The following is a 72,089-nucleotide window of genomic DNA, read 5'->3' on the forward strand; positions in this document are numbered from 1 at the left end:
TACAATATTATGGCATGAGAAACTTCTCGTTTTGTAGAGAAGTCTATTGTCATATAACTCCGCTTCTCTTAATTTTGTAATAATATCGTCTGATGTTTATTTAGTTCGAACAAATTTCGTGATTTGAAAGAATAAGTTCAGAACTAAAGTGATGTCCTCCAACTAAAACTTATTGTACAAGAAAAATTTCATTCCATCAGATTTTCTGTGAGGTCAGGAATCGAACTCAGGTCTTCTTGTTTTGTAGATGGCTATTCTAGCCATTAAGCTAACGAGAATAGAATGGTTAGCTTTGTTATTTTAATCTATATAAGTTACGTAACAAATATAACATAAATAGAATGTGTAATAAATGCTCATAAGAAAAACAAATTTTTTTTCAACAAAATAATTCTAAATCTCACGGAAATCACGTGGCAAGACAGAATTATTAATTATAATATATTATATATATATAATTATATTATATATAATATATATTATTGGATAAATCTGATACGACGAAATTATTTTATTTTTAATTATTTTACACTTTCAGGGCGGACATGTATTTTTAATTTTTCCTGAAGCTATTATTGATGGAAATTATATGTATCTATATCATATGTTTTTATATTAAAAATACTGTAATATAATTGGCGTAGATATATATATATATAATTCTATGCGAAACATTATTATTTTACGCTTATCTAGAATATTTAACATTATCCACACTATATACTAAAAAAGTTAAAGCAAATATAGATCTGCTATAAAAATACGTTCCATTAGGTAGCAACTAAATTTTTAATATTCTCTATCGATTAATTATATGACAATATAATATATACTCGTATATTATTTAATTAATACATTTATAACTGATCAATTTTGCACTCTAAAAATCACTTTGTAGGATTATATACGAATGTTAAAAATGTAAGATATATTTGGAGAGTGATATTCTAATTCTAGACATCAAAACGATAAAAAAAATTCATATACACATATGTCTAATAAGACTTAATTAACGAGCATTTTAAGTTTGAATTAGATAAAGTGAGATAGTGAAAGAACGAGAACTGGATGCGCGGCAGTATTGCAATTTCGCTTGTGTAATACAGCTTCTTTGATGAAAGTAAATACAGTCATATCTTTTTATATATTTTTTTATATATAATTTTTATTTTTTATTAATTATTTTTCGCAAATACTTGAAAAATTATGGTTGAGTTATGACTATTTTGTATCAGAAAAATATTCTGTATAATGTTATATATAATGTATGTAATATATGTTATTTTATCCTGTATAAATTATTTAAAAATCATCAAAATTGATGAAATGTGAGTTTTTCTATATCATTATAAAGTAAAAATGTGAGAGCGTTTCCATTTCTTCCTCCACATCCCTATTTGCATATAATCTAAACTTAATTCAATGAATAAAAATATATCATAAATATTAAAAATATATTGATGTATATTGATAATATTGATAATATAATATATCAAATAATTTCATTCATTTTGTATAAGATAATCATATGTAAAGATCTGTAAGTATCTCTATATACTCGATATGAGAAAGGGAATCCAATGATATACATGTTTTTATGCGGAAACTTAGAGTTTTATTTAAATTAGATTAGATTAAATGATGAATTCGAGAGAGAAAATTCGAAAATTAAAAATATATAAAACTCAAATTATGCTCATTTAACTATTCATATTCAACAAATTCGTTAATTTTAAAATTGATATAAATAGAAAATTGAGATCTGTTGGTAAATTTTCTTCTATGTAAATCTAAATGAAATAAAATAAAAAAAAATTTGTTTTCTAATTTTCTATAGTTTCTACACAAAATTTTTCAGCATAGTTACATTTTTCTATTGATGTTGTAAATGATATTTTGTTTAGGAATCACTCACCTTGAATATAATGAAATCTAGCAAATATATTTTTGTAAATATTTTATAAATTAAGATAAAAAATTGAAAATGATCTACGAATTGGTCTAAGGAAATATATGTATAAAGAATATATGTATAAGAAAAAATTAAAATTAATAAAAATCATATTTTTGATGTCTTAAAATTATTGAAATTATGAGAATTAGTGAGATATATTGTTTTAAATAATTATCTTATAATCTTTGAATAATTATTTTGTAATCATTTCGTACATTTTTATCTAATTTTTATCTAAATACTAAAAATCTTGATTAATTTTATTTAATTTCTTTAATTTAAAGTTTTATAAAATTCGTTATTTTTTTCCTTTATTTTTTATTCGTTAATCATATGTTATAAAACTCGTTGTTATAATGAATCATAGAAACTATTCCAGTTTATCCTATTTAAAATATGATTCAATATTAATTCTTTTCAATGATTTCTATAGTTTTTAATCATATTGTTACAAACAGTTATATTTTTATATAATTTTAATTGTGTCAATTTTTGTTATCATCAATTGTAACTCATAAATTTAATTGATTGTAATGATTGTTAACATTCGTAATTGTTCGTAACATGATTTGTAATAATATATAATAAGTAAATATAAGATGATAGAATGATATTATACAATGATTCAGCATTATTATATTATTCACAACTGTCATTAGTAAAATTTTTTATGTTCCTTATGTGTTAAATTTCATTAAATATTGTTTGCAATTATTTATTTATTTTTTATTCTAAAAATTTTGCAAAAATAAAGGCTCTGCAAAATTATCTTACATTATCTATAATCAGTATAAAAAAATATAAATTTTATCTTCAATAATCATATACTCTATATATATTTCATATAATCATATACTTTATATATATGTATATATATTTCTAACACTTCATTTATTCTATTTAAGTTTTGAATTCCTTTGACACGTTAATGTTAATTTTTTAAATTATACATCCAATATTCCAAGAAAACTTTTTTTTGTAGTTAACCATATGTTAAATAAAAATTGTTATTTCTTATATCATATATCTATATATCTTATATCATTATATTTTTTATTTTTTCTATTATCTCTTTCGTCACAGAGTATTGTAATATGCAATTCATATGCAATACTGATATGTTTAAATTATTATAATATAATCAAAAAGCAATGCATGTTTTACATATCTTAATGAAATTATTGAATAGACAAAATATTTTAAAATATTAAATTGTTTTTAAATTGTTCTTGCGTTATAGTATTGGAAAGCTTCTTTTTAAATTGTTTTTGAACAATTTTACTGAAATTCTTAGATTATATCTGAACGTTTATTCTACAAAAATTGTACCTTTTATATTCTTACAATGTTTCTTCTCTATATTTTCGTTTAAGAAAATTAGATGATGAATTTAAATTGCTTATTTTTCATAATATAAAGCAATGATTTTATCTTATGGAACACCATAGGAAAAACTGCAGTTGTTATATTTAAAAATTTTATCTTATGAAGTAAGAATGCATGCAAGAGATGTCACATGATGAGACTTGGCTTTGATAAAAGCTTGATCATGTGTTCTAGCAATAGCAATGGAAAGGTCACATATTCTCTTTCTGTGGAAATTTGCCGCAAGAGAATTGAGATACTTTAAGTATTAAAAGTGGATAGCATAGATAATTTTAGGCCTGAGCTTAGAAAATATTTTCTTGTGAAATTTCTTACGTGCTTTATAATTTGTCTTTCACAAAAAATGTATTTCGCAAGAATATCTAGTTTCATGCATTTAAATGTTGAATATAAATTTGTCATATTGAACTATTTCCTTTTTTTTGTGATAATTCAATTTTGAGTTTCTTTTTTAGAATTCATAAGTTAATCAATGTCATAGATAATTTCACTATTAGACTTCTGTTTGAGATCAATAAAGAAAAAACAAGAGTTTTGCGTAATTCTGTATCTTATATTATTAATAGTGATTATCTAAGAATTTTTTTTTAATTTCTTTAGATCTACTGATTAATGTAAGTTGTATATTAATAAAATTTCACAGAAAGATTTTTCCTATTTCAGTTAGAAAATATAAAATTTTGCATTCTGAATTTTTAGCAGTTTTGTTATTTTTCGTGTGTATTAAAATTAGTTGATATTATTTTGATCTTTTATCTTAAATTCATTTTTATTACGATAATTTTTAATTATTTCTATATTTTTGAATTTTTATTAGTTTGAACTGATTTCTTGCCGAAAACTTTCTTTTGCGGAAATACATATGGATTAATTTTATTATCACGGTATTGATGGATTGTAAGTTTGTTTTGATGCATACTTAATCACTCGCTAAATATAGGATATTACCATACATCTAAATTATTTTATTTTGAAAAAAAACTGATATTACAATTTATTTGTTAATGATGGTGGCAAAGTTCATAAAAAGTAACAGATACAACTATACATTAAATTGCTGAAGTTACACATTTCGAGTATAAATTAAACATCTTAATCCTTTTGTAACTAGTCTTTCTTCACTCGATTCTCTCTGTGCATATTTATTAATTGATTTATTTGCAATTCAATATGGTATGTGTAAATAAATATTTTTTAATTCTTTTTCGATTTGTCATATTACTTTAATATTTTATGAAACAAATGTTTTGATTTAAAATTATATCTTTATTAACAAACTTATCGATATCTTCATAAATTTTTATTAGAGAATGAAATTTTAAACAACTTTTATATATGTATATATCGTTGAAAAATCTTAGTTTTCGATATATTTGCAAAAAATCTTAATATAATTTTTTTCTATAAAATTCTCAATTTTAAACAAAATTTCGTCAATATGTGTTCTATGATAAGAAGAAAAAAATATTATATAGAAATATAATAGGCCTTCAAACGCTTTATAAAAAAAGTTATTTAATATAAAAATTAAAATAGAATTCTTTATGTTTTGATTTCAAAATTGGATTCTTCGTTTCAAAAAAGTTTGGTACTTTTAGGAGATTGAGTTTGTTACTCTTCAATTCTTATTTACTCTTAATGATTCTTATTTTGTTTCGGTTCACTAAATGCATCATGAATTTCTTTGCATCAGTTCTTGCCTCTTGTATTTTAATTGATTATTGTATGATTATCATTTTTTGTTCTTCATAAATAAAATTCTGATTACGATTTCGCAAATATCTTCCTCGATCGATTCATCTCTCGTGATAATTTTTATATTTTTCGTTTTATATTAACTTTTTTAAAGCATTTGTAACCTATATTTATGCTTTTTTTTTCTTCCTTTTAGTCATAAAACATATTAACAAAATTTGCTCTTTTAAAACTGAAATATTTTGATTATATATACGATTGCAATAGCATATACATTAGCACGATCGTAAATTTTTTATTGTTTCTATAATAACAATGATTAGCGTCTAAAATATATAGCGAGTGAACTGATATCAGAAAGTTACTTCCTCATAGATTTTGATAACTTTAAAATATCTCAAGTTTAGTCTAGCGAACTTAGGAAAATTAAATATAAAATATATATTCTTAGACGACTAAAATCATAATAACCAAAGTTATGATGTATGTATGCACATGTACACGTACACATAGATAAATGAATAATGTCAAGTAATAATAATAAGTATTTTTATATTTTAAGTTGATGGATGGTTATAAGTATAAAAATTATTAAAAATTTCTTTCCATAATATATATAAAATCTATGAAAACGTTCATACATCGAACTCTTTTTCTTTTTTTTTTTATTATAAACAACATATCGATATATAATACGAAATATATGATGCAATATGTAAACGTTATTATTATAAGTATTTTTTGCTTTTTCAGATTCAATACAAACATATTTTACTTATTTTGATTTTTGTCATCACAAAATGTAAAGGTAATCCAAAAATTTCATGGGACTCAAATATTATAAGTCAAAATTTAGATAAAATGATACTTGACAAAGAATATTTTGTAACATGTAATTATGAAGAAATTGTAAATTTGGAAGGACTTCAATTAAAGTATATACCAAGAGAATTTATTAAAAGTAAAACAATAGAAGCAATTTCATTACAGAATAATGAAATAAATGAAATCCCAAGTGATTTATTTCATAATACTCCAAATTTAAAGTGTTTAAATCTCGCAGAAAATAAAATTTTATTCAAACATTTTCAATTGGAACATGATCGTTTAAAAATATTAATTCTTGATTATCAAGCTGAAACAGAACCGAATGAAATATTCGTGATTCCGCAAGAAAATGAAACGAAAGTAAGATTTCCAAATTTGGAAACATTATCCTGGAGATATATTAAATACGATATTTTTAGTTCCACATTATTCCCAATGATAAAGAATATTTATTTATCTGATTCTAATTTGATATACGTAGCAAATAATATGACTCATCTTTTCCCGTATTTGAAAAATATTCATTTAGAAAATAACATGATTGAAGAATTAATTGCAGACGATTTTAGAAATGTAGAATCTTTATATTTGGATAAAAATCCTCTCAAACATCTATGGTTTAATATAGAACATACAAATTTAAAAATTCTCTCACTATCGAATTCTTTGAATGAGATAGATATTTCAAACATGAATATTCCATCATTAAAAACGCTAGATTTATCACAAAATCAGATTGGTTCTATACATGAACAAATGTTCAAAAATATGCCATTTTTAGAAGATTTAATTTTAAGTGAAAATGAATTATTAAAATTTCCAAATTTATTTTATTTAAATAATTTGAAAAGATTATCATTGGCTTACAATTTAATTAGCGAGATAGAAAATACAAGTTGGTTGAATTCTCTAAAAATATTAAATTTACAAGGAAATCGCATAAGTAATATCGACAAAATGGCATTTTTAAAACTTACAGAATTAGAATTTTTAGATATATCAAAAAACAAATTACAGTCATTATCATTAGATTGGCATGATAATTTATCAAAATTAAAATATCTCAATTTAGAGTCAAATTATTTTGTAAATATACAAGATATGAAACTCAATGCACTAATTAATTTACGACAACTTTACATTAAAAATAATTATATTGTATCTATAGATTCAAATACTTTACAAATTTTACCACATAAATGTACCATATATGTGCTTTGAACATCTAATTCCATTATTTATTTGGCAGTACTATAGATCATATAATATAATATAATTATATTATATTATTGCATTTATTGTAATATGTAATAATAATAAATAGTGTTACATGATCTTATTTGTAAATGTGATGCATTCGACGAATGTGTATAGTTATTTGTAATTGTTACTGTATTATTATTTGTAGTTTTTTTTATGAATGTAATATAATAAATTAATAAATTTATAATAATATAATAAATTAATAAATTTATAATAATATAATAAATTTTCCGAATCAATCAATCAGACTCTTCGTCTGCATTCCTTTCGTCTGCCATTTTATAAACAATATCTAATATATATTCGAACCTTTATGCCTTTTCTGTAGATTGTTAATATATTTGTATATTTGATGAATTGATTCTAAATAAAATATTAATAATATAAACATTAAAATGATATATTATGATATATAATATGATATATTGTACAAATGAGAAAAATGTCAGAGTAATTATTTGGAATAGAAAAATTTCTCATCAATTTCGATATTTTCGGTTGTGTTATTAAGAACATTGTTCTGAACAATTATTTTCTAACAATTATGTTACTGCCGTTCAGTTTTAATTTTTAAAATATTTGCAAAAAATATTAGTTCTATTGAATAAAATTTTGTCTATATATATGTTTTTGTCACAATATATCAATATACTTATTTATAAATTATCTATAAACATATTGTAACGTGCAAAAGCACAGTGAAAAAAAAACAAATTTACTTAACTAAAAATTAATTTTTTAAAGTTTTTAAATAAATAAAATTGACTTAAAGAAAAATATTTATAACAAAACAATAACAAATAACAAATTCTATTTTTTTGAAGTTTTTTCTTTTTACGCTTAAACTTTAAACTGATAAAAAATTTAATTAATCTAAATTACTTTAGATTAAATTAAATTAATAAAATAAAATTAAAGAAGCAATATTTTTTGTTTATTTTTTTAGATAATTAAATTTTTTTAGAATAAAATAAATTAAATATAGCACAGAAATATTTATTTTAAATTAATTAATCTTTAACAATGTCTTCATATTATATAGATTTTATCAAATAAAAATTATTCTATTATATTCTAGAATATATTCCATTTTATTCTATTCTATTTTTCTATCATTCTATTCTATATATCTCTGATCACTTTGCAAAAAATAATAATTAAGCTATTTTCAAGTAATATAAAAATTTAAAGAAAATTATTTAGACCATGATGTAATAATAATTGATAATAAATTATTATATAACTAATGAAGAACATTTTTAATTTTATTAAAAATTTATTAAAAAAAATATATTTGTTCAAAATTTATAGATTTTTAACTTATAAATTGAAATGTTTCTGATTATTTCATATGGCGACTTAAATCCATAAAATTGAAATTTAAAAACTAAAATAATTTTTGAACAATAATAATTATAATAATTGAAGTTAAAATAATAGTATACAATTAGTACTCATTATTGTAATTTCTATCGTCTAAGAATAGTTATATTTTATGTTAGCATTCCCATTTGAAATAGAAATATAAAACATGGTCGATTTCTATTAAATAAAAAAGTGAATATTATATATAAAATATGTTTGTTATTAGTAAAAAATAGTTAATGAAGAAATAAATATTATTTTTTTTTCTAAACAATTCAATGAATAAAACCAATTTTAAATTGGCTTCTATTATTATGTAAGTTTTTCCTGATGTGTACCTTTTGCAAAAAGTATTTAAAACATAATTTTATGATAAATAAACAATAAAACAATATCTAGTATAATGTACAACATTTAAATATTTGATAAACGTTTAAACTTCGATTATCACAGTCACATGTTTATATTTTTATTTATCATAATTTTATATAATATTATATAATTAATATAATACATAATTTTTGTACATAATTTTATATAAAATGAGAACGGAAGTTGTTGTGTGCAATAGTTTTTTTAACCTTGTGACTTGTGAGCAACGAAAGATAACTTTTGCAGAATGATATATGTTTAATTTTACTTCAAACTATTCAAACAAAATGACAAACAAACAATAACATTTGTATTTTTTTCTATTTTTTTTTCAACGTAAATAAATATATTCAGTGACTCGAGTTAATATTAAAAAATCATGGATTATTGTTTTATATATTATTTATTTAATATATGAAAAAAATTTATATTTATTATTTATATAAATTTATTACATGAAACAAATGTAATAACATTGGAATATGTGGGAGAAAATTTTAGTTATACGTGTAAATGTATTGATCGACATTAGTTTTTTAAGACAAATAAATTTGCAATGACATCACAAAAGATAATAAAAATGATAAGGACAAGTCTCTTTAGATCTTAGTGGATCACTTTAACTAAATAAATACATATTGGACCAATTAATTGTAAATCAATTTGAATTTAACGCAGTATGTTTTTAACTAAATGAAATTTAAAAGAAGAGAAAAGATTCCTAAATATAAAATTTTAGATATTTATTAATTTTGGTATTAATAAGAAATTTTTGACATAATATATTGAATTCTGCCTATATGTCCTTGGTAATGTATGCTTCAGCATGCGACCGCTTATCTATTTCATATTTTTATAAATATATATGAGTGTCTAAAACTAATATAATAAGTAAATCGTTAACTTATTTCCTTATAGATTATATTGGAAATTTTTCATGGATTATAATTACAATGATACTAAAAAATAATATTTATAACTTCAATTGTTCAAGAGTTGTTTTATATTTTATTTTCAAGTTTGGTATTAGATTTGAAATATTTTAAATTCATTATAATTCATGAAGAAATATGTTTTTTGATTAATCTACTCATTATATATTTTAGACACCTATGCATTATTTATAGAAACAATCGATAAGCGATGCATTTATTGTTAAGAAGATGCTTATATAAGCAAAATTCAATATATTATACTAAAAATTTTTTATTAATATCTCGCAAATTAATAAAAAATTGGAAGTTAAAATTTTATATTTACAACTCCTTCTTCTTCTCAAAATTTCAGGTCATTTCAGTTCAGTTTGACCAAGTATACTTATCTTTATTTGCTAATTTCTCAATATGAGTCAATAAGCTAATATATCCATTTGCTGATATTCGCCTACAAATTTTATTGATCATGAAGGACATCGAAATAATAATAATCTTTCTGTTATGTGATTGTAATCATTATTAATTATTTTTGAACATATAAATATTGGCTTATTAATCTTCTTTGATTTATTATCTTTTGACTTAGGGAACAAAGATGGACAAGATGAGCTATGACCAATGATGGCATATCTAATATTAATTAATTACTTACATGTTGGAATTAGTAACATAGCGTATATTCAAGCATATTGAACCAACATGTAGCGTAATTACGATCGCAAATTCAAGGAAATTTACTGCTGTAGTTTTAAATATTTAGATAAAATTGCTATAAAATTACTTTTTCACCAATTTTAATAATTTCTAAAATGTATAATAAATTTTCGTTTTTGTATTTTTTTTTTAAATCGAAATATTCATTGCTATTTATATATATTGCTAAATTAAAAAAACTTTCCTATTTGAAACATAAACATAAAAAATAAAAACTGACTAACGATAACAATTCTAAATATATTACTTTATATTATTTGTGTTATAGAAAAAAAATTTGTACAGTACGATTTCCTATAACACGATTCATACAACATATCATATAACGTATAAACTTGTTTATATAAGAACTTATACATTATAGAGGATGAGCTTCTAAACAACTCTTTCATGTATATATGTAACTGATGATTGGTTTTAATTTTCGAAATATTTGCAAAAAAATTAAGTAATTATATATAAAAGAGTCTCTTTATCGATTTTTTAATATATTATAGAAATAAATAAAAAAGATTTTAAACAACTTTTTCTAATACATATGTATAACTGCTGCTCAGCTTTAACTTTTAAGATAAAAATTACTACTACTACTTGGAACTTCTCTTACATGTATATATCCACGATTATATGTATGTAAGCATGCTATCGCTATTTATTTACAAACACATCGCGAGCATTCAAAATATATAATGGATGAATTGATCAAATAATATTATCAATAATATTATCAATCATATAATATTAAAAATTGCATATGTATAGAATTGAAAACATGATTTCAAAAATAATTTCAAGTCAATCTTTTTTCATTGGCTATATCGAATTAATATAAGATTTGAAAAATTCCACTAAAAGAATAGAAGAATAGAAGAAAGTAAATAGTAGTTATACTTGATATAGAAATGGAAATAGAGGAACTGAATTTTGTATTGTATTATATTATGTTAATAAGATCTTCAAGTTTCAAAATTTATAGTATACTCTAGAAATTAATTTAATGCTAATATAGCGTGACTTACATGCAGAATTGCTAAATACTGGGACTATAATATTGCATGTTATTTTCTCACTCAACAAACTATTGTTTCTTATGATTCTTTTATATTGTTACTCTCTGACGTCACTAATAGCCATTTTGTCTCGATATTTGGCAACTCTGATTACACGTGTATGTTCCTGTTTTTGATTATTTTAATTCTTTTTAAAATATATACTATGTATTTGTGTATAAGTTTTATAATTTCATTTTTAAATTAAAAAAATGTTAATTTGCATAATAAAAAAATTAAATACTATTGTAAATATAAAATTTTCTTAAGAACAAAGAAAACAAAAAAATTATTTTTCATATGTAAGTATTAATAATGATAATTTTTCACAATATTTGAAATTACGAATCTAGAATTCAATATAATTATATATACAGAAGTGTAATTTAAATTTTTTAAAATTCTTTTTAAAATTCTTTTAAAAAAATAAGAAATTCAATTGCTGTTGACTATTACTATTGGTTTATATGAACCATCTTTTCTTACACATGCTATGAAGCTTGTTATTTTATATTAGAAATATATAAATTTTGATGTATTTTTCTTACTGTATATAGTATTGAAACCAAATGATATATTTTTTTATATATAATATTTCATATATATATAAATATATATGAGTATCTATTAATTATATTATTAAATATATTTGCAAATTTGAAAATAAACTTTCATACAAATATAGAATAAGAAATGAATGCTCATAAATATTAAATTATTCATTTCTCTTTTATAAATTTATATATTATTCTTGTATATCTGTAAAATCTACATCTATAAAATCATAACAAATACTATGAAACGATATGAAACTTGTTTTAAATAATAGATTTATATTAAGAAAATATTTTTATTGTTACATATTTTTACATATATTATTATATATATTTAAAATTAATAAAACAGTATTTCTGTGCTTATTTAAATACTTTTATTGATATATTATATAATATGATAAGCTAAAATATAATATTTTTTGATTGTCTCAAAGATTTGCCAAAAAGATAAATGTTTAATGAATACAATTTCATTAAATGAAGTAGTACTTATATTATTAATAAAAAATTAAAAATTGAATTCATTATCTCTAACAATGAAACAAAAAATAAATATATAGATTTTTATTTTTTAGAGGAAATAGAATAATTTATATATTATATCATATCATAGTATAACAACAAACATGCATATTTTCTTGTTATACTTAATTAGAAGAAATGAGTTTACTCAAATAGAGATATTTTTAATAAATAAATTTATATATTTTATTGAAATACTATCTATTATATCATAAAAGAATTAAAAAAATTCATTAAATATAAAAAGAAAATATAAGTAACAACTAAAGTTAATGAAACAAAATAAAATTTTAAAACAGTTTTGTAATTTTGTTTTATAATAACTAACTAAAAATAATATTTGTAAATACTAAAGATATAAGAAAGTTGAGATATTATAAAAGATATAAAGCTATTATATAAAGCTGAATTCAACATTCAGCTTTAAATGTTCACAAAAAGTTTAATATAATCTATATCATATTACTACATATATAAAAAAAATAAGAAAAGTATAAACGACAATGCTTTATATAAATAATAATCTTTGTTTTTCATACAATAAATTTTATATGAATTTTTTTATTTATATGAATTTTATATTAAATTTTATAACAAAATTTAACTAATAATATCTCTTAAAGTAATAATTTTTTGGCATAAATATAAATATATCTTAATACATTGAAATTTGTTTAAATTGAATCAATTGAATATTAAAAATTATATGATTTCATTTAAACAAACAAAAGTCATCTTCATATAATTTTATCTATTAAAATCATATAATATATTCTTTTATAATTAATACCCTTTCGTATTAAATTTCTGAGAACATTTTTTTTTATATGATTTCAATTCCTTGTAAAATATTTTATTATATTCATTTAAATGTTTCATTCTTATAAGAATAAGAAAAATTTAATAAAACTAGAAAATTAATAATAAAACAAATAATCAGATATTAAATCTTTTTTATTAATTTTTTTTATTGATCTATTTATAATAATATCAGAAATCATGTTCTTTTTTAGGTTTTTTTTGATTCTAATTTATTATTAGGATTAATGACATATGATTTATCAATAATGATATATTGTTTAATCAAATCTTTTAATTTAATTTTTTCAATTAATTCAATTTTAATTAAATCTTTTAATTTTTCACAAATATAAAACTGTTACAAATATATAAATTATAAAAATATTTTTTAACTTTGCATTTCAATATTATAAATGTTGCAATGTTATATTTGGTTTTTTCAAATTTTTTATTTATATTTATTTTCAGAGATTTTTGTTTGTTTTTGATGTAATCAAATATTGAACAAAAAATTAAAATTTCTGATTTTTTAGGCAATATACCATTTATAGATCATTTTTAACAATGTAATATAATTTTGCTCTAAGAATTTAATTGCCATAAAGTCAAATGGTTTTTAGTAAAGAAATATAATACTAATTAGTAAAGAAATTAGTAAAGAAATGAATTTTATACTATTTCAAATCTAGCTGAATCTTAAAAATATTTAATTTTATATCTTATAATACTTGGGTCCTTAAAAGTATCTAGTATTGAATCCTTAAAAATATCTAGTGATTGAGTTCTTAAAAGTGTCTAGTATTTAAAAATATTTTTAAAAATATTGAGTATCTTATTGACTTCATGTGATATTATAAAATCTAACATTTTTGCATTTTGCCATTTCATTTAATATTTTATTAATTTGTAAAATATGAAAGAAAATTTATTAAAGAATCTTAAAATATATTGAAATTAATATTAAAATTAATAAAACATTTAACAAAACTTATATTTAATAAATAATAAGCATTGATGAAATTTAATGATCTTGATTTATTAAAAAAGAAATTGATTATAATATTTAATAATCTAATGCATTTAGCGTGCATATTACTTGCAATTGTTTCTAGATATAAGTGGTATATATAGGTAATCATATTATCATTTATTACTTATATTTTACTTATATATATATATATATATATTTTTTTTATATCATTTATATTTTTATATTTTTTATCAGTAATAATATTATTAAAAATCTTGAGTCATCCATTATTCGGAATTATTTTTCCTTTAGTACTTTCCTGCAATTATATTTATCTTATTATTTATGTTGATATATCAAATTTTGAATATTTTAATTTATTTTTAATTTATTCAATACACTATTAATTACAATAGCAAAATAATGTGTTATGATTTTATTTTATTTATTTATTTTTTTTGTAGCACTATTCTTTGTCTTTAAAAAAGTATATTTTAATGCCTAAAAAATTCTTTTATATTGTTGTTATTCACTCATCCATAGTTAAATAGATTTTATTTATTTTTTTTATTTTTTTGTTTGCATAGTATTGAAATTATATCAAATTATATTTTTCAAATATTTCAATTTTTTTTAACAAATTTAATCCTTTGATAAGGATTTTTCATAAATTTTAAAAAACCTTTATCATCAATAGTATTTATCATATATATATATATATATATAATCTATTTTATAGAATATTGTTTAAATTTTTTTAATTTTTTTGAGAATTTTCAACATAATAATAAACATTATTTTCCTTTATCAATTAAATGCATCTAGTTTGAAAAAATGCATACAATTTGTAAAATATATTTAATATATTTAATAAAGTAGAGAATATCTTTACTTCAATGATATTGTATAAAATATATTTTTTCACAAAAATATTTTTAAATAAATAATTATTATTATATTGATAAAGCTATTGTTTTTATAATAAAGTATATTATGATATTGTGTAATTCTTTAATAATGTGCAATGCTTTAATAATGTTGTTTTATTAATAGATAAATCAAAAATATAAATAGGAATAAATTGGAATAAGAGAACAATTAGAAAAAAAGCTGTTGTAGAATAACATTTTTTTGCAATAATTTAATATTTAACATTTAATAAAATATTTAAACAAATAATTATCAATCGAAAAATGAATTGTTACATATTATAAAGAAGAAAGAAAAGAAAAGAAATGTTAACATTTCTTAATAAAAATATTACTATTATAACTGCAAACATCTAAAATAATTAAGTGTAATTTATAAAATTATTATTGAATACATCTAATATTTATCTTTTTTCTAGGTTATTATATATATAATATAATTTAAAATATATATATATATATATTTTGGTCGAATATATAAGTATTTCTACTAGATTTGTAAATCTTCGATTTTTAAAACATTGTAATTATATACACTTTCTTTATTAGCTAAACCTTATTTTTATGATATAATTGCTGATGGAGATATTGATTATTTTTTTATAAAAATTGAGAATGAGGATTATTGAAAAAAAAATAAACATTTATTAGAATAATTTTAGAATAATTTAGAAAGTTATATATATATATATATATATATATATATATATGAATTATAATTGAAAATTAAAATTGAAATTATAAAGGTTTAAGAAAAATAGTACAAATTAGATAACTTATTGAAAATTAGATATCTGAATTGGAAAATTTATTTGTAAATTTATAATAAATTGATTGGACGATTATAATGGAAAATTTACTATAGAATTTATCATTAATAAAAAAATATCTCTAGTAAACAAACTTCTATAAAAAAAGAAAAAAAATACCTTAAGCTAAAATGAAACTTTAGATTGTATTGTCTTTGTCTGAATCTAGGTAGAACGGTGGATATATCAAATCATCAGTAACATTATTTTGCAAAAATGACTCGATATTGAAGATGCCGAAGGTTTTTATGATCTGAACTTCATCCATAATGGAAATTACCTATTATCAATGAATTATATCTTATATTGGTAAGTATGATATAAAATTAATCAATTAATAAGTATTTTCCAATTTCGAATTATATATTATTATGTTATGAATATATATTATTATATGTGATATACATCCATGCGAAGAAAAAAGGTAAAAAGAATGAAATGATAATTTGGAAACTTTATTTTCTTTCTTCTACCGCTAAAAAATACATAGGTTATATAAAAAATAAGTGTTATGGCCATCTAGCGTGATTGTGCATTTTTGAATCTATTTTGAAAAATAGGAATTTATAAAAATTTTTTATTGCAAATATGATTTTGAAATTTTTAATCAGTTTTTTTTTTTGCATTATATACTTATAACGAAGAATAAAAGTCTCAAGAAACCATAGATTGCAAATAAACATTTTTTTCAAAAACAATTCGAAAGTTTTGTAAAATAAACTTTTAAATTTTATAAAATATTTTATTCAATATAATTATATTTCTTATATTAGTAATATATATATAAGTAATATGCCAATTATAATAATTGATGAGTCAGCTGGATATTACAGATTAGCTTGCAAAATATAAAAATTTGGTAAGAAAAACAGAAGAAATATAATAGCATCCATAAGTTATTTAAATGGGTGTATTTGCAATTATGGAATTATAGTGTATCTGCAAAAAACAAGACGAATCATAAAAAATATTAAATATTCCGTGTTTATTTTAGATGATTTTCTAATAACATTAATGATGGCTGAGCAATCTTATTTAAAATATTTATTTGAATAATATTCAAAATATTTGTTTTTAGATATTTAAAAAATTTTTTTAAATAAAAATCAATAAATTATTAAATTTAATTAAAATAATGCTTTTAATTTTTGAAAAAATTGAAATGATATTTAATTTGAATCAGAATCTTCGAAAATTTCGAATAAAATGATTTCTTCTTTTCATTACTATTTATAAGTAATATAACAGAACTTCTGATAACAGAAACTTTTCTATAGTTTCTTTTAAAAATTGTTTTTTTCATTCACTTCTGTCTCATTTAGTCAAAAAAAATCTAATAATAATAATTTGTTAATCATATAATTACATGTCTCTCTGCAAAATTTTCTTGAATATTTAATTTTGTCGATAATAATCGGAAACGGTTATTCTGTTATATGACTTTACTCGTTTTTTTCGATAAATAATTTATAATAGAAAGAAAATTACAAGAAAATAAAATATATATTGAAAAATATATATTGATAAATATATACACTGTTAAATTATACAAACCTTTATATTCGAATTTTTTTTTATTTTATAAACATTCGATATTATATTTTTATTTCGATATATATTTATTATTTATTTATTATTTATTATATATTATTATGATTATATATATATGATTATATATTATTATGATTATATAATCACTTCCAAACAATATATAAGATCTCGGTTTGTTGTTTCAACAGAAATTAGAAATTAATTTTTTCATTAGAATTAGCAAAAAATATTCCATTAATATCAATAAATAAATTTAGTTTACTTTTGAATTCTCTTTGAATTTTTAATTTTTTGTGGACTTCAGAAATTTCTTTTTTCTTTTTCCAACATTTATAGTTCATTATTATCATCATTCTTTATAGTTCATTTTTTAATAAGAATCTTATATTATATATAATATAAATTATATTATATGAAATATACATAAAATTATTATATATATTTTATAAGATAAGTGAAGTATTTTCAAATAAGAAGAATATTCAAATAATTGTATTTGTTGGGTATAAAATGGACAAATCGAATTTATTTCTATGTTTGTTATATCTATTTTTGTTAAATTATTGAAATCTTTTGGTATTGCTCCAGTTATAAGATTTTCGTATAGATGAAATGTTTGTAAAGGCATTATATATTTTAACGCTAACCATTGTTAATTATTTTAAATTAAATTCTTTTCTCATGTACATTCAATGTACTTTCATGAGTACTACTTAATGAATTTATTGCATCATATAATTGATTTCATTTCTAATTATATCAAATATCTTTTTTAAAATCTTTCTTTAGAATCTAATTATAATAAGATGGCAATATCAGTGATACTGAAGCCATTGCTATAAGATCATCTTAATTTGAACACAATTCAATTGTAGAGGAACAAATTTAAATATATATTGACATTGAAATATATATTTGAGATTTGAATTTATTCTCAAATATTTATTTATAATGAGTTCTTTAGTGAGATCTATCAGTATCCCATTTTGATATTAAAGTTAATGAGTTACAATCATCTTCTTTTAAAATTGTCAAAACATGTTTTAAGCAAATTAGTAAATATATAATGGTATATTTAATAAATCTTGTATTAAAAAATATATTTCATTGCGATATTATAAATATATTTCAAATTAATATTACTTGTGATAATATCAAGTAATATTTTTATATTATAATAATTTTTAGTAATTATAATATTTTTAATATTTTTTCATAACAATTCATTTTCTCTTTTAATAATATATTTGTAAGATGGATATGATTTTTTATTAGAATTTCTGTCAATTAAATATTATTATTTCAAAAGATTATTTTGAACAAACATCGATAGATATAAAACTTTTAATGGTAATAATTTTTCATTATTTTTCTGTTTTAGTTTTAAATAAACAGTTTCATATTTTTTAACTTATTTAGAAAAATGAGTGATATGTTTTTTTAAGTTGCCGAAGTACTTCTTTTTCTCGAAGATTGCAATTTCATTTGAACGACAAAAATTATTTTATTCATATTTATCATACTTCGAAACTCTGTTTTTTTTCTCTTTGTTCTATTGTTTGATTCATTAAATGATTTTGATATTTGATTCGATTGTTCTATAATTTTTTTGATAAATTTTTTTTTCCAGTGTATCATTTAGCCAATTATTATTCTTCTTGTAAAATCGATTAATTTTATATTTATTTTTCATTTTCATTAAAATTCATTTGAAATATAAAAATATGTGTTTAATCTTGAATTTGTTGTTGAATAAATATCGTAGTTTATAATATAATTTTTGATATAATTCAATTTCTTTTGTATTGAATTCTCATTTTAGAACATAATTAATTTTCTTCGAGATATTACATTTATTTTTGATAGAAAAATAAAGAATTAAAATTAATAATTAAAAATTTAATTTTTTATTAACAAAATTTTTACATTAACTGTTTGTAAATGGAGAAAAAAAACTATTAATTAAGTTATTCTGTTATATATCTGCTTCAAAATTTTATAATTATAAATGATTTCAATTATAAATTTTAAATTATATTATAGATTATATATTATAGATTATTATAAATATATTATTGTTCACAAAAGTTTATACACTTTTAAATATTTTTTATACATTTATTACATTTCACTTCACTTCAAAATGAATAATTTATATAATATATTACACCACGCTAAAAAAAAAGTATTCTAAAAAATTAAAAAATATGTTTAAATATATAATAATTATAAAATATAATATAATATAATATAATATAATATAATATATATTATATTATAATTATATTATTATTAAAAGAAAGATTAATTTTCAAAAATTTTTTTGTTTCGCTTGTAATTTTGAACTGATTCTTCTTTCTATCTATTAGATTCTCTTGTTTTTTGGTTTAAATGACTTCATATAAATGTTACGTTGAGATAAAAATTTTTTAAAAAACAAAAGACGGACGTAGGTTGAACTAATTTTTTTTTATTATAGATATGAATCTTTAAAATATATTTGAAAAATTGAAATTCACTCTAATGTATAATAAAATTATGAAATGTTACAATAATAAAAAATAATATTGAAAAAATGATATTAATTATTGATATTAATCGTTTTAAATATTAATAATCACGAAAAAATATATAATAATGATTTTTAAAATATAAAACATTTATCAGAAAAATTTCAATGAGAAAAATGTCTATTTTAAAACAAATATTATTTCAAAAAATTTTAAGAACACATATTATGATAATTAAATATTTGAGCATGAATACATAAATGATTAAAAAAAATAATAATAATAATAGAAAATTTCTCACATACCTAATAATAAAAATCTTTGAATATCGGAAATGAATCATTTGAACGCAATATTATTGCAATCACATTTTATTTGATTTCATCATTTTAGAATGATTTTATCATTCTAAATTGTATATAGAAATACAATCAAAGAAATATTGGCCAATAAAACAAAATGATAGATATATACAATAGACTTCTCATTGAATCTTATATTGATTAGCTTGCGTTGTATATCAGGATCAATAATTTCGCTATCTTTGAGGAAACCTATTTTTTTTTTTACCAGAATCAGAGACACCGAATGAATAATTTTAATTAACTATGCAAATAATTTTAAAATTAGAATAGCCAAAATTGTGTCATAAATCTTGGACTGAACAGAAATATAGTGAACCATCAAACTTGATAGTTTGATTAAATTTTCACGAATAATTTGAAGGACCTATTTCTATACTACATCCTGATTTTTGATCTTTCCTTTTCTCACATCACACAAAAACATATAAAAGTAAGATGAATAAATAATCAAAAGCGCGATTTTTCAAGAATTTAAAAAGTTAAAAACATATCATAAAGAAAGTTGACAAAGCATCATTCACATTCAAAATACAAACATAGGATGTAATCATTTCTTCAATCACAAATATACAAATTTTTTTCGAAACGAGTTCTATGTTTCTGCAAACAAAGATAGTAACATTGAAATATCATCAAATGAAACTTATAATTCATAATACATTGCTAGAAATATAAGAACTAGAGGAAAATAAATTTTTTGTATCATATTCTGATTTCGAAAATTTGAAAAATTATGTGTGTGGATGCAAATAAAAATATACTGCTTTCAAAAATAACAAAAGTTTAAGAAACATATCAGGAAACATACATGCAGCATAATTTGTGTACAAAAATAATATGAGGACGATGCAGAAGATTGTTTTCATTTATCTATAGACAGTTTTCATTTATCTATATAGACAAATTATTGATATTGTTATAAAATTATAAATGTTATAAAATAAAAGAATTAATACTTTTTTTATTACGAGTAAAACAAAAAAGTGAAAAGCGATTGATAAAATAAAAACAAATGCATTTTTTGATATAATTTTCATGATTGAAAGATTTCAAGAATCTTGTGAGAAGAAAAACAATTTATGGAGACAAAGCACATTATTATTATGTCAAATTTATACAGCTGCAATATTACGCGATAGATTTTTAGATATTCTACATTTTACAAGATTTGATGATTTCATAACAAAAAATGGGAAGAAAAATATAAACGAATAATTAGTATTTCGTAAGATGACAAATTTTTGCAAAAAATTGTTGTAAATCTTATTCAATCAGAATACACAGGTTACAATTGCACAATGTCTTTTCGAAATGAAAGAATACAGAATAAAAATTACTATTCGGCTGATATTCGCTGATGCAAAAATATATTGCTGCAATTTCGTCATATATTTGAAAATTGAAAAAAATAAAATAAATCAAGTGGTGAAATAATTAAACGATTTTAGAAAGACTCTGTCACATAATAATGATTATGATTATTTTTTTTACAGATCTCTCATTGGCTAAAGATTTATTGAAAATATTTTTTTGATTGGTACAATTCACAAAAAGAGAAAAGAATTCAAATAAATTCAAAATTTAATATAAATATCTAATTAATATTCATAATACTTTTTATTTATTTTTATCTTTATTGTGCATCTAGAAATAATAGATCCAGGAAAAAAATTCAAATTAAAAATTATTGAATATTATAATAATTTTAAAAGCGACATTTTTGATAAATTAGTTCAGAAATATTCAAGCTGTTGATGCATAAAATGTTAGTTACTTAGCTTATTTATGCATCATATCGATATAGCAATATATAATACTTTTGTTATATGATTGACAAAATATTCAGAGAAGGAACACAAAATTCAATACATTCTAAATGAAAAATATTTTTCGAAACGATAGTTGATGAATTACTATCATAAAAAAAGACAAACGTACATTTGATAAATGATGAATGTAAATAAATAATCTAGTTGCATATTATACGAGGCATTGAAGTAACTGGAAGAGAAATAAATCAAAACTACATAGTAGAAAGTGTTCGTGATGTTATATTTGTATTGGTAAGGATAAAAAATGTGCTACGAAATGCAAAATAAAAAATATATCTGAAAAACACATATTATAAATCAAATCCAGATGTACAAATCAAATGTCTTTATGAACTGTAATAAATATTATTAATATGTTACAAGCACGTAATACTTTCTCTATTTAATATTATTTTTTTATTTACATTTTTACATTATAAATCTAATTGCACAAAATAAAAAATAATGATGAAATATTAACAAAATCTATACATACATATATACATATATATAAATTATTTTAATCCATCTCCGGCATTGCTGATATATTCAAACTCCGAGGATTAAAATTTTTCAAATTGACTTTTGATCGGTTAAATTGGCCAATTGGACCATTATGTGTAATATTGCTGAGATTAAATCATCTCAGGAATTATTAATTAAGTTTTAGTTTTTTTTCTTTATTATTTTTGACACGTGAAAAATAATTCTGATTATTGTAATTTTTAAAAATTGTTTTATATTTTTTTTCGCATTTAAAGAATTCGTGGAATATCTAATCAGTATGAATAAATAATGAGTAAATGTGATGATATTTGTTCATACGTTATACCAATACGTTATACCAATACATGTTGATATAAATGTTGAGAAATTGTGGTCGCTATCACATGTATGAACAGCTCCATGTGTATAAATAGAATTTAATATAATAGTAAAAACAGAAAATTTTTTTGTAAATAACTCGAAAACTAAGATCGATCGCTGATTATATGTAAAGGAATAAGTTATTTAAAATAATAATCTTTACAATATATTTCATTAAAGTTGGCGAGGAGTTGTATTGTTAATCACATGTTTCCATTTTATTGCTTTAGATTATTTCATTATTTTCTTCGAAAATTTACATAATACATTTTCTCAAATATGAATTGAGATCAACAAAGGAAGAAAGCTGTAATTATAACAAGCTGGAATATTTAAAGATATCAGATTTACATAGCATTATGATTTTCAGTAAATTCAAACGAAATATATTAGAATGTTCGCGGTTGATCTCGTGGATTTTTCAAAATTGACTGATTTCGTACGTGGTGTACTGATTAGGATTATTTTACTGGATTGTTCGAAAAGTAATTTCATTTTTTCACACGAGTGTCGCTAGTTAAATGTTTATCCAGCCAACTTCATTCTAAAACGTGTTGTTATTATATATTTTTAAAGTTAGCATTTCAGAATTTATTTATAAGAAAAATTCATTTGATTCTGTGCGGTTGTTTTTTATGTATAATAACATATTCTATTTTTTTTATTACCGAAAAGGTAAAAATGCTGCAAGAAACAAGTTATGTGAAATCTATGGATAAGATATATTAACGTCAATATCAAAATTGATTTTCAAAATTTCATTCCGACATTAAAGAATTTCGACATTAAATGCACCACGTTCTCGAAGACCAGTGGAAACTGATGAAGAGAAAATAAAGGCATTGATTGAAAAAGAAAACCGACGAAAAAGAACTCGAGAAATTGCTATGAGATTGAATTCGACTGTTCATGATCACATGAAACGATTGATTTCGTTTCGAAGCTCGATATTTGGGTTCTACATGTTTTCAAAGAAAAAGATTTGCTCCGTCGCATTGATATCTGTGATTTGCTGCTCAAACGTGAGGAAAATGATCTATTTTTAAAGCGAATCGTAACTGGAGATAAAAAGTGAATCGTTTATGACAATGTTAAACGAAAATCATCAAACAGCCAGCGCAAAGCACTTTGAAAGCCAACATTCATCAAAAGAAAGTGATATTCTCTGTTTGATGGGATTTCAAAGGAGTTGTTTTTTTTTTTAATTTCTACCTGACAATTATACGATTAATTCGGAATTGTACTGCAATCAATTGGACAAATTAATTCCATCAAACAAAGGAGATCTGAATTAATTAATAGGAAAAATGTAATATTTCATCATGATAACACTAGATTAGAGTTTAACGATTCGCAAGAAATCGCATATTATAGCTTGGATGGAAGATGCTACCACACTATATTCGCCAGATCTGATCTATTTAAAAAAATGTGTTTCATTATCATCGTCAAAAAAACGAAATTACTTTCCAAACAACTAATAATTTTAAGCTGAAAGATCACTCTAATTGTGAAGAAATGAATGAATCAAATTTACTTGAGGTTATTAAAACTTAAAGTGTAAAATGTTGTATTATTACTGCATATATTATTTTTTTCATTAGTGTTCTAAAAAATCAAGAATATTTCAAGCGATGAGAATATTTTAAATGGTCTAAGCCATGATCTAAATTGTACAGGATTAGCAAGGTTAGCAATTCGCAAGTCGATTGTATCTTAGTCTTTTCAAAGATGTGGGAGAATGGCCCTTATCATACTTCTAAAGAACTTTTCCCTTGTTGCTCAAGTTTCAGTTATCAGATTGATCACTACTATATATATATCTGGTAAAAATTTGGTAAAAATAGAAGTATAAACATATATATATGTAATAGTGATTAACTATTCTTGGTGAAATGATTAACTAAGGATTGGTTTGAGAATAAAAAGTGGGGGAATTGATTAAATGACACGAAATTCTACTGTATATTATATTATAGATAACATTATCTGAATTGATATAATGGATATTTAACAATTTTATTATAATCAATAATTTATTTAGAAATTTCCATAATGTAGTTTTAATGCAAACAAATTATCTGTTGATCGAAAACTCTTTTCATTATCTTTTTTTTAATTTTTCTTCTTGTATTTTCTTTTTTTAATATTTTTTACATTGCTTATTTACATTGCTTATTTATTGTTGCATTTGTAAAGGAGTTATGAAAAAAAATAGATTTGAATTATCGATAAATAATTAAAATAAATAATGTTATTGTTATTGTATTTCTAAATACGATTGTATCAATATTACTACAATTTATTTCTTAAAACAGAATTCTTCTTTATAAAGGAACTTTCATCAATTCATTCAACACGTAAATTGGAATGGATAAAACGATTTTTTAAAACTTTCGTATCATTTCATATAAACTTTATCATAAGATTCACGAATTTATATTATTTTTCTGAAATTTCTAATTTTTTGTTATTAAAGAATTGTTAGCAACATTTATCTCATGACATGTGTTTATAAAATCTATGTTTTAAAAACTTCATTAGTTAATATTATTAATTTTATAGAATACTTAATAATTATAGAATATTTAATATTCTTTATGCAATAATTTTTTCATATGCATAATTTATTTATTGTTATATTTTTATGTAAAAAGATATGTCTCTATATTCAATTGTACCTATAGAAACTGTTTGTTGCATTTATAATATATGCTATCAGATTTTCTGTATATAAAAAATATTTAAAAATAATTTATCATGTTAAAAGTATCATTATTATTATTTTCGCTATAATTTTAGGACCTCTATTATTAAATATATACGTATATGGTTCTAAATTTGTATATGATTACGTATGATTTGATATAAGAAAAACAAGTAGCTTCAGACATTAAAAAATGTATATAATCAATAAATTTTAATTAAATCTTTTTTCATAGTAATTAAAAAATATTTTTTAAATAATTTTACAAAAAATATAATAATAAAGCCTGTGGTTTTACTTTTTCGAAAATAGATAGCAACAGATATTTTTTTCTTTTCTTTATTTAATTTCTTCTCTTATAAATGTCACAGTAACAATATGAATATGTCAATATCTATTGTTAATCAATCTATTGTTACTCAATCTTTGCATTTATTTCACTGGATTCAATTTTCTTCGAAGCTTTCCCAAGAATGCAAAGAATACATCTTGTTTCTTGATTAAGCAAATTGTTTTTTTTTATTTTGGTTTGTTTATTCTTAATTATATTTTTTATTAGTTTTTTTTTCATATAAAGATGTCAAAATTTCATTTTTTTAATTTTGTTTTGAACGAGTTTTTTATAAGCATTAAGCAAAAGTGATAAAACATAAACTATATTTTGTGCTATTGATTGAAATACAGATATTGTAAGTTTAATTTATAGAATGATTGACGAATACCGATTTTTTATTCTATAACATTCTTTTGAATTTATATCATATAAAAAATTGAAATAAATATATCATGATTCAAGAGATAAATTCTAAAATCTTCTTAATGATTATAAAAAGAATAAAAATTAAAACATACATACATATATTAGATTTGGAGTAATATTAAATACTTATTGAATAGTTTTTTGCACTTTAATTCAGTTTTCTTGTTCATTTTATTTTAATTGTTCTAATATTCGTCATCTAGTATATATTTTTGTCCTTATCTTCAGAAATTTACGTCAAAAGATGTAATTTCATTGTTTTTTATGAAAAATTTTTTGATTTTTTATTTATTTTTCGCATGCTAGAAATGAGTGGATCCGATGTAAATAATAATTTGTTTATAATTAAAATAAATGAGTAATAATTGTTTAAGTCAATTTTAAAATATCTAATTCTATTTGCATAAAACATCATTTATTGCATTATTTTTCTTGCATAATGCAAATGAAACGAACGAATGTGTTTATTTTACGTTTCTGCAATTTTGAACAATTGTTTAATTGATATTAATGATATTAATTCACATTAACATGAATCAATCAAATATTTTATATAATGAATATATATATTGAATTATTTAAGATTATTGAATGAATGAATTAAAAAATTAATATACATTTTTATTATTTTTGTAGTATAAACTTTAAATTTATCTTTGTTATAAGTAACCGCTTGATATTGTCTCCAAAGTAATTTTAAGCATTTCAATAATAAAAAGAATTGTTTGAAAAAATATTGTTAGCCCTAACTTGTATTAAAGCTATAGTATATAGCAATAAAATCAATTTAAATTAATTACAAAGTTAAGTTAATTACAAAGCTGTTAATAAAGTTCTATTCTAAAGTAATCAAAAGCAAAGTCTATATGCTAATGAAAGTTTACGTTTATTACTAAATTCAAAAGGTTTTAAAGTTCTGTTTGTTCGAGATTACAAAGTTCGAAAGATTCTAAGATGTAAAATTTTGATGTTCAAGAAGTTCTGAGATTACAAAAGTTCTGATTTTGAAAGAGTTTTAAAATTCAAACAGTTCTAATGCTCAAAAAGTTGTTCCAAAATGTTCGTATTCTTTAAAACTTTTCATGTTTATCTTGTGAGAACACAGGTTCTTGAAGTACACAAGCGGCCAATAACACTGTGGATCATTCCGAATCTAAAGAAAATTCCTAGAATGAGACTAAAACTATTCACAGAATCGCTATTTCCAAGAAATTGATCTTCTTTGTAATAATTCTCCTCAAATAAGATGATGTTGATTGTCATTGAGATTGATATGAAAATGTCGTTTCAACTCCAAAGATCACATCGTAACCACGCCAAAGTATTTCTACAACAAATATACAATTCCAAGGTCTTCCAAGTTTTTCTCTCAAAAACGGCAATTATCCTCGTATCATTCTGTACCACCTCTGTCTCAACAACAAAGATAAAACAAAGATATAGATTTTTTAATTGAAAATTTAATAAATAATTTGAAAAAAATTATTGAAAAATTTTCGACTTGATGAGCTTTAGTCATATAATTTATAATAAATAGCTTATTAAGCTTAAATTATTATATATAATATATAATAGTTTATTATCTTAGTCGACAGTTTATGATTCATGAAAATTCTTTGATTCGTCATTGTTGATATAATGATATTTAAAAAATTATATTAAAATTATATATATTAGATATATATTTAAATCATATCATAATTATTATTTTAAAAACTCATTTAAAGTAAAGTAAATGTTTATGAATATAATTATAGCAAATAATATTTTGAGGTATTATTGCTACGTCAATTATTAAATTCATTTCTTTTTTAAATTTATCTTTAATATTTTTCTTCTTTGAATTTATTATATTTTTATCGGTTTTTGTTTTTATTTGTTATTTTTTTAAATAATTTGTATGCTAAATGCAGTAAATTTTTAAAAGAATTTTATTCTATAAATTTATTATAAAATCCAAAATTAAATAAATGATATTTTATTATATCGGTAAAATTCTTTTAATAAATTATTAGAATCTTTTATTGAAATAATTTCGTAAATATAATATTTCATTGTTAATATTGTATTGGTAATGACATTACGTACTTTTACACTTATATACTTATTTTCATTGTATATTTTTTTCAAATTTTTCAATTTTATTTTTATTAAATTTTATTATTATTTTATAAATATTGAAATTAAATTTAGAAAGTATTTAAACTGTTTTTTTATAATCTTCAATCTTCAATCTAATTTGAATTTGAATGTATTAATTTTGAATGTAATTATATTTCTCTCAAATAGTTTTTGTTATTTTCTTTTTCTTCATCGCAATCAGAAAAACGATATCGAATTTCGTCATATAATTTTTTTTTTACAAAAATTACAAGTTTTTTTTAAATATTCTTATAAGTTATACAAATTTTGAAAAATAAATAATAGATTTATAGAATTATCATTATCAGAAATTAAACACCTATTTTGACTGACTTGTGAATCGGAATCTGTCTCATTATTAAATTTCTGTTCTTTTTTTGTAAATCATCGCATTTCATTTCATATTTTTTTTAAGAAAACACTTATTTTCGTACAAATTTTCAACTTCATTTAAATAATTTACTTATAGTAATATATAATAATATATATGATTTAATAACTCTTGTAATTTCAGCTTGGTAAAAAACTGTCAAATTGAATACTTCTTTAATCGGATAAATCTCTTTGCTAATTTTTGTATATGGGGAAAAGTTTTTTTATCACTTATGCGAATTACTTCTTATTGAGTTCGCAATCTAATATTTATATGTATTGCTAAAATTTTTAGTGATAATTTGATAATTAATCTATGATAATTTTTTTCCTTTAATTTTTAAATTTAAAAACTTACTTTTTTCTGCGTAAACATTTTTTAATTTCTTTGTTCTTGTTAAAGATGTAGCTATTTAGAAACACTTGGTTCTTCTTTTTCTTTTTTTTGTAAAGAGAGGAAAATATTCTTATGTATCAATGGGACTGATATGATCATATCTTAGTTAGACACATTTCTATCCATTAAAAATCTTTTCTCTAGCTTCAAAATAAATATAGTGGATTCATGAAAGCTAAAATTAAGTAATTAAAATTATATAATCCTGGAAAATGATAATTGAAATTATTCCCCTTTGAATATTTATTAAAATAACTAATTTTTGTTTTAGATACAGCTGAATATATTTCCTGTTTCTGCGCAATCAAAAATGTCTGCTTTCAGAGATCATGCTAATGCAATATTAATAAAAAAACTCGGCTATTATGTGATATCTCTTCATTCAAATTGAGCAATTTATAATAATAGCAAGATCTTTTTCTTTAATTTCATTTTTGTCATTTTGATGCTTCGTTCTCTGATAGCTAAAAAAAAATAAATAGTAATGAAAAATTGTATTGATTAATATCCAAAATTTTATGCCTTATCTGTGATGCTTTTTATTTGGCAAATATTGTATCAGTAATGATTCATATATACTCAAATACTGATTATAGGTAAATAATGAAACTTGAATTTATTATTTATATGTCAACAATGGATTGAAATTTTGGATGAGTCATATTCATTATTATCTTGTGTTAATTGTAATATTTGTCATTTATTACATGAAAAAAACTTGCAAAGAAGTTAAAATATATTGCAGTTAAATATATTGCATTTGCGTAAACTATATGGAATATGTTTATAGTATATTGACCAATAATTAAAAATTATTGATTTAATGTGTAATTCCTATTAGAGTATAGGTTCTTTCTCGTTCTATTTCTTTATCATAATTATTATATCATAATGGGAGGATCATAAACATTTATGATTAAATGTACAAGAACCATGTGTGAGATGTAATTCGTCTTAAAATTATGCATTGAGCTCTTTGTAATTATTATTCTTAGCAATCATGTTAGCCTATATAAGGGAATATTGTACAGTGTAATATATATAGACTTCTCATTCTCTATCATATAAATTAGGCATAATAATATCATTCATTAATAATATCATTTTACTCGTTTTGATCATTGTCTTTTCGATATACTAAATCTCTTCTCACTCAATCAAACTTCAGGCCAAGATACTTTATTGTCTTACTAGAAATAGTTTTTCCATATATGTATCTCTAGATTTTTATTTATCGTCTTAGAACTGAGAAGAATAATTTTAGTTTTGTCCTTCATAGACAAGCCCTATAGTATTCATTTATTTTTTAATGGTATTTATTTTGTCAAATATACAGTTAATGATTAAAATGAAAACATGTAAGTAAACAAATAATCGATTTTATTAAGAAATAATTTCAGTTATATTATAATGAATTTATAAATAAATAAATCTGAAAAGTAAAAATCTTACTTCGTTAAGATAACTAATAATAAGAAACTTATTCATATTTTAATTTTATTTCTCAATCTCATCATTATTACGAATGGATTTACTTCACTTTCAATAAAAACATTCTTGCGATAATAATTTACAATTTTTTTCAAGTTTTTTATTAATTTATGAAGATATTGTATATATTATTGTGTGATTATAAATATAAATATAAAAAAAGGATATCTATATCTGACTAAATTTAACTCATTATTTCCAAAAATAAATTTATACTTCTTTTAAAAAACGTGCTTACATGTTTATAAAAGAACTTTTGTCATCCTTTTGAAAAATGTAATTGATTCTGACAAGGATCAAATTTATTTTTATACACATTTCTATTCTAGAAGAATAGCACTCTTTAAATTCTTTCATATCCAAACAAGAAATTTAGAAAAATTAAAATTGTTAATCAGGATTAAACAGATTTCTTTAGAACATTATTAATCTTATCCTCGAGATCTTTAATATATTCTAAGAAATCTATAGAATTGTAGTTAGCCATTTATAATAGTCTTTATAACTATAGTGTTTTCATGAAGTAATACACTTACAACTTGAATGCTTTAAGTTATTAAAATCTGTTATCTATAACGCAATATCCCCATTTAAGTCAAAGAATCAAAATGTTCTTTTACAGGAACAAGTCTGGGCTAATCTAATCAAATGAATTTACAGAATCTTTATATATTTTAGTACTTTATTTTTTTTTTATATATTGGATAGGCTGGTGAGATAGCATGTTTTATACTTTTTTGGTGTTCTTTTTGTTGAGCTATTTTCTCTAATTAAAAAATCAATATTTGCATCTCAATTTTATGGTTATTTGGCAGTTACTTTTTATAAAGTTCAAATGAAACTTGAGTCATAGAGTACTTGAATAGATAACCTGATATATTTATAATTTTTTTCCTATCTTTTTCCTCTATCAATCCGCTTCAAATGAATGCTTTTTTTATTTTCTACGTTCACTTAATGCACTAAAAGCTTTCTTTATTTGTTGGTATTCAAATTTATAAGCCAAATTTGATTTTGGTTTAGAAATGAATCATAGTGTCTCCTTACTTCCTTTATTAGAGATGTTTATTAGAGATTTAATAGAGATCAAATTTTTTGATTTTCAAATTATTTTTTTCTTAGATGAATATTCTTCAGAATTTGATAACATGATTTTAAAAAAATCAATTTTTTATTACTATGTTCAATATTAATAAATATTATATTAAATGTTCCATTTTCATGTTATGTTATACACAACTGCATAATTCATAGCCATAATTTTGATACTTGATGGATCACAAATTTATAAACAAATATTTAAAATGAAGTATGTATGAAAAAATACAATATATTGAATATATTCAATAATGCTAAAATAATTATTATTATATAATAATAATTATTCTAATATTCCAATATAAAATATTATGATTTTGTAATTTAATTACTTATTTGATTCACAATTCCATCATTTTAATCATTTTTCATAAAATTTTATAATAATAACAATAATCCTTAAATTTAAATTTATATTATATTGATTATAATAAATGTAAATTCTTATACTTTATACTATTATATTCTAATTTATATTCTATATTGTTACTATTATACTATTATACTAGAATTTATAACTATAGTAATGAATTAACTTTAACAATTTCATTAATAGATAGAACTTGCGATCAATTAAACTTTTTTAACGAGGTTTTCGTTTGTGTAGCGTTGTTCTTATTCGAAGATTATTTATATGAAGAGATATGTATTGCTTTATCTCCATTAATAAGTAATATTTAATATCTCCACTAATAATTAATAATAGGTTATATTATCTCTATTCAAGTAGATTTTTTAAATTTCTCGTTATATTCTCAAAATGATTGAATAAGAATTTGTTCATTACATTTTGTACTTTATAAAACTAAGCTAAGCTAAAAAAAAAAGATAAAAATATGAATTTTAAATGTTTATTGTTTAACCTGTAAAAATGATAAAATTATTTTAATATTATTTATTAAATACATTAATTATATATTTTTTCGAATTCATATAAAATTGTACTAATATTAAAATCTTAATATATGAATAAATATTTACGATAATGGTAGGTGATTCTATTTCAAAAATTAGTTGAAAATTTTCTTTATTTTCTTCACTCTTTTTCTGTTAATTTTACGAATAATATAAGCATTCATAACGTTACTCACATAATAAAACATGTGATTAGTAAATAGGTACATATATATATAAAAGTATATATAAAATCAATTTTATAAAATTTATTTCTCTATGTAAAACAAGAATTTATAATTTTGAAATTATAAATTTATAAATTTAATAATTTTGAAATATTGAGATTTTTATTAATAGAAAATTTTATTTTCTGATTTAATTACATTGTATTCTTATGTAATTATAATATAAAAATATTCATATATATTCATTTTCGATAAACCAATTCGAATATTGTTTAAGTATAATTTATATTATGATTCGAAATACTTTATCCAATACTTCAGATAAAAGTAATCAAATATAATATTAATAATTTTGAAAATTTTTGAAAAATAGATTGTATATTAATAATAAATATATAACAAATATTCAAATTCAATATTTTCTTTTACAATATATGTGTGAAAGAAAATGATATCAGTATTTGATCATTACACTAAAATTCTTTACATTTCAGCAATAAAATTATCAAAATATCTATGTTTAGACTTTTTAATGACTTCTTTTAATATTACAATTGATGAAACATTCTATTACATACAATTATAAAGAGTATATTAATATTGACTTTAATTTAATATTTTTAATAATCATATCAATATCTAAATGAATATTTTCATTTTCAATCATGCAAATAGTTGATGAGACGTAAATTTTAAAGATTCTTGAATATAAACACTGAAATGAACAATTGAATAATAAGAAATCGAATTTAAAAATACACATCTAAATATTATATTATAAAATCATTTAGTTACCAAAATGCAGTGAGGAAAATAGTAATTGTATTCCATATCTATCATCAATATTATCACCAATTATAATAAATTATAATATAGATAAAATATAATATAGATAATATAATATATAGAATGGCAGTTAATATAAGTAAATCTTTTATTAATATAGAAATTTTATTAATAAACAAATAGGTATAAAATTTTTTCTAAAATTTTCTAAAAAATTAAATGATAGAGTATTGTAAAAATAAAAGAAATCTTGAAAAAAAAATCATACAAGATAATGATAATAATGATAATATTGTACAAAATTTCAATAAATTTTCAAAGTTAAGTCAAGAAATCGAAAGTAAAAAAATATTATTAAAAACTCCCGATATAATATAATCAAATATTGATGTTAAAAAGCATCAAATTCATCTTATTGGTGAAATTTTACCTATGAAACATGGACATTATTAAAATAAACTAATTTAAACGCCTATTTGAAATTAATCTATTTTCTAAAACAAAATAAAATAGTATTTCATATATACCAACCACACCAGGAAAAATTCTATAAGGAATAGTAGTTAAAAATTTACACAATTCCATTTCATCAATAAATAAAAATGACCATAAAAGAAGAATTAAAAGAAAAAGGATTTAAAATTGGAAATGTCATTAGCAATTAAAAAATCAAAGCGCTTCTATTATTTTTCTCTAGGAAATCAGTTAATAATAAAAATAATAATATATACATTAAAATATCTATTCAATTCTTCAATAAAAGTGAAAGTTTTTTTATAAAAAAAAAAAAACATGTCATCATTATGAAATATATGGATATATGAAATATTAGTATAAAGCCATATTACTATACTATGAAATGCGAAAAACCATCTTATTAAATCTTATTTACAACGAAACAAAAGATATTCGAGCGAAATGCGGAAAACCATCTTATTAAATCTTATTTACAACGAAACAAAAAATATTCGAGCAAAATGCGGAAAACCATCTTATTAAATCTTATTTACAACGAAACAAAAGATATTCGAGTAAAATGCAGATTGTGTAATAAATTTCTGAAAATTATAAAGAAAAAGACAAGAAATAAGCTAGATAAAAATAAAATCAATTCGAAATCAAATAATATAGGAAAACATAAACTATGCTCAAGTAACAAGAAATAACAGAATCAATAATAATAACAACAATAACAATATTGATATATTAATATAATCGTATCAACTTCTTTATAAACATTATTTGAATAATTAATGAATTAAGAAAGCATTATCATAAATCTGTTCTGATTGACAAATAAATAAAAACAATGGATTACAACATAAGAATAACTTCATGTAAACTGGAAATAAATTTCATTCTATTAATAAAAAAAATAAACTTATAATCCCAGAAACTTATTTTATGGAACCGTAATCATAATTATTATTAAATTAATCTTATATAAAACAAAACAACTAAATTTGAAAAAAAATTCTGTAATCCACGAGAATTGAAATAAAGGATATAAAACAGTTCATTGATTATAGGCGAGATTTATTGTTCATCATGACAACATATAAGAATTTAAGTGAAAGATTCATTCTAGAGGAGAATTTTAACTTTATTTTCAACAATTATTTTGAAAATTAGTGAATTACATAAAACATTGATATCAAGAGGATCATATTGGTATCACATCAGTATAAGCAAATCTACTTATTAATCAATTGATTCTTAAAAAATAGTGGATTGACTTTACTTGATTTTTTGATAACAAAAGAAATTTCATTAAATCAAGTCAATGTAAAAACTCAAGTCTTGATTTACAATTTGATACAAACTATTTTTTAGTTGTGCTTATGCTTACAGAGATTACTAATAGAAAAGGGAAATCAATATGAAAATCATAATATGTTACAAAAATGGATTAATCTTTTTACAAAACACGAGTATATCTCTTTTTAGATCAAAATTGAAGACAATGTAGATCAGATGACAATATAGAGATATTAAAACGATACTGCTGGATATCATTATTTTGAAAATTAAAGAAAAAAAAAACAATTAAATTACTCATCATTTGTGAGAAATAAAATTATATAAAAAAGAAATATTAAGAAAAAATAATAAAACTCTAGACATTTCTAAAAGAAAATTAAACAAATTATTAGAAATTAAAAAAACTTTTATATAAAATAAAATAATATAAAATATAATAAATTATATAGAATAAAAAAATGATAGAATCCAAGAATATATATAGAATCCAAAACTCTATTGTCTCCATTGTCTATATCAAGGAGAAAATCAATTAAATTTTCTGTACTTATTACAGAAAATTATAAAAAAATTAAAGACAAATTCCTCCCATAAAAAAAAAAAGAAATAATATTTGAATAGAAAATAATCAAGACATAATTAAAACATTTATTTCTCTAAAATATTTAGACTGATATTCTGATGATGTAGATAATATCTGATGATATCTGATGATGATATCTGATGATGTAGATAATGCAATTATATGACATTAGTATTCACTTTAATCCCAAGAAAATAACAGAAGAAATAAAACTGTTCAATAAAAAAAAAAAAAAAACACTTGGATAAGATCTTAAAATTTTGCAACATTAAAAAAAAGAAATAGTCACAATAAATATAACGCAATATCGAGAACGTAATATTTTTCAATAATTTTACAATGATAGTTTGCTATTGAAATAATTCTATTTCAAAATCGGACAAACTTTCAAATGAAATGATTTTTTACAGATTCAATATTTAATTTCACTTATCAATTTCATCAAAATTATTAGAAAAACTGTTCTTAAGATATTTGAAATTAATGATGAAAGAAAAATTAATATCATCAGTTCAGATTTTGAGAGCAATAATGATTGAAAATTAAATAATTAACGAAATGAAGTTTCAAGAATTGCATATTTCAACTCGTTCCTGGAGCTATGATATGTAATAATAAAATTAATTTATTATAAAGTTTACTATTAACAAATTCTAATGTAAGACGATCAAAAACAAAGATCATATGTTAATGAATAATTTACGTTTATCACTGAATTTACGATGTTCTAAAATTCCAAGTTCCAGATTACAAGTTTGGAAGATTTTTAGATGTGAGAAATTCTGAGATTACAAAAATCTTAAATTATATAATATAATTTTATAATATATAATTTTATAATTTAATAATTATAATATATATTATATAATATAATTATTATAATAATTATTAAAAGTTCTGAAAAAGGTTCAAAAAATTCGTACCCTTTAAAGCCCCCTTTATACTCATCTCATTTAAGGAAAATTCCTAGAATGAGATTATGCCACCTGTAAAGTTCGCTGTTTCTCAGGAAACTGATTCGTGAATGTTTGTAATAATTCTTCTTAAGTAAGATGATGCTGATTGTCATTGAGATTGGCATGATTGGAAAATATCGTTGTAAATTCCAAGATCACGTTGATACTCCAGCCACGCAAATTGTTTTTAAATATACAAAATTTCGTTCAAATTGTTCTCTTAAAAACAAATGTAATATATAACATACAAAATTATTATATAAAATCAAATCTTATAAACAGCATTGTCTTCGAAATATCATTCGATATCTGTTCAATGTTTCAACAATAAATCAAGCTTTCAATAGAATATATAGTATACAAAATTGTTATATAAAATCAAATCCTTTTGACTATTATATTTTATTCAAATCAATAATAAATATTCTAAAATTTATCCAATTCTAATGAATATTCTATAAAGATAATATAGATCTTATACTATATTAAATTACAGCAGATTTTCCTGAAAATATGCTTTCAATCGCATTTTTAGCATCGCATGAAAATCCTGTTGATGCAAGATTCAAATTCCTGTAATATTAAAGAAGACAGCGAAATAACAAAAAAAAAAAAAATGGAAAATTAAAATTAATGTTCATATCATATTTAAATATGAATAATATATCTAGAAGTGAAATTAAATGAAAATTTCAAGACAATGATAATATTGGATACTTTGATTTTACATTATTTTAACAAATTTACATGAAAGACTCACATAAAAAGAAAGAAAAAACAACGGGACTGAAAAATGAAAAATATATTGGAACATTACATCACTATATAACATATTTCTTTGTAAAGTTGTATTATTCTAGTAAAGATATATGGAATATAACTATAGGAATGTGTCAAAAAAAAGCAATATAATATTCATTGAAAAATTTCAAAACAAAACTTTTAGATTTATTAGATAATTACTATTCATGGTACATAGAAATATTCTCCACAATGATTTGAATAAAAATATAAAAGAATAATTCGCATCAACATACAAAAACAGAATAAAAGGTTTTAATGAACCAATTAAAGAAGCTAAGAATTAGAGAACTAGAATTACAACTTAAAAGAAAAAGGACTAAGAAATAACTGCTAAACTGTAAAATAATATATAAATAATTATGTATTAATGAAAATGCTGCTTAAAGTTATTAATATACACATCTAATATTTATCAAAATTACTGACTTAATTTTATAAAATTAATTATAAATCTCAAACATATATGTATATAACATTATCGTTTTTCATAATCTTAATGTTATGAATGATATAAAAATCATAATGAAATATTGAAGTTTTATAAATAAAATAATAAAGAAATATATTTGATACTGTAATACATGTCTATTTTTTATTTATGGTAAGGACTTAATCCGTTTAAGGGATTCTCTTCGAGTTTTCCATTCTAATGAGAATTATTCTAATTTTAAGGTGGTTCAAGCGTATTTTCATTACTACTAAGATGATACATTATCCCTTCTATTACTAAAAATAATTCAATTCGCGTGAATGATATATTACGCGATTATAATAGTGACAATTATAATAATTTGACATATTCTTGTCTTGTGGATATTCGGTGTAGAAAAGTACTTTTAAAAATAAAGGTGATAATACATTGTACAATACATTGTACAATACAACAGTAACTTCAAGATTGTTTACCTATTCTAGATCGAGCGTTATATTTTCTGGCAATTGCACAAGAATCTACAATATATATTATTTGTAGATATAAGAAAATTTTTGTAATATATCTATATATAATATGAGTTGTTTAATGTAAAAGAGTTGTTTGATGTAAATTAAAGAAGTGATATAAGCTAATTACTAAATAAAAAAGATGAAGTAAAATCTATAAAATATATTCTATAAAATACAATCATATTAAAGAATATTATATCTCTTTTATTAAATCATTATATCATGAAGTAATAATCTTATTTTTTCTGGAAAATCAAAATATATAATCATTTTTTCATTATTGTTTTGATTTACATTCTTACTTTTGCATTCAATTTTAGATAGTCTTCATTATCAGACTTACATTTATTTTCATTCAAATTTATATTTTTATTAAATGAAAAAAAGATATGTTTACTGAGGTAGACATTATATTTTTATTACTTTATTAATTATTTAATTATAAATTAAAGAAAAATTAATAAAATGTATAAAACATGATTTATGAAACATGAATTTTTTTTTATAAATTTTGTTATTATATTTTTAGTTATATTTAAGAGGATATCTATGATTAAGAAAATTTTATAAATTACACGTGTTCTTTTCTATTGATTGTTCACTCTGTATGAAATTTCTATTTCTGACAGTATCTATGTATATATATATCATTATTGCCACACATATATATCCATATTTATAAAAAATAGAATGCTAAGTAGATTTTAGAATTATAATTTCTTTATTTTATTATTCGCAACAAATCTAAATCAAAAATTAAAAAAATAATGAACATAGAAACTACAGAAAGCGATAACGTTATACTCTTATTTATTGCTTACTTTTGCAAAATCCAAAGGTTCTCAATGTCATTTATATCTTTTGATGTTTTCAAGAATACTAAGAATAAATAATGAATTGGAGAAATATAATGAAATGAATCCTTGTTCTTCGTTTTACAAACCTGACTACATTATTTAATATTCGTAAATGATTACAATTTTTTGGTGTTAATTTACAAATGGTATTATATAAAGAACAAAACTGAATCAATAAATAAAATCTTGATAAAAAAATTTGAATGAAAAACATTTTTTAATAATAAATCAAACATAACGTGAAATATCTATTTCGTCAATGTTTTCAGAAACTTAAATTATATTTTAATTCTTATCGTAATGTTCTTTTTTTGATTGAAAAAATTAAAATATATGGAAATTTTGCATCATAATTTCTTATTAGTTTTATCATACTTTAATATTTTGTTCTTTTACTTTGACATATTGCTTTTTATTTTGATATATTGTTTGTATAGTTCTAATATTAACATATTCTCAATTAATCTTCTGTAGAAATCTTACGAAATTTGTTTCCATTGTTTTATAACACGAGCATACAATTCCAACGGTGATTGAAGTTGATGACATATTTTACGCATTATGAATTCGTTTTTTCAATAATTCCAATATATTTTCGATAAAATTTAAATCGGATGTTTTGCGTCGATTTAAAATAAGTCAGTCTGAAACAAAAAATGTCTGAGTAATCGACCAATTAGTTACACTTTTTGCTATGTGCTTCAAGTCTCGAAACAACAAACGTTAAATTTACCAAAAAGTGATCATTGAACAAGAAAAATTTATTATCTTGAAGTGAATCTCTGTATAATTCTAGATTTTTAATTCATTAGCTTCTTCTTTTCAAATCCATAGCTTTGATTGTTGATGATTACTATGGCCTTCATAGTCGGTATCATCCTCTATAACGTTTACAACATTTTCATAGAGGAAGTAAAATATGATTGTCACTATCCTTATTTAAAATAGTTATGAAATCATTTTTGCGATATTAACAGAACTTTCACTGTCATCAACAATGCTTAATATTCTTTTTGACGATATTAAGGAAACCTTTGTAATATTTTTCAAGAAAATATATCTGCACGTCCGAATGCGACCAAGAAAATTAGTAAGTGTTTGTCGTCGTACTACATCTCTCACAATATTATAAATTAATAACACATATCTGTAAAATTTATAGATAGTCTGAGATATCAGGATCCAGAACTCAAGGATCAGGATTCAGATATCAAGAACTCTTGCCTGTCACAAAGTATTTGACAAAATGAATTTATCTATGGTGATAAATAAAAGAAATTATATAATGAAATTGTCTCCAATTTCCACAAAGAAATCGTAGAATTATATCTTGATCAAGATATTAATCAATCGATTTTGCGATCTAATCCTCGGAATTTCGAAACGGATCAAAACAATCTATGCATATGTAGATTTCGTTATTTTATCATTACTTTTTGTTACAATTAGCTTTTCAATATTATACAATAAGTAAAATAAAAAATGATATATTGTTTATAACATATTTATTAACATCAATATTTATCACGATTCATGAATATATATTTAATTTGACTTATAATATATATTTTTACAAATGTATCATTTCGCATTTGACATTTCATATATTTTGTATCTTTATCAATTTAAATATCGCGAACATTTTCTATCTGATGAAGTTGAACATTATTTCTGTGTTCTGATTTATTTTTCTTCTAATTATCTCCTGATAGCAATTCAATTAAAATATTTCAAAAAATATTTTAAATGCATTGAATTTTTCTCATATTTTGCCAGCCGTATAACAAAAGCATTATTCTCTATCGATGATAATGTATAAATTGATGATTAATATCTTGTGCATCGACAGCTTGAATATCTCCGAATTAATTTATTAAAAATGTCTATTTCACTTTCATATTATTATGAATTAGTATAATATTAGTATAATATTCAATAATCGGTTTGAAGTTTTTTGGAATTCATTATTTTATGTTCTAAATATACAATAAAATATAATAAAAAGAATAGAAGATATTTTCTTTGGGTTTGAGATATATGATATCAGAATTATATTTCGAATAAATAAAAAATATCTATAATGAATTAGTATCGTTATTATTTGAAATTTTCTTCAAAAGTCGTTCAATTGCTTCAGCATTTGATTTACTTGAATTTTTCAATGTTTATAATTTTTCCCAAATATATAATATGAAGAATATATATTGAAATTACAATAATAATAAATTTTTGCATTAATGAGTGTCCATATTTTTATTTCATATTTATCTGGTTTCGAAGACATACACAAGATATATCATGTATCCGTTATTACAAATTTTTGAGTATTTCTAATGGTTTGAAAAAAAAAAAATGTTCCAAGTAATGGTTAATCAGTTTTTGGCCGCCTACAAATTACTGTATAAACAATTTCCAAAAAATTCAAACTCTTCTTCAATAATATTTTTGATTTCATATTGTTGTAGTTTATATGAAGACAACTTATATCGTGATTCTGAAATTACTTTGACTCTCGAAACTTTGACTTAATCAGAAAAATTGTATATGCTGAGAATTATGCTTGAGAATTCAATAGAATGTGAATAATACATAGAAAGCATATCTTGATATTACTGTCTATTAATTCAATTAATTCAATAAAAAATGCTCGAATTGTAACCTATAGTTTTGTAAACATAATTTCACACAATGTAACAAATTTGTAGCAGTCTTTGCTGCAATGTTATTAAAACGAATTTCCATGATTGCTTTTTTAAATGTTCAATATTTTGAATTGATTCGTAGGTTTTAGACTGGAGATGACAGAAAAAAAAATCAAATGAAGATAAATCGGAAAATCAAGTTAGCAAAGAATGAATTTATGTTCGATCTAATTCATCTTACAAATTCTCGATAGAATTTAAATCGAAAGATTGGAAAAATGATTCCAATATTTTTGTATAATTCTATAGCAAAAATTCTTACAACAATTCGAGTTTTATACTTTGAATCGATTTTATCTTGATAAAATTTAAAAGTTTGTTTATGTTTGAGACACTTTTTTTAAAATTAATGTTTTAAAATGCGTAAGTAATTATTCTTATTTAAAATATTCTTGATAAATACAATTTCACCCACATGTATATAATATCCCAAATGGATATGCATTGATGATCTTCCATGTTGGTTGCAAATGTTTCGATATCAATTTTTTTTTCACAAACGTTAAATTCACTTTCATCAACAAAAATAACGATGTCTCGTCATTCAAGTTCTTTTAATATATATTTTCTTGCTATATTTCATTGAATGAAATTCTTTGTCACGAAATTAAATGAAATCGCTTCTATTTTTGTTAATATTTTTACTGCGAAACTATTCTTTGATTAATTTTGATAACGTAAATTCACAATATTTTGGTAAAATATAATCTCATCCAAATTCATTTGTTTCATAAATGTAATCGAAACATCTTTTAAACATTTTCACCATCAAAATTTAGATTCATAGGATATCATATGATTTACTCAAATCATACCAATAATACTTAAAACCATCTGGTCTATTTAGATTGAATTTTTTTGAGAAAATAATAGAAATTTCTTGTTCCAAAATTTCTTGCTAGTATGACTTTTACTAAAAATAAATTTTGCTATTTTATGTTCATGCGTTAAAGACGATTTTGAAACTTTTTTAATCCATATGAATCGTTTATTTTTTTTTTTGTAAAATTGTTGAACACACCTTTTAAATACCAGAAAATCTAAATTCATTTGTATATGTCCTGCTGTTACATTTTGAGTTGAAACGGCATAAAAAATGAATAAAGTTTGTCTTCGATTCAATTTCTTAATTCTGCTTTTTGGATGATTTTTACTATAATACTATATTATTCAATTTAAGAAAATTATTTGTTTATTTTTAAGATAATTTCTCTATTAGAAGATCCTACATTTTTAGAAGCTATTATGCTGATATTATGTCTTCTTTTTATTCAATAATTTATTTCATTAAAGAAAATTAAAATAATTTAAAAATGTATGCTATTTTATAAAACTAAAGATAATTATTACTAATTTTTATATTAAACAATACTTACAATAAGTATTTATAATAAATATTTTCAAATTTAATTTTAATTATAAAAAATTATAAAAACTAATAAAAAAAAAAATAAAAAAACAAAAATATATCAGATGAAACTATGATAATTTCACTGATATTTGCTATGAAATATTAATAATTATGCAATATATTAATAATTAAAATTATACACATCAATGATAACAAATACTAATTCAGAAGAAAATTCTAAACTTAAAGAAAGTAAAACGCATATAACTACGCAATCGATAATAAAAAACAGATAAATTTTTTAGATGGAAAATTTAAAACTGGAAATTACATTGATTATATACTGTTAGATCATCGAATTAATCATGAAGACTTGAATTTCGTTGAACGATCAAGATGTTAAAAATAATCAATGTGTCAAAATAATGTTGATATTATATTGAAAAAAAAATTTTTAGAAGTTATTTATACGATTGTAGTCGGTCAAAAACTATTTACTAATTAATTTGAAATATTTTTTTTGTAAAATTATCAGAAATTCGTAGCAACAATTATGTATATTGTGTTTAAAATAATTTGTTTTTCATATTGATATAAAAATATTTGATATATTTTTTAATACTTTTACTTTCAAAATCTGTTAAAAATTTATAGTTGCTTAAATTAATAACAAATGAACAACAATAATAATAATTCAAACAATAATAATACGGATGATCGGTGATAAATATTCAAAAAATTAAAAATGGCTAGAAAAAATTTTTTTTATATGTTTTAAGAAAGAAAACTAAGGAAAGATAAGGAAAAAATGGAGATAAAAGATAGAAAAAAAAAGTGAAAATATGGAAAAGTGTTATTCATATCTTATCACTAAATATAAAACTTCAACAATCGTACTAATACGAATGTATCTTGAAAAAGAATTTAGAAGAACAATATCTGAGAAGAATATGAAAAAGAAAAAATTATACGAAAATGTATTTCCTATTTTTGACGAGTATTTTTATATTCGCAATTCTCAATGTTGTATTATGCTATAACACAACAATAATATAATACAATAAATATAAATATAATACAGATATATAAATAAATCCAAAAAAGGGAGAGCAAGAAAAAATAAAAACTACGGTGATGATGCCTTTGCTCAGAGTTTACGTCAGCCAATATTTGTGGCTGTATTAATGCATAAGTGTTTTGTTTACAATTGGTGACTCGATTCGTTGAATGCATTCTATATATTATTTATAATCCATATAATATCTTATGAATATTAATTATAAAAATTTACATTTTATTTGCAATTTTATTGCCATATATTTCAAACATTAAAATATTAATCTCATATTTGAACATAGTGTTATATAAAATCTTTTGATTTGCATTTGAAAAAATTGAAAAGACACAATGTATTTTATTGAACAAACACAGTTTTAGTAACTTTATTACGAAACGATATTTTGATTATTTAAAATGATGTTCAAAAATTCTAAAGAAATAAATTGTTTGATTTAGGGAAGAAAATATCTTGAAATTTTTTTTTTTTTTAGTAGAATTGCATATTTGTATTATTATGACGTAATAATTTAAATCCAATGATCTATAACATTATTACTTTCAAATGATCTTGAATACTTGAAAAATTTAGAAATATTTGATAATAGATGCTATTGATGAAATAATTACAATACAAAGTTTATTGAAAACAAAATTTTAATTATATAATAACAAATGTTTAAAATCATGTTAATTATGATTGTTTCTTCGTCCTTGAATTATATTGAATTATATTGAAATTAAAACAGAAATGTTTAGCAAAAGTTCAAACTAATTTTTCATGAACTTGTATAATAATTATTATAAATTTATCTAGAAAAATCGATAGTTGTTTTTTGATCGTTTGCTCTGAATTAAAAGATTCTAAATTCAAAGAGGGTGATTCAAATTAGTTTGGAAAATCAGAATGAATAATTATTTCATGTTCGTGATCTCTTTTTAGCATACTTGCCTAGCTGTGGCAGAACAGTTTTTTATTGAGGTATCTTTGTCAGAATCTCATTCTCTGCTCTTGTTCTTTTTCTTTTTTCTGCTGATAAACGATAGGAACAGATTTTGCCCTCCATCCGATGATCTACAGACTTTTCTATTTTTGTGCACAACAGTCAATAGAGAAAGACAATGCATTGTTATATGAGTCGTTTTTAACATGCAACGCTTCGATTTACATCATTCTGATGTGTTTTACAAATAATAGCACTGCGAAAATTAGATTTCGATCTTTCGATCGCTTCTAATTTTTAATATTGTTGCATACTTGTTCTTTTATAATAACTTTATTTATTATTTATTTTTAAACTAGTTACAATTTAATATTAATGTATAATTATTTATCCAATAATAATTAGTTATTTATACAATATAATATTATTAGAAGCAAAGAGCAACATGTCTGCTCCCTATATATAGGGTGTTTCAAAAATATTGAAACATTCATAAACTGGAAATTCCTAAGATAATTTCAAGCAACATTTTCTTTTGTAATAACTTTCGTTACAGCTTTGTTAACAAGTTATTGATAAAAAATATTGACCAATTATGAAGTATGATATATTATGAAATCGTGATATAATTCGATACAATTTTTTTATCGATAAAAAATATTTGTTACATTCAACAATTTTTTCAAGATATGGACCGTTTATTTTGAAAGTGGTGTAAGTCCATTTTGGTAAAAAAATGAGATGTCACATAATTTGTGATTAATTTATAGTATAAACTTTTTATTTATAACTAATTAATATTTAATATCCTAAAAAGTGCCAATGATTTGTTTAATTTAAAATTGGCCAATAAAAGAAATTGCGTAGTAATTGATTATGAAAATGGTGTAAGTCCAATTTTCATAGATGGCGGACGCAGAATTTAAAACGTTAGATTTATCATCTACATGTCGGGGAAGACGATCAAAATTTTAAAAAATCGCTCTGGCGCCTTGTATAACGATGCCAAACATTATCACATACGAAAAATAAGGATATGGAGCAGTTATTACCTTATATATATCTCCTGCATCATGAACATTTCAAAACACTGCCATATAAAGAACATAAATAAATAATATCAATATCTTATTAAGTTAAGTTTATATATAATATATAAATAAGTAATTAAAGTTTAAAATAAAAAATAAAAAAACTACTGCTATTCTATTTCTTGTTATTATTTATAAACAAAATTGGATTAATACAAAATATATTTTAAGTGATATTTAATTTTTCATAATTGAAATTAAATGATTTTTACAATTGATTAATTATGAAAATAGTGTAAATCCATTTACAGTCTGTAAATATATATTGTTTTAGTTAAATTCATCTAAACTTATATAATCAAATTACATATTGATAAATTAGTAAAAACATTGCCAGATTTGACATAATTAATTTATATTTTTGAATAATGTGCTAACCTTTAATTTTCTCGAAATAACAAAAAATGGACTTGCACCACTTTTAAAATAAACGGTCCATATTGCATAGACTTGTTCGTGCTCGATTGACAACACGTAGCCAACACTATTATTGTTGTTTGATTAGATTATGCGCTCCGTGATTAGCTAGTGCCATAATGAAAGTTTGTACAAAGGAGAATGTTATTTCAGAAATCTTCAATTTACATATGTTCCAACATTTTTGGAATACTTTATACCGATAATGTAAAATCTTTGAAAAAAAAATCACTTTGTTAAATCGATATTTTTGACAACCGAAGTTATCACTTTTTATGTGGTTTATATTGATCATGATGTTACATATAGTAACTATCATGCTCGTAACATTATCTTTCTCTTCAAAAAAGGCGACTTCATTCAATTTCGTTCTATTTACTGAATATTTTTAACAGGAAAAAAGCTTTACTTGCGATGACTTTCTTCAGACAATGAATGTCTTAACATTCGTTTCAAGAAAAGGTCATGCCAAAATCCCGAACAAAATGCTAATATTCGAATACTATGTTCTTTTCTTAAATTTAATAAATTTGCATTCCTACATTTGCATCTTCTTGAAATCATCTCAAGCAGATTCCAAATCTCAACAATTAAATCTTCTCTCCAAGATGCATCTTTGATTTTTTTTTGTACTACTAGATTAATTTTGATTTGGCAAGAAATAGGATATGTATATATGTCATCTTGTGATTAAAAATAATTCCAACTTTTTCTTTGAACTAGATCATTAGCTATTCTTTTTTTACTCCTTCTTCTTTTTCCTCCGTTATGTTAAGAATGTATTTTGGATAGTTTTGATGTCAACATTCTTTCTTCTCTTTTTTATCTTTCGATCAACAATTTTGGCCCAATTTTTGGTTTCTGTTGATGCATTTTTGTTTCGTTGCCCAATGTTCATTCCGATAACATTGATCAAGATTTTCCATTGCTGATGGAAAATGCACTTGCCATTTTATTGATATAACAAGTATTTTTCTCTTGCTTCTTGCTTTTTTGACTCTTTATGCTTTATAATTGACGAACAATTGGATGAACACTTGTTCCGGGAAATAACTCTTTCTGGAGAGTTTTTACCCACAGAAATACTTCAATTCTATTTAAAATGACGGATAGTGTCGAAGACGGATCAGTGACTCGTCGAAAGCCTTCTTAATAAGAAGCTTTCAATGAGATTATTTTCTCCTCTTAAGTCCTTCACTCGAGATCTAATTTACAGATTAACAATCTCTGATTTTTTCGTCGTTTTATAATTTTTACTAAGATCGTATATAATTGTAAAGTTGAGTTCAAGCTGAGTCTTTGCAATCTTTTAAAGATGGAAACATTTCTCTTTGATGTTTTATTAACAAATTTGTCGGTTTATGATGAATTCTTTTCTTGTCAGACAACAGCATGCTAAACCATTAATGATAACGCTGGATTGTTATTAAATTTCTTAATAGACTTCATGCATGTCAATTTCTCTTTCTTCTTCGTCAGCTCAAAGCAAGATATTCCTATTTTCTTGTCCTCCATGTCTTCTTTCGATTCAAATTACGATGGAAATTATGGATACAATGTCGGAATCTTTCTTATTATTAACGTGATATTAGTAGACAGTAAATAAGCAAGTTTTGTCTCGCTCTACTCTTCCTTATGAAAATGATATTTTATTCATTATATAGAATCTTCAGTATCTCTAACTTCATCGAAATCAATGAGGTGAAACATTGATTTTTTATTTTTTTTTATTTTGCGAAATTTTCAATTTTTTGAGATTTTCAATCATTCACAAAAGGAATCGAAAAGGAAATTTATGTAGGCAAATATTTAAATAATGCTGGATATAAAGAGGTGGTCGGTACATTCATTGATTTATCCAGTGTCATCGATTGAAAAGTGTTTTTTTTTGCCTTGCACCATAGTTTGTGATTAAGGATATTTTATAAAAGTTGTCATTCTTGCAATTCAATCGACTCTTATTTCTGCATGGTATATAATGTAATTTAATTATCCTGGATTTACTAAATCCATACTGCAACCAATGGTTACAATCTCTAGGGAAAAAGAGTTTTTTTTTTTTTTTTTTTTTTTTTTTTAAGAAAAATCCTCGTGGATAGTTCAATCTCTTTGAGAGGAGATCGAACTGGTGTTATATCGACTAAAATCCTTACGATGATTTGATCATCATCAAATAAAACAAATTTCTTTTAAAGCTATTTAAAAAATTTTACGTTTACATTGTCATACGCTTTTTTCTCAATAATCTTTTTTCGGCTTATTTGAAGCTTTTATTTTACAAATAATTATATATTAATGCAATCAATTTTATACAAAATTTGTTAGCAAAAATATTCAAAATGATTCCGAAAATTCTATTAAAGATCGAAAAATTCCATTCTTAATATAATAATTAAAAATTAAAAGAAAAAAATTATAAAACGTATACGTAAAAAGAATTTAAAGAATCATTAAATTTTAATAAAAAAAGTATTGATTTTTAAACTGTTATAATTTCGAAAAAATATTATACGATAGCTTATCTGGACTTATTTTTAAAAAATTATTTTTAAAAAGTTTTATCTTGAAGTTTAACATATAGAGTTTTTTGAATTTTTATATAAATTCACTTAGATTTATGTTCAAAAAATTTTTATTTCTTTTTATGTAAAAAATAAAATATTTTATTCAATATACCTAATTATCTAAAAGATAAATAATTACGTGATTGTTATTCTATTCGAAGAATCACATTAGATTTGTGATTAATTGATAAATTTATATTCCAGATAGGAAGACTATATTGTATACAATAACTATTCTATAAATGTTAAGTAATTATTAGATATTTTTGCTTGAAAATTGTTAAAATTCTATATTTTTTTATTTTCAATGTAAAGATTGCTTCTAGTGATTTGTATAAGAAACACGGATTAGATAATTCTACGTATACATTGATTCAATCTATCCTATATTAAAAATAATTAACAAAAAATAATCACTTCCAAGTCATAGATTATTGTGAGAACTATTCTCAAATAATCAAAAAAAATTTATATATCTCGAACAAAAATGATAAGTAGCATTAAATAAGAATAACAAGTAAAATTATCTAAAAACGCGATTTAAATTTAACAAACATGCTTGAGAATTGGAAATAGTGATAATTTAACAAAATAATAATAAAAACATAGAAGCTGAAAATTATAAAAAGAAAAAGATACTACAAAGAGATTGATCGTTTTAAAGATTAAACGAATAAAAATATTGACGATCGAAGCTAAGAATATCATTGTTCATTCCTTCAATGTAGTGAATAAATAATAATAAAAATGCTTATATTATAATATAGAATATTTTAGAATTAATTCATAAATATTAGTGACTAGATTAAGAATATCTATGTGGCGAATATTCTGTTGTGTCCATAATATATGTTACGAGCGATTGTGAACATTAATCTTAACGCGTAGTATAGTTTCGCAAAATTTTTTCGAATTAAATATTAATCAAAAAAAAAAAAAAAATAGAAAATCTCTATTTTTCATATTTTTTATATTTTTCATTCAATTTTTGTGAGATAAAATGGAGGATATAAAAAATCATTAATGAATCGTCTAATACAAATTATTTAACTCTAAGTTTAATTTACAAAAAAGAAAATGAAAAAGTTATTGATAATTTAAATTTAAAAATGCTTCAAAATGTTATATCCATTATAAATTTGAAATTTAAATGCATCTTAATAAATTTACAGAATATTTTTGTCAATTATTGAAATTGATTGATCAATTATTTAAATTTTTGCTAATTTATAAATATTTGAAAGATCTTTTGAAGATTTTTATAGCACTTAATATATTTATATTATACTGTAGAGAGTTTAAAAATTTTGATTAAATTTTTTGGATAATTTTTATTTGCAGTATTATATATTTCCATTGTTAGAAAATAGATAGTGTATTATAATAAGAAATATTCGAGATATTTGTTTCTTAAAAATATTTATATATTTATTATATATTTACGTTTTATTGTTTTTTCTTTTTTCTATTAATTTAAATTTCGTTTTGTATAGTTTATAGTTATTATATCTTAAACATAGTATTACATATATATATATTTATTCAATCTTTATTTAAATTAATTATAATTTATATTTAATTTACATTTTACCTTACATTAATATTATACTTTATTTCACTTATCTTTTAAATATAAAAATTTTCATACAAATTATTTTTCATATTTGATATTTTCTTCATTATTCAAATGAAAATTAATGCGAATATTTATACATATTATTTATACATAGATATTAAATTTTTATTATATTCTTGAATGAAAACTACTACAAAACTATCTGAAATAAAATTAATTGACACGAAAATAATTATTCAATATAATGTAATAATTAAAATATTAACAACAAATTGAAATATTTGGAAATTTTTTTATGAAATTAATATAATTAATTAATCACAAGAAAAGTATAAAATTTTTAGACGTAAAATATTTTAAAACGTTTTAAAATGATTGTTTTTATATTACAAGAAAGAAATTTTTAAAATACAATATAAGACATATTTGAAAACATATTTGAAATTTCTCATGAAAAAATTTTAATCCAAACGATAAAAACTTTTACTTATTCATGAGAACGGAGAAAAAGAAAAAAACAGAAGATCTTTGGAAAAATATTGGCATTGAGGAATTAATATTTGTAGTTTAATTAAAATTAAAATCATCTAGTCAGTAGATATTTCAATAATATTATAAAATATTATGAAATCTCTTATATATACAAAAGCATATAGAAAACTTCATTCAGTAATGCAGAAGAAAAAAGAAAAGAGCTCACAAACTTTGTTCATGTAATGTAATGAACTAGATTAAACTTCAATATTTATTAAATCATACTAGTTATCGGTTTATTGTTACATTTAGAAGAGATATTAAATAATATGAGAACAAAAGGAATAGATTACAGTTAATAAATGAGGTTGTAATGAAACAAACACAATATAAATGTAAACAAGATTTGATAAATAGTTATGATTTAGATTGCAATATATTTGCAAAATTCTTTAACAATCTTATTTAACTAATTTGATAATAAACAAAAAATTATTTGACAAAATTCGACACAATCATTTTCTAGATATTGTAAACCAATCAGAATAAGATTTGTGAAGAAATCTACTGACATAACAAATAAAGAAATAAATTATATAGAAAATCAAATAAACGAATTAAACAAAACAAAAATTAAAAGAAATAGATTTATATTTGTTAAACATAATTTACTTTGATAGAAAAATATTTTAAAGTATTCTATAAAGTGTTTTGGATTAATTTAAGAATTCAATAACTTAAAAAAAAAAAAAAGAAATGGAAGTTAATTTAAATTTGTTAAAATTTGGTTTATTTATTTTACTATATTTACTTATTATAAGAATAAAATTTTTCAAAATTTTACTATATTTACTGTATAAATTATCCATAAATAATGATAAATAAGATTCCACTATGAAAACATATAGTTAAACAGAAGAAAAAAATTATTCAAGAAAAATTCAGAAATAAAATAGATCTTATATTTAATATATCGAAATTTGCATTCAGAAATATTAGATAGTCGAAGACTTTTTTACGAATTATGAAATACAATAATAGGAATTGATATTTAATTAATATGTAGATTTGAAAATATTTAAGTAGATTTAATACAAAAAAAATTTTATGACCAACTTCTTGTGTTCTTCTGTATTTTTGATATATCTACAGTTCATAAAATTTTAATTTATTAATATTAATGAATTAACGATAATAAAAAATATTCTTCTATCGATTGGGTAATTTTCAAGAAACGGTTGAAATTTGAAACAAATATATTCGTTTGTACAAGTAACATTATGCATAAAAGTATTTAAAACAAGTTTGTAATATGAATATTATCAATGTACTTCTACTTTAAATCTTTTAATTTCAAATATAAGACGAACCCTAAGAAAGAAAATAATATTTTTAAAAGAAATATTAATTTTTCCTTTTGAATTTATTATATCTACAGATGAAAATAAAGAAAAAAATTACTATCTATATAAATACTAAAAATACTAATTAGAGATATCTTTTTTTTTTATTAAATTTTTATTTTTATTATATTCTTATCTACATATTATTTATTAAAATAAAATAAAATAATTCAATTCATTGTAATTTACATAAAAAAAATTTGTTTGTCTTTTCAGAGTAAATTCTGCATCTATAATGATCATATTCATCATATCTTATTAGAGATTATGAATAATTATAGATTATAATATATATAATAATACTATAGATTATGAAATAATTTAATTATAACAAAATTAAATAATAAAAAAAGATTTAATAAAAAGATATATTATATTCATAAAACTTCCACTTAGTCACTTTTTTTTGAAAAAAAATGAAAATAAACTATTTTATATAAATATATAGATTGTCCTGATGTTTACACATATGTTATATTGCTCTAGGTTCATCATAGAATAAGTGATGAGGAAAAAAAGAAAATAGAAATGAAATAATGATTGTGCTAAATGACACTCAATTCATACGGAAAATAAAATATAAATCTTATACATTCCTATACATTATATAGATTCAATAAACCTTAATAGCTTATTTAATTATTCGTTTTGTGTTCTTTATTACTTTATAAGGATAGAAAAAGTACACAAATTTGAAAATGTAAATTCTTTTTCAAATGGCTGTAATATTTTTCATAATCCTGATGATTGGCATTTAACGTAATAGCTTGATGATCCAAATAGGATAATCATCATTCAGAATCATGCTGATCATTTCTAAAGTAAATAAAGATCGGGTCTCCTTAAATTAGACGACTGAGCGAAGTGGCCGTTTTTTTTGACCAGAGAATCAGTGGTCAAAGTGGACTTTGAACCATTAAAGATCCAGAAAGAAATCAAAGTATTTTTTGTTTAATGTACTCTTCACCAATCCGTAACTGGACACATTGACGTTTCTTTGAATAAAATCACAGGCTTTCTATACCTGACTTTTGTAATTTCTTCGAAAAGGATTTTCACTTTTTTGATATATGGATTTTCACTTCTTTGAAGCCTACCAGTTGTCTCTTTGCATCTTTTGTTGATTTATGTCGCATTTCTTCGAAGAAATATTGAGAAAGAATTTGTTTGATCTCAAAGGTGGAAGTGAATTTTCCAATAACTCTTCCGAAAGCTTTTCTGCGAAGTCTGGTCTTTTAAGAAACAACTATAGAAGCTGTCTTTTTTTTAGATTTAGAACTTACTGTCAATGAATATCTTCTTTTTCTTAACTTTCGATCCAGAAATATAGTACATCCAGAGCAGAGAAGAAAACGAAAATTGAAAGTTTTTATTTTCATTCTTTGGAAATGAGAATTACACATAGACTTACTAGAGATTTTTATTCACCGCACCAACGCTTTCAAAAATATTGTCTTAATTTTTTTTTTTTTTATATGTGCCATGATGATAATCGCCCATTCGGAATTTGCGAGAAATTGTGATCTGGAATATTCGTCAATTAAGAAATGTTATGATGTTAGCGCGATTCGTTAAGATCCGACGAAAGACAAATTAGAAGAAGTTAGAACGAATAGCTTCAATTGTGATAATGAAGAAAGGTCTTCGAAGGATAGTAATGCGAGTTAAATGATAAATTTGCCGCTTGTTAAATACCTCCGAAATTGATTGATCCGAAAGTGATTTTGAGGAAATGCCAATTGATTTATTGATCCACGAGCGATTCGACTCATAACTATGATTGTGATCAGATAAAAATTCGTACAATTTCTTTGAAGTTGATCACATTATCTGAATTTCCCGTGTCTTGAAATGAACTGTCGCAAGAAAGGCATCCTTGATTGGCTCGGATCGTAAAGCAGATGAACATGGCTAGATATCTTTATCTTTCGTCGATTATCCATCATTGATGAACTTTCTCTTTTATAAAGAGCGATTCTCGATTGTAAGAATGGTTGAAATGATTTATAATTAATGATTTGACAAAATGCATTCATATGTCTTACCGTGGAAGATCCAAAAAGCGTGACATATTGAATGAAACATGAATTGTGTACTTGCATTGAGATTATCAATTTGATCAAATGATGCAATAAGATGTAGTATTTCTTGCGTATGAGAGCTCTGCATACAAGCGTCGTCAATTCATACTATTCCGTCAGGATTCAAGAATAGGGCAAGAAAAAAAATCTATATCATCACCTTGAATTTTCGTGTCCGAGGCTTCTACTTCGACATATTTAAGATTTAAGTTTGGGAAGTTAGAGTGTTTCCCATTTTACCCATTCGTTGTTTCTATTGTTGTCCAGTTGTGAGCGCAGAAAGAGAACCAATGGCCTCCCACCATCTTAAAACAATTTAAGACTTAAGACAACTGCAAGTGTGAGAACTTACAGTTGGTTAGAGCACAAGTATCCTCTGTAACGTCATTCTTGCTATTTTAAGAAATTCAGCACTAGGGGTTGGCAGTCCATTCGCTCTCTTAACTAAAGTGGGATCGCTGCTCCCCATCGGTGCGTACCTCACCGCCCTTGCCTCGTTGTAGTCGGTTTCGGAACTCTATGATCTTCCGAGGAGAGATCGATAGGTATTCCAACGGAATCACGTGGAGGCACGAACTACGACTTGAGACATAAGAGGCTATGTATTGCGCTTCATGTCCCCGTAATTACAACTCTTAAGAACCCCGTTTCACGCATCACCTCTTCGGGTACGTCACTAGCTACTTCAGCGACGTGAGGTAATAGCCAATGACATATTGCTTTCGAAACGCAACGGAAGGAACACGTAGGCAACCGTTGATTCATTTTTATTTGTATACAAAGGTCTGGGCGGCGTATTGCTTTTGGGCCCAGATGAAGGTGGTATGAGAGTCACATAATAATAAAATAGTTTGTTAATATGCTCCAGTCCAAAAAAAGAAATAATAATATTGCATGTCTGGTTGGAGACGGCGTTTTAGAATGAGCAAGGATGCCTACCTGTTATCGAAGCACCTGTGGTGGCTTACTTTATAGAAATGGCGGCGTCGATAGTTTTGCGCGTGGTGAGGCATTTGATTACCAAGAGTTATAGTTACTCCCACCGCAATAATTATAGCCAGTAACGTTATTGTTTTTAGCGAAGTTCCTCGCGATTTGAAAGAGATTAAATGAGCGACAATATTGCACTGCTGATTGATTATTCGCACATAAAATCAAAGGTGCATTAAATCTCATTAAAGGATAATGTGTTGAATAATTTTGAATTCGTATAATAATTGTAGGTATAATCATCCTAATCTAACTACAGTTTTGAGTTGATTTGAGTTAAGTTGATGTGTCGTGTCATGGCGTCATGAAGATATTCACTCTGACACTCCAATATAGTCCGAGTATCTTATTATCTAGATCTGATCGTAAATTCATTTTGTTGTGTAATCGATGCGACAAGTGACTCATTGTTCGCCGCTCATCGTTGAAATTAAAATTCCCTTTTTATAGGATATAAAGTTCTGATTTCGTTTAATGTCGTAGTTGTTTCCATTCGTATATATTCGCTTCTTTCAACATGTCCGAGAGAATTGCTTGCCTTCGTCGGTCGTTAATTGGTGTAGCGCGCCTCAGAAATACCATATATCACAGTATTCAGTACAAATGTGTTTAATAATTGAAGTGTTCGCGTCATAGAATCTTTTGATACTTTTAATTGTGCGATTTTGGCGATCAATCGGCAGTTAGAATATATATATATGATGGGAAATAGAATATATATATGATGGACATTAAACGAAAATAAATTAGAAGAACTTTTTTGTGGTTGGACCTATTAATAGCGCGTCATTTAATGAGATGCCGTTTGAGAATTTCGCGAATGTGTCAAAAATTACGCACAGTTTTGTGGTTAAGTTATCTGCTTTTATACTACTATTGCGTGATACGAAATAATAGATGTCTGTCGGTTGTTTTGCGTTCACTCACGTATTCTAATTCACGATATTCATTTATAAAATCGATTCCGTCTTTGATTATAAATTTTTCTTGAGCATGCATTCTAACGCTATGTTTGCATAGTTTCTTCCAATCTCAAAACATTTCCAATTTTGTTTCAATTGGGTTGAATGCTAAGTGGCAATGAGTTTCCTTCAATTTTGTTGACATTTTGTTGATTTTATCGATGTAATATTCTCAGCTATTTTCGTTTTCTGTTTTATAACTGAATCAATCGAGATAGAAATTTGATCGATACATAGCAATATAAAGAATGTTTTCATGCCAAATCAAAGCACCTATTTCAAAGGAAACTTGAATTTGATGTTTGCCAACGGAATGTAAGATGTTGAATTGTATTTTAAGAAATGAGACGATTAGGTAGAGTTTCGATGCGATTGATAACAAGTCGATATTGAAGTTATTAATTCTGAATCGTATGGTCCTTATATGAAAGATGCTTTTTATTTTTGACGTGGAATGAGTTTTTCCCCTATGATAGGAATCAACATGCATTAAATCTCATTAAAGGATGTGTCGAATAATTTTGAATTCATAGAATAATTATAGGTATAATAGATATCTACAGGCACTGATTCATCCTAATCTAACTATAGTTTTGAATTAATAATTTAACGTTGATCCTAGTGAGTCGAGTAATGTCGTGGTCTTAGAAAATATATTGCATTTTATAAGTTCATTTGTCATATGTAGATGTCCTCCTTGACATTCCAATATAGTTCGAGTGTCTTATTCTCTAGATCTGATCGCAAGTCCATTTTGTCGTGTAATCGATGCGACAAGTGATTCGTCGTTCGCCACTCATCGTCGAAGTTAAAATTCCTCTTTTGTAAAGTATAGAGTCCTGATTTCGTTTAATGTCGCAGTTGTTTCCGTTCGTATATGTTCGCTTTTTTTAACATGTCGTCGACATAAAATTCTTCGCACAATATTGCTATCCGAGAGAATTGTTTGCCTTCGTCGTTGGTAGCGCGCCTTAGAAATGCTATCACAGTACAAATGTGCCTAATTGAAGTGTTAGAATATATGTATGATGGGAAATAAATTAGAAGAGAATAGAGCTTTTCTGTGGTTGGACCTACTGGAAGAACGTGTCATTTAATGATGAAAAATGACAAGTCGATATTGAAGTTGTTAATTCTGAATTGTATGGTCTTTACATGAAAGATGCTTTTTATTTTTGACGTAGAATTCGTGTTCTTCCTACGATAGGAATGTTGAAATAACGCCAATCTTTAAAGCGAAACGTTCTGTCATAAAATGCAACTGTGAACCCGTATATATATATACATACGTCTTTTCTGCTTAGAAATCCATGATATTTATAACATCTGGAAGCAAATGTCATTTCCGGGAAGAGCTTGATTTTCGCAATAATCAAATTAATTTTTATTTTAATCTTTTCAATATCTGTGAAAAGATGGCAACTTCTATAATATCTATAGAGATTTCCATGATGACCTGAGTCCTTATAGAAGGACTCATTCTTACATTCCTAATTTTAATAATAATGTTTAATTTTATTAGAGATTGATATAACTATCATTATGTTTTTAATTTTCATTGATATCTTTCTCTATAGCGTAGATATCTCTGTATCATTATTACACTGCGGATGTTTATGCTCTTAAAATATGTTGAAATAACATATTTTGAAATATGAAAATATAGTATATGAATATACATAGAAATGTAATAACATATGCAAGAAATATGTGAGATATATAATAATATTTTGAAAATAACAATAACAACTTTATTTGTTATTGAATATTATTGTTATATTGTAATAAATTAGAAGCATTTTTTCTATATTATTTGTAAATAATTGATAATATTTGTTATTTAAAATTAATTTATATACCAAAAATGATTGCTCGACATCATCGACGATGTAATTGGATCGTATTTAAATTTACTTCAATTTCTATTGACTTCTTTAACGATTTGCGATATTCTGTTATATTTTTCACTTCTTTTTAAAATCGCATTTCATTTTGAAATCATTTTTTTTCCCCAGTTCCTTCCAATTACACTTCTTAAATTTTGTTCAATATTGCTTAATCATTTCATCGATTCAATTAATAGCATCTTACTTCATTTTTTCATATTATTTGGTAATGTTTCAAAATAAGTTTCTATGAATACTAAATTTTATACAATCTATTCCTATTGAAGTATATTTTGTGCTTATTTAATCATATCATTCGAATCAAATAATTGAATTATATTTGGATAGAATATTTTTAATTTCTTTAACAATGAAAAAAGGATTCTTGCTTAATTTATAAACAGCTTATTCGGAGAAATTTTTCATATAAAAAACTCTTTCTGTTACTATCGCGCACAGGCTTCTATCAAAATCTAAACAAAAGATGTTATTTGAAAAGACTGTCTTTGAGAATTTAATCGACACTTATAATTATCGTACTTCAGTCTGCTGAACCGATTCCAACAGTGACATATTTCAAACGCTGTTGATTCAAAGACAAATAATTATTCTGGTTCGAGAAATCTATAAGAGATTTATATGCCGATTTGTTCCTGTTTGTCTTTATATACAGATCACCACCCAAATGAAAAATTTCCTCGAACTTAGACACTGATATTATTAATATGCCCCACCAAGAAACTGTAACCTTCCCAATTGAACCAGGAAGAGATTTTTCTGAGGCACGGATATTACGTCGTAATCTGATCACGGATAGATAGTTTGTGAACACATCGGACATGATTATCTGCTGCGACATTGTAAGAGATTCTGCTCTCTAATAGATACGCTCCATGACTATAATTTATATACAGTCCACTCATCTTTAAGAAGTATATTATTTTTTACGAATAATCGAAGGGCATTCAACAAAATTATTAGCTTACCACCAAATTAATACAATACTATTATTGTGGGCACGAATAAAATATTTTATCATGTAAGCAGCTGCATCTGTTATTAGCAGTAATATTCTTTCCTCAATAGCGTCTGGTTATTCCATTCGTATAGCAGAATTAACAAAACGAGCAATATTTGCATAATTTGTTTCTTCTAATTATTTACTCGAAAGTAAATGAATAAACAATTGTATAATATACATCGTTCCATTTTGTCTTGTCTCTACCGAAATCCACATGTAATTTTGAACAATATCATTTTTAATATTACGTATTGCTAATTTATAGCAATCATCTAGATAATTATTGCGAAGTTTCGATTTATCAGATATATTTTTGATTTATGTATTTCATTATCAATATTTTATCAACTCATATTTACAATAATCATTACTTTACACGTGTCGATATAAAATTCATTTTTTTTTGTCACAATTTGTTCTCCTTTTGATATTTCAGATTTTTTCGCAATTTTGTTTCTACGATTGAGAATATTTAAATACTGAGTTGTGATTTCATATTGCAATTTTTTTTTTTTTTCAATGCATAGATCCATTGTCATTCACGAAACTACTTATTCCATCAATTCAATTCTAATGCGTTAACTTTTTTTTATTTTGGGCATCTTATTTATTAAAAGACTAATTTAAACCACTACTTGATTATTGTATTTTATTGTCGCTATGAATTCGTTGTTTCAAATTGTACTGAATCTATAACTACGAGTGTGTCTATTCAAGAACAATATATTTGTTTATTTTCTGAACAGTTGTTCGTATGTTGTGTGTTATCATAGAATATTACATTGAATTTAACTGATTAAGATTTTAATTTCATTCGTAGCAAATTTGATTTGAAAATTGAATTAATATTATCAAAATCATCATCATTTAAAAGTGATAAACATAAATGATACATGCAAAATAAAAACTTTATATTTGAAATCGTCTAATAGTAAAACAGATTTCTATCCAAATTCTAAAATATTTCTTTCTATAAAAATATGCATTTGCATAAACATTCGCAGTTTAAATTTAGAAATTCCGACTTTTTTTTAGAAAAATACCAATCCTCTTTCGGATTTTTTATTAATTCTATGAGAACATGATCTTCTCTTGTTTTCCTCATTCTAATTTAAATCCTTTAAGATTTTTCTTCTTTATTGGTTAAATTCTTACGTATGAGAGTTCTACATAAAAGTTCTCTTTCGAATCCTGATGACGATTATCTGAAGATTATTTAATGGTTTTATTCTTCATTTCTGTTTTTCAGATTCTGAATCTTCAATATCTCTAACTGATATCTCATTAGCTTCGTAGTTGAATCCGTTTTCAATATTTCATTTGATAAGGAACAATATATTGATCGCCTCTCTCCGATGTTCCTTTTTTCTTTTGCTTAATGGTTCAATCCGAACCTCTTTTTCCTTCCTAATATTACTCTTGGAGATAATCTGCACAAGCTTCTTGGAGGTTTCTTGCGTCTTCCTTTAGACCATTTTATTGTTAAGCATCTTTCTTCAGAAATTTAAAGTTAATTTATAACGCTATAATGTTTGTTTGTTTTTTTTTTTTTAAGATTCGATTAAACATATTTGTTCCAGATAGCCTTAGCAAATTCAAGAGATTAATTTATTCCCATTACCATAATAAGGAGCTTTGCTATTGAGTTAATTGATTCTTTCCTGCTTTAATGAAATCCATTTCTTTTTATAAGTGATTAAACTCCTATTTTCGTCATTAATTTATTCTAATGGACTGTCTGCTGAAGAGTCTTCAAAGATCTTTTCCATTCATTAAAAAATTCTTTGTCAGCTGATTTATCTTTATATATCTCGAATAGCTTACAATACATTACTATTAACTTTTTCATTGGCTTTTATTTTTATCTGAATCATTGGTAGAATCGAATTCAGTATTCGATAAAAACATATGCTTTATTCTTGTTCTGATACTATTAGATTTTGTATTCTTTTTACTTTTGTTTATATCCCTTTGATTCATCTTTTTATTTCTCGATATCATAGCCTTCTAATATTGTCCAATTTTTTTTAAATTTCGTCAAAGTTTAAGTTTATCAATTAAGATATTGTCGCCCATTTCTCTATCCATTTTATTTAAAATAATGGAAAATTCATGCTTTTCATCATTTAAAATCCCAACATTATTCGAATCTTCATTCGATCCTCTTTCTATCTGCGTTAAAAATATTATTATGCTCGGTAAATACTTGGATCATAAAGCATAATGCTTTACATATATATATTTTATTCAAAACTGCTTAATTTTCTTATAAAGTTGGTTCTATTATAAAAGATCCATTTCAATTACAATTTGATCATATGATGATAAATTTTTCTATATTCTTCTACAAGATTTTAAATCATCACTTATGTAAAAATTTCAATCAAGCAATATTATGTTCTATATATTTAGTATTCTTAGTATATAATTTTTTATTGACATATATATATATATATATATATATATATATATATATATAAGCCATTGTGTACCTAAGCACTTTTTCTTCTATGAATTATAAATGCTGTAATATCATTGACTGTAATGTAATAATACTATTTGCGTGTCAGTGCTCTTATTGGCTCTGGTTACTATACTTTGTGCAAATCAAAACGTTTTTCACAATTTTTTGTCAACTATAAGATATTTCAGAAATTTGTTTGTTACTATTTGTATTATAAGATAGGGATTTGAATCTGTTGATAATATCCAATGACTCTGTCAATACACTTTTGGAAGATAATGAAGTCTAAAAGGATTTTCTATATTCATTATATTCATTCTGAACTTTCTGTGTCTTTTGCAGTATCATTTTTATATTCATTGCCTATTATACGCCTTTTTATTTTTTCCATCCGCTTTCATTCACTTTGCCAGCAAATGCTTTATAAAAAGATAATTTTGTTATTCAAGAACGAAAAATCAAATTCATTTTCACTTGATTGATTTATTAAAAACTTTGAAATATTCCTATTCCCATATCTATCAAATCCAGATTAGAAGACACTCTAATTTAAAATAATCTTAATTTAAGAAAATCTTATATTTATTTTAAGATGTCTGATTATATTATCCTTCCTAAAAAAGTATACAAAGAGGAATCTATTCACAAACTCATGATTTATTTCTTGGAGATTTAACATAATCTAACATAAAGAAACATTATAGTTGCTTAGTTGCTATTCATATTGTAACATAAAACGTCATGGTGCCTTAGAGACGTCCCTTACGAATGCAGAAAATTAAACTGTATGATATTATTTCTTAGATCCTATGGAGGTTATCCTTTTTACAATTTTTATAATAGCTGCCCTCATGCACAGTCTTTGCTCGTATGATTTCTGCAATTTCATTGAAATATGAGATACGGTTTTTACTTTCTTGATGCTTTTCAGTATCTCTATGTTCAAATCCCCGATTGACTTTAGTCTTATCTCTGCGAGGATTTTCTCCTCGCTGAGAAGAGATTTGCTAAACTTCGAAAAGGATAGTAGGTCCCCAATAAACGTATTCCAGTAACATTTTTCTTTCGAGTTCTTATTTATCTTTTAGAAAAGTTCTAGCAATCGTCTTTTTATACACGCTGGTGCTACGTATATACTCGCCATATACACAGTGGCGTGTAAAAGTTCTTTGGCCAGATGGCTTCTTCCAATTTTTCTTCCGAAAGAAAAGTCTTAAGAAATTTTTTTTAATACCCTATATAAAAGTATTATTGAATAAAAGATAGTATAAAATAAATCAATGTTATTTATTGTTCATACGTATTTATTCATTCGTTTGATTTATTATGTACATTAGCATCTTCAAAAATTTCTGATCAATGTTTAACAAGTAAATAATGCTTATTTACTATTTGTACAACAATTTTTGTACATTGTTATAATTAATATTTTGTAATAATGTTTTTTGTGATAATCATAGCAGTATGGACTCGATTAAATGTGTAATGTGTGTGATATTTTATTCTTCTCTAACTAAATTTTTAAAAAATTATACTATTAGAATTTCTATGATCTTTCATTCGACGTTTCATTTTTTATCAAAGGATATTTTATTGGGTAGTTTGAGAAGATTAATTTAAAACTTGTACTTCATTTATAAACAACCATTTTTTTTACAATTTTCGATGCATATTTAGGGTTATTATCTTGCTAAAAGTACCAATTTTCGTTCAATATATGATAACGTATAAGTTTCTAAAATCTTCTTATACATGATATTACTCATGATATCCTCAATTTCTATAAGAGGATCAATTTTTTGAATGGAGAAAACTCTCCGAATCAACTTTCTTCAATAGTTGATATTTTGTATTTGGTATTGTTTCTTGTGTTAATTAGATATTATATATAATGCCTCTCATCGCTTTTAAAAAGATTGAATTTAGATTTATCCGAAAAAAATATCGTTTTCTATTTTTCTTCAATCAAATCACAATATTTATTTGACAAATACATTAATTAGATTATTTTATTTTTCTTATTAATTGATGATTTTTTTAACAAAAATTCTGTCAAATAATCCTGCATTGTGTAATCTTCTTGTCACTATACTTCTACAAATATTAGCTAGGTTTTTCGCTTGTAATTAAACTGCGATATTGGTTTTCTTTGTATACGTTTAATTGATTTTCGTTTTATAATTTTATCAATTTTTTCAACGATCCTTTGAGACATTTATTAATCATATCATTTACTATATTCTTTCCAATAGATAATATTGAAGCAATTTCATGGGATGACTTTTTTTCTAAATAATTTTATAACAATTTATACTTTATACTTCAACAGATGTCTTTCGAATCATGTTAACGATCTAGTGATTGACTATCAATACATAAATAAACACGTATGAATAACAAATAACATCGATTTATTTTATTCTTACTATGTTTTTACATTTTATATAATATTAATAAAAATTTATTAATACAATTTTTTCGTTTCTTTTGGAAAAAAAAACCATTGAGAAATTTTTGCACGCCATTGTATATCTATTCACTTGATTAATATTCGAAAATGTCGAAAAAAGAAAGAATAATAAAAATGAATTCTTCGTTGATATTATCATGAATATACATAAAATAGAAAAAAAATTTTGATAATCATCTTGAAATAGATTTTTTATAAAAACATGAGATAAAGATAGTTAGATTTTTTTTTAATCTCTTAACACTTAGATTTGAAATTTACCATCCAAAAATATAAACAATTTTTTTTTACATAATTTCATATTCTATAGATTATAAATATTTTTATTAAATAATTATTAAATATTAAATTTTATTTTTCATTCTTAATGAAAAGTATAAAGTATTTTTGCAGAAGTAAAAAATATAAATCGAAGAATATAATGTAATTTAATTCATTTTATATATTAAAATTTTTTATTTATTAAAATATAATAATGTATATTAAAATTATAATTGTGTGTGATGATTACATATAAACTAACATTGCAATCATTGCATTATTTTTTTTTCTTTGCTTTTTTTTTCTTGCAACAAATAATGCAAAATCTACATGATTTAGTTTTCGTTGGAAACTTAGAAAATGTCATTCCATCAATCTAAATAATCCTGATTTGTGAAATATGCTTTTAAATGATATTTTTTAATTATATTTTGTATTTTCCTACTCATAATTTTTTTTTGTTTATTTAATTAGTAGTAGTGCAATAAATAATTTCCACATATATATATCTATTATAATATAATAATTATATATAATGATATATAATGAAATAATATAATGAAATAATATTTTTTAAATATTTTTTCTGCATTTTTAAATAATCATAAAAATGGATCTATATAAATATTGATCTAATCTATAATCTATAATTAATACTTCATCAGTATCATTATATCAGACTATACACATATATACATATTTCCTAATTCTGTTTTCTTCCTTTTATTAATAATAACAATGTTTGTGTTATGAATTGTTGACAAAAAACAACATTTTTCTTATTTATTCCATTTCATTGCCTTGATATTTTTATTTATCTTATTTCTAAATGTTAATATTTCTCCTTTTAGTAATTTTTTGGTATATAATTCTATCAGAATCACATCCATTGTTTTGATAAAATATGCGAATTAGATATTGATCTCTTTTAATGTCTCTTGCTAGCGATATAAATGTTAGTTTTCACCTGCACTGTCCAGAATTTCAATAATTCCTCAGATTACACTTTTCTTTTCTACTTTCTTTATTCAACTTGTGCCAACTTGTTAATTGTAATTAATTTAATCCTTTGTGCTCGACGATTTTTTCAGTCAGGCGAAATAGCAACTTAAAATAAATTTGCGCATATGTCTCACAGGTAATATAAAATGATTTTATACACAAATTAAATTAGAAAAATATTATATTTCAATAATTTATCTATATTTAAAAATATGATTTTGTATGATAATTTATGAAGCAGTTTATATTCATCAAGATTCATTTTTGGTTTGTTCGAACAAGTATCGCAATAATAAGTTGTTTCATATCTTCCACCTGGTTTGTTTTAAAAGAACAAATCTTACATTTTTTATTCCTATTAGAATCACATGGAGTTTTCCAATTAACCGAATTTCATTATAATTAGCGATCGAAGCTCCATCTTGCAGTTGTCAAAAATCTCTTCTTAACTAAAATTTCTATTAATTGCATAAACAGTTTTTCGTTCTTCTGTTTTTCTTCTATAATTAATAGAAAATATAGGAATTGAAATATATAAAAAAGTAACTTGTATCACTACTTTAATGACTTCCTCGTAAAACACTATGTCGATATTAATTAACCCGATCAATGTCGCCCATGAATTTGGTATAATTTATGATCGCATTTTTTTGACAACAATCTGAATACTATAGCGGAGAGTTCTTTCCACGATACTTATCTTTGTAATTATGCCAATTTGTCAATAATGTGACAATCCTCTTATCCTTCCATGCTAAAACCAAATTATTATTCGATAAACTATCATTAATTCCTTTTATTTCTTCTTAAGATTTGGTTTTTTTATTTGACAATTCTTTTCTATTTGTCAATATGGTGAATTTTGAATTTTCTATTTGTGTCGGTTAAGTAATATTTTAACTTACGTAATTCATTTTTACAAAATAACTGACGGTCTGTAAACACACAATGTCTCCGCACACTGGGAATGTTATTCAATAACGTTATGTATAATGGAATTTTAATGGATACGAGAAAGTCCATCTTATCAAATGTTTGTGTTATTGTATGGGTTCAAATTCAAAAATCCATTTCATTAGTCTTTTTGAGTTATACATGATAAACAAAACTTTTAAATTTATAACTAACTTTATACAAATTTGTTCATTCGACATAAAATAATACAAAAATCTTAAGTTTATATAATCAAGATAGTCATTTCTTAGCTGCAAACGTGTTGTAGGGTTAATGCTTTATGCCGAAATTATTTTCGCATGCAAAATTCAAAAAATTTGCGTAAATCTTTTGTAAATATATTTGAACAAAATGGAATGTGGCTTGTTTGGTTTTTAGATCAATATTCTTATATATTTGTCAATGGCGTCGTCTCCATATTTGTAATAATTGCGATGAATGCAATAATATCAAAAATTCTCCTTTGGTAATATTATACCATTCATTTGACAAAGTCCTCTCCTCTAATTTTTTACAGTATAATTATTCGTTTCAGTTATTATTTGATTTATTAACTCGATAAAAAATATCTTAAAACTCAAAATTCAACATTTGAGAGTACTTATGGCCCTGCAGGTTTTTCTTGGCTATAAATTTTATACTCGATGGTATTTCGCTAGATTTTTCACAAGAATTATTAAAATCTTGTGGAGCATCATTGTCTCTTTCGGATTCACTATCTATTCTAATTTTTCGATTTCTTAGACACTATCATTATCTTCATTCTTTTCTCAATAGTTCAAAATCAAATTTATCTTTATTTGAGCTATTTTCATTTCTAAAATTCATTTTTTTTAGAACTTCTAAACTTATGAAACTATGATACTTTTGTCGTGTATTGTCAGAATCATAGTTTCGGAAGAATTTGAGATTAAAAAGATAATCTTATTTATATTTCAAGATGTAACGTTTCACATTTTCAACAAAAGAACTAAGGAATTCACGAATCTGCGCTCTTATTAATAGGAAATTACGAAATTTAATATAAACAAAAACTAACGGCTTTCATTCGTCATTAAAATTGCATGAAACGCCTCACAGTAATTAGAAAGATAAATTGGACAAAATTATTTTTTTCCAATTTTGAGCTTATATGAAGATTTAATTTTTAAAAAACAATAATTTTACTTTTTATTATAATTTATTATTTCTTAAAAAATATATAAACAATATAAAAATATAACTTAATATATAAAAAAATTAACATTGCATTTAATTAATATAGAATTTCTAAATTAAAAATAATATTTTAGAATAAAAAAAATATATAATAATCAATATATAAAAAATATATATAAATAATATATAAAAATATATAGAAAAATAAAAAGATATAAGTTAAAATAAAATAGAAATAAAAATTAATAAAAATTTAAACAAAATTACAGTTTTTTAAGAAATATACATATAATGAAAAATTTCATTATTCATTATTTCAATTTGAATTCGACGATTTCTCATCATCTTCATATTTCAATATTAAATTTTTTTTCTTTTGTCTATATTTTTTTAAAATAAATTTCTCATATTTTGATTTAACGAACTTAATTTTTTTTTCAAATTAATCTTTATTATAATTAATGGATTATTAATGTTTATTCGAACTGTTAATGGATCAAAAGTTACTAGTAATATTGTTAATAGATCTAAATTTATATCTAGCTTTGTCATTTTATGGATACTTTTTTCTCGAAATTACATCGAAATATTTTTGTGTCTTGCTTCTTGCGCTTCTTCCGACATTTGACCAATTGATGGTAATATGAAAAATTGAACAATACTTTTTGCATAATAAAATACATAAAAAAAATTGTGTAAAGTTATTGACATGCATATAAATGTAAATATAAATTTTTTGTTTTATGACAAAATTATGCAAATTTTTCTATATTAATATTATGGTTAGATAATAAAGTTTGCAATAAAATTTCTAAAATTTCTTTATTAACGTTACATCAATTCTCGTAATTTATTAGAGCTTTTTTTTGAAAATTTGAAAAATTTACGTGCTGTATTCCCATCATTAGTTGAAAGAAAATCTAGTTTTGGCTTATCAACAATTAACTCCATATTTTTTTTTAAATTATTTCCGTATAATTTTTTTTCTTTGTTTTAAATCTGCTTTTTCTTTTTCATTTCTTATTTGCCATTTTTAATCTAAACAGTACCTGATATGGAATAAGCATTCAAATATTTTAATTCGCAAATATAGTATTGATAAGCCAAAAATAGTTTTTGATATTTATATTTTTTTGTGCTGGTTCATTATTCATATATTTTGGATTTTCTCCATAAATATAACACGTTGAATTTGTTGTTATAAATATATCACAAACTCTATTATAATTAAGTTGAATTTATAATTTACTATGATTTCTTTATTATAATTTCAATAAATAATTTCATAGGTTTTAAATTCGATTTGATTTTGTATTTTATTTATTTCATTTTTATGAGATTCATTACTTCCTTCTTCAAATATAAATTTTATAAGTCTGCAATATCTCGTGGAACATAGAACATAGAACATGCCAAATTATAGTCAATTATGCCAAATTATAGTCAATTTATTATATAATTTTATTAGTACAAAAGAAATTATAAACAAAATTTCACTATTACTTATAACAGATTTGAATTTCTATTTATATTATATGTATATCATAGCCCGAAGTTCCATTGTAATCCCATTTACAAATGAATTCTAATTCACTTTGATCTTTAATAAGTAAATCGTTATTTGATAGCAACATATTTATCCAATGATCTAACGTTGTTTGCAAAGTAAGTTTCCGCATTGACTCAATTATTTTAATACCACTAGAAGAAGATAAGCAAACATATTTTACTTTTAATAAACTATAATATGATGCATGTATTTTATAAGTTTATAAGTTTAAAGTCTTAAGTTTAAAGCATTTTTTTTCTAATTTATTTTATACGAATGTGAAATCAATTATCATAGATTTTAGTTTTAAAATTTCTTTTTTCGAATTTTTTATTTCTTCTTTATTGTTGTTATTATTATTATTATTTTGCAATAATGGCGTTACTAATGAGATTAGCAATACATCTTCGTTCTTTTGATTGGTGAGCTATTTCTGCAGCAAAAGTTATTTTTTTAATGGAATTATTTATAATTTTTGCTACTTTACGTTTTTTATTTTTATTATATGATGATTATTCAAAACTTTTAATCGGTCTTCTTGCAAAACTTGATGTAAAAGGAATTTTATCAGTAACAAATAAACCTTCAAATAAAACAAAATATTCTTCTTTGATCTAATTTTTAAATCTGTTTAAAAAATATTTACTTTGTTATATTTTCTCCCATTGATTTTCTATTCGATTAACTATTCTGGAGATATTAGTTCATATTTTACTAATGATTTTGTCATTAATGTAATTTTACACAAAACTTTTTAACAAAATTCATCGAATTGATTCTAAAAATTTTTGCCAAAGACAGAAAAATTCTATTCTTGATATACTATAACTAAAAAAAATTAAAAACACGTCAAAATTAAAGAATCATAAAATTATGATCGAAAAAGTATTGATTTTTAAACTATGATTTATAATTTTATGACAAAAATTGTACAATAATTTATATCTGGATTCATTTTTAATTTGAAATTTAACACATAGAATTTTTTGCATAAATTTACTTATATTATACCTATATTAAATTACATTAAATTTGTGATTAACTAGATTCACTATGTTTTACGAAAACTATGTTATAAACAATGACTATTCGATTCTAAATGATTACTTATGTTTTTCATTTGAGAGTTATTGAAATTCTATTTTTTTAACTTTCGTTGTGAGCCAAAGTTATCTCGAACAATTGTATGTGAGACACACAGATTGAACAATTCGTATTGCAAATTAACAAAAGAGGTGGTCGAACTTATTCTATTGAAAAAAAAATGCAAAACAAATGCAAAATGACTATCTCTAAATTATTGATTATTCTTAGATTATATCTTTAAGTAACCACATAAAAAATCTGCGTGGTAAATGTAGCAAAGTTGTAGCAGGCAATTAACTTAAAAAGCATTTCGAATTTGACAAACATAATAAACTGGATTTTGAAAATTCAAAATAATATTCTAGAGAAAGATATTTATTAAAAAAAAAAACTTTATGGCGATTTGTTATGTGCAAAATGTCCTTCAAAATTCTGTTCTAATAAAAATAAATTATCCGATAGATGTGAACTAGATATAAGTCTAAACAATAATAATTTAATAAAATAACAATAAAAATAAAAAAATTGATTATGAAATAAAGAAAGCATTGTAACAGGACATATCGATCGCTTAAAGATTGAAAGAAATAAAAAAATTGCCAATTAAAATTAGGAATATTATTATTGTTTATT

At 22.5% G+C, this 72,089-nt stretch overlaps 1 protein-coding gene and 1 long non-coding RNA gene across 2 annotated transcripts; one reads left to right on the forward strand and one right to left on the reverse strand.

The window, feature by feature from the left end:
* Positions 1-5,788: 5,788 nt before the first annotated feature.
* Positions 5,789-7,084, forward strand: LOC105736875 (uncharacterized; the record flags this gene model as incomplete). The annotated part of the gene is made up of 1 exon (XM_031919979.2): positions 5,789-7,084. A coding segment is annotated over one exon (1,296 nt), but the record flags the coding sequence as incomplete, so codon positions are not given.
* Positions 7,085-39,529: 32,445 nt separating this feature from the next.
* Positions 39,530-41,278, reverse strand: LOC147656616 (uncharacterized). Its single transcript, XR_015294098.1, has 2 exons — positions 40,728-41,278; positions 39,530-40,638 (listed from the first exon to the last, which is right to left on the reverse strand). It is a non-coding gene; the product is annotated as an uncharacterized LOC147656616 (long non-coding RNA).
* Between the last annotated feature and the right edge of the window lie 30,811 nt (positions 41,279-72,089).

Source organism: Apis florea, unplaced genomic scaffold (assembly GCF_048593485.1).
Source record: "Apis florea isolate Af1SG1 unplaced genomic scaffold, ASM4859348v1 contig_3571_pilon, whole genome shotgun sequence".
In the NCBI taxonomy this organism is placed as follows: Eukaryota; Metazoa; Arthropoda; class Insecta; order Hymenoptera; family Apidae; genus Apis; species Apis florea.